This window comes from Muntiacus reevesi, chromosome 9 (assembly GCF_963930625.1).
Source record: "Muntiacus reevesi chromosome 9, mMunRee1.1, whole genome shotgun sequence".
Classification (NCBI taxonomy): Eukaryota; Metazoa; Chordata; class Mammalia; order Artiodactyla; family Cervidae; genus Muntiacus; species Muntiacus reevesi.
In genome coordinates this window covers 35,507,969-35,578,063 of record NC_089257.1, presented here as the reverse complement: position 1 = coordinate 35,578,063, position 70,095 = coordinate 35,507,969, and the positions used below count along the sequence as shown (strand labels likewise).

General features: G+C 53.9%; 1 protein-coding gene across 3 annotated transcripts; it reads right to left on the bottom strand.

Annotated features, from left to right (window-relative positions):
• Positions 1 to 28,842: 28,842 nt before the first annotated feature.
• On the bottom strand, positions 28,843 to 50,832 carry WNT11 (Wnt family member 11). Of its 3 annotated transcripts, none has more exons than XM_065945079.1 (6): positions 50,243 to 50,832; positions 46,316 to 46,498; positions 38,652 to 38,887; positions 36,800 to 37,077; positions 33,618 to 33,910; positions 28,843 to 29,658 (listed from the first exon to the last, which is right to left on the bottom strand). In XM_065945079.1, exons 2-6 carry the CDS (start codon positions 46,396 to 46,398, stop codon positions 29,484 to 29,486), a joined length of 1,065 nt encoding a protein of 354 aa, XP_065801151.1. In that variant the 5' UTR covers positions 46,399 to 46,498; positions 50,243 to 50,832; the 3' UTR covers positions 28,843 to 29,483. The 3 variants fall into 3 exon arrangements, with proteins under 3 accessions (XP_065801151.1, XP_065801153.1, XP_065801152.1); XM_065945081.1 differs by lacking the exon at positions 50,243 to 50,832 and adding an exon at positions 49,403 to 49,447; XM_065945080.1 differs by lacking the exon at positions 50,243 to 50,832 and adding an exon at positions 48,417 to 49,113.
• Positions 50,833 to 70,095: the final 19,263 nt, after the last annotated feature.

Genomic DNA, 70,095 nt, shown 5'->3' with positions numbered 1-70,095 from the left:
GGGGCACATTCCCTGCCCTGTTAGCAGCGTTGGGGCCCCCCGGAGCTCGGAGACAGAGGATGTGGCAACTGTGGGACAGACTGCCCGGTGCCGCCCCCAGCCGGGCCCTTCTTAGGGTCCTCACCTGCCTCAGGGGCAATCAGGCCTTCCCTGTCCTTTCTCCCAGCGTCAAGGGGATGAACGCCAAGGCTCTTTGCAAACACGAAGTGTGGGACTCATGAAGCATCCTTATTGAGCAGGGAAATAGAAGCACTTTTCTCCGACTTGGTCTCCAGTCATGTTCAGATTGTAAGATTTTTGGATCTTAGCTGTTTCTTATTCAGTCCCTCATCCATCCCTCTATCCATCCAACAGCCACCAACCTGCCCAGAAGCTGCAGCTAAAGCCTGGATGGCATGACCCTGCCAGCCCCGTGCCCTCCACCCAGTCCAGACTCCATAAGCAATTAGATATCCTTAGAGATGACCTGGGGCTCTCCCCTTCCACTTTCTCAACTTGGAAACTGAGGTCCAGAGAGAGGCAGGAGGGAACTGAGGCTGATCTGACCAGTTCCTGCCTGTAGCCTCAGCCTCTCCCAAGCCCCTCCCCACACTGGTCTCTGACCCTGGCCGGGCGGGCCTGGGATTTCTCAGGCTTGGAGTGAGTCCAGTGGGATAGGGGCCAGGCCACCTCCAAGGCTGGGAGCCGCACAGCCCCTACCCACCAGCTCAGGCCCAGGCAGGGGTGCAGCGTGTGGGGATGGAGTAAGGGAGGGGCCGGTGAGGCCCACACCCACCCCCCCCAAACACACCCCCCGGCTCTCCAACACATGATATTATCTCTGGCTCTGGCTCAGGGCTCCGAGCAGGATGCGGCTTTCAACACCTCTCTCCCCTAGGACGGGCTCGGGGCTTTTTGAATTTCTCACGGCTTGGACTGGAGGGGCTGGGCATGGGCAGTGGAGGCCCCCAGCCAAGGCCACCCACCCCCCGGAGGCGGCCGGTCCTCAGACCCTCACAGCCCCCAATGTGGGAAGGGGAAGGGCCACGGTGCCTGAGAAGAAGGGGGTCCCAGAATGGTTCCCCGTTCATCTCCCCCTTCCCCTCCCCCTTCTGTTGTCCATAATCCAGGGCGCCTGTTCAAGGAATTCTCCACCCGTGTGTTAGTGATTTATTTAGACTCGGCTCATCCCCCTTGCCCGGCATCCTGCCTGCAAGGCGGCGGGTGACAGACCCCTCCCCACCCGCCGCCCCCTCGCCCCATCCCTAGGGCCGTTTTCATCTCCAGCCCGGCAGGCTTGGCCCTGCTCCAGGCTGCTCCAGATGGCAGGGGCTTTGCTGGACACGGCAAGGCTTTCAGGGAACCCTGGAATCTCACTTCTGGGAGCCAGCCAACTCCCTAATATTCTGTGGGCCCTCCTTCTCAGTCCTGCTGACGGCCCTTCCTTCCTAACTGTGGAGGTGACAGGTGATCTTTAAGAGGAAGCCTTCTGTGTCCTTAATCCAATCTTCCCATTGAGTAGATGGACAATTAGAGGCCAAGAACTGGGAGGCAAAGACTGGGAGGCAGTGGGGAGGTCCCAGCTACCTGTTTCCAACAAAAAGACTTTTAAGAATATTGAAGACCCACCCCCGCCAACCCACATCTAAACTCTTCCACCAAGAAAGGGTTAATGTCCCCACTTTACACACGCAGAAGTGAGACTTGTCCTGGGAAAGTGACCCACAGATCATCAGGCTGGGCCAGAGCACAGCTTGAGCCTGTCTCTTTCCACCTCTCTCTCTCATTCAGCCTGGGCCTCCAGCTCCCAGGCCATTCACTGGCCTGTGAGACCAGGACTGTCCCAGCTGCAGGGATTTGGGGTCCAGTAGGAGCGGGGTGGGAGTCTGGGTGTCTGGAGCACAAACACAGCCCTTGGGTAGGGGGCTGGAGGCATGCATGTAGCACGGAACACCAGTGTACCATGCTCTTGGCCACAGTGGGGTGGTGACCAGCCCTCGTCCCTTGACCCCTCAGCACCTCCCTCAGTCCTGGTGAGGGTGAGGAGCGAGCCAGCCCCTTTTCCCAGACAGCCTGCAGCAAGAGAGCACTTGGAGTGGGGGCATTTTATGCTGCATCCTGAGATATTCACTTACCACCGGCTCTAGATCCTGAGCCTTGTGGTCCCAAAGGGGGAGTGGGAGAAGCTTCTGAGTTTCTGGCTCTTCTCAGCAAGTGCCTTTCCCTCTTCAAGGTAGGCAGAGGAGAGGAACCATTGTACAGATGAGAACCCTGAGGCCCAGGAGTTTGCAGAGACAGGCACTGGCTTGCTACATGACCCTGGGCAAGTCACTGACTCTCTGTGGGCTACTTTCTCCATCTCACCCTGAGGGGAGGGGAACAGTTAGATGAGAACCCTCTGGGGTCCTCTATTCCCAGACAGCCACACCTGACCTGGCCTCCTTCTTCCACTGCCAAAGCCTCTGCTCACTCAAGCCTCAAAGCCACTCGTAATGTCCATGAGATAGAAAGAGACTCAGGGAGGTTAAGTGACGTATCTCAGGGGCACAGGGTTCTGGGGACGCTAGTATCACCCTCCCTGCCTGCTCGCTGGACAGGCACCCCTGGCCAGGGTTGGGGGAGGTTCTGGACCAAGACAACAAGCAAGCTGCCTCTGATCTCCAGATACAGAAACTAGGCTAGTGGAGGGCCAGATGGCAGCACTACGTTGGGGGATTGGGGTTTGGATCTGTGGCTACCTAATAGTTTAGGGGGTTCTCTGACTGGGTCTATGAGCTCCTGCCTTCCTCCCACAGAAAATCCTTCCTGGTTCTGAATTAACAGAATCCCCTCCCTGAATGGCTGCCTTCATTTGCTCAAAGAAAACAAGACTGCCAGGCTCTGCCTCCCTGGGCATGAGGAGGGGCAGGTGGGCCAGGGAGAACCACTTGGCCATTGACCACCCTGTGCTCAGCCCTGGCCTCTGGGGAATTTGGGTGCAGCCCTAGGCCCCAGGCAGGCAGCACCCTCTCACATTAGTCACCACTGTCTACCAGGGAGCACTTGGTTGGGAGGAGTCCCAGTGTGTTAGTTGCTCAGTCGTGTCTGACTCTTTGAGACCCCATGAACTGTAGCCTGCCAGGCTGCTCTGTCCTTGGGATTCTCCAGGCAAGAATACTGGAGTGGATTGCCATTGGGACTGGTCCCTACTCTATTGCTACATTCTCTGAGCCTGGGAGTCTCCTCCCTGACGTGGTCCTATAGAGGCAGCTGGAGCAGGCATACCTGGAGAGCTCTGGGGTAGGTTTACCTGGGTTTGAGTCTTGCCAGCGATAGGTTAAAACAGATTAGGCTACAGGTGTCAAATTCTGACTCAAATCTCAGTATTACCGTTTACAAGCTATGTGGCTGTGGGCAAATCGCTTCACCCTTCTAAGCCTTGGTTTCCTCATCTGTGCTGCTACTGCTGCTGCTGCTAAGTTGCTTCAGTCGTGTCCGACTCTGTGAGACCCCATAGACGGCAGCCCACCAGACTCCCCCGTCCCTGGGATTCTCCAGGCAAGAACACTGGAGTGGGTTGCCATTTCCTTCTCCAATGCATGAAAGTGAAAAGTGAAAGTGAAGTTGCTCAGTCATGTCTGATTCTTAGCAGGCCCATGGACCCCAGCCTACCAGGCTCCTCTGTCCATGGGATTTTCCAGACAAGAGTACTGGAGTCGGGTGCCATTGCCTTCTCCACCTCATCTGTGCAAGAGGAGTAATAAAAGGGACAGACTCATTGGAGCGTTCTGAGTATTAAATGAGTTAACACAAAACACCTACCCAGACTAATGCACAAGGAAAGTAAACAATTCATGTTGATTATTGTCACTGCTATGACTAGTCATTGACCCGTTTGGGTCATGGACCGTCTTTATAGGATGGGATTCCTGATTTTGGTCTCATGGAGTTGCTGTGACCAGCTTCTGGATAAGGTACCTGCAAGGAACACAATTCATATGTGTCAGCTCTCCATTCCCTTCATTTCCTATCTGTGAGATGGCTAGAATAAGACCTGACTTACCCACTGTCTAAAGGGCCACAAGATGGGATATGAAAGTGATAGAAATAAAATAAAAAAAAAAAAAAAAAAAAGAAGTCATAAAAGGCCCAGAATCTGGGCATCACTTTTGAGTTAAAGTCCAGAAGGGACAGTGAACTGTCAAGGTCATTCAGCAGTTAGGGCTGGTTCAGAGTTGCAAATTCAGTTCTTCCGATTCCAGCTTTTCCTCTAATAGGTCTTCAAGGGCTCAGAAGAGAAATGTGCCTAGAAATATTTCTTGGATGAGAGCTGTATTAATAGCCTCAGGCGGGACCATAGAGGTCTTGAAACCTGCATATGATCCAGCAGGGTGGAGGGTGCCCTCGGGGATTTGAGCATTTTAAGGATGCCAACTATTGACCCTGTGAGCAGAGCTCAACGCTGGGAGATGGCGAAGGTGAGAGGGGCCCAAGGATCTGCCTGCTGAGGGAGTAGCTGTGCTGGCTGGAAGCTGTGGGGCAACCTGGGAACCATGATGTCTGGCCCCAGGCTTGCAGGGTCCTTCCTGCTGTGTCTATCAACAACCCTCTCTTGATCCCTCCCTAGGGAATGAAGGGCTGGGTGTGGCTGCTGTCAGGGTCAGGGGCCCCCCAGAGATCTGATAGCACAAAGGCAGGTCTAGGTCAGATCTTGTGGCAGCAGGGCTGGGCCTGTGGACAAAGTCAAGGAACACCCTTCACTGGTGACCCCAGGCTTATACCCAGCTCCCCTCCCCTTGGGTAGCCCAGAACTGCATACAACAGGTACTCAGGGGCCCATGACTTGCCCGATGTTGACTTCCTCTGACTGGGCTTAGGAAGGGCAGGAAGGTGGCGGAGACACCAGATGCCTGTCTGCCATCCATCTGCAGGTCTGAGATGGTGATGAGGCAGAACCAGGCTGCCGAGGCCCGTGGCCGAGGAGGGAGAGAGAGCCAGAGCAGTGCCTCTCCCTCCAACCATCCCTTGGGGCTTCTCTGAGTATTAATCTGTCAAACTAGGGAGATTACAAGGGAGTAAAAGTCACAGACTGGAAACACAGGCACGCGCCTGTTATTTCAGGTGTAGGAGGGGAGGGAGGCGGGAGGCGGGGAGGGCAGGGGCGGCTGGCCCCTTGGAAGCTAAGCTCTCCACCAGCAACCTTAGCCACCAGCCCTCTGTGGGATGTTTGTCTTCTCTCTCCTCCGGTGCAGCTTTTGAGGAGCCAGTCTGAGGCCTTGGGGCAGCCAGAGGTGCCAGCAGCCTGGGCAGGTCATGCAGACTTTCCGGAGGCGTGGAGGGCTCCCCCAGACAGGAGAGCACTCCAGGCAAAGTGTGCTTGAGGCCAGCGGGTCAGCCCTTGGGTGGCCCCAGCACCTACATATGCTGAGACTGTTCCCAACGCATCCTCAGCAGCCTGCCGCCCCCCTACAGCGGGGTGCTCCCAGGTCCTCACACCTCACACTCTCTTCACATGGGGATGGGATGTGAAAGTGATGGGAATGAAAACTGAAATCATAAGAGACGCAGAATCTGGACATCACTTTGTAGGGAGGCAGTGTTCTTGCTCATATGTTCCAGAACATTTTCAGGCCCTCCGTGCCTGGGCCAGGTGCTGAGATCCAGAGGAGGAGCTGACCTCGCCCTTGCCTAAGAGGTGCCTCCAAATCTGTGTTCAGACAGAGCCAGGGATGATCCCACGTGGGACCTGTACCTGGTGGGATTCCTCTCAGGTCCGCTGGAACAAAGGGCTTGTTAAGGAAACGAATGAACAACTGAGGCAGGGGCCACGGAACACCCTTCAATGGTGTTAAGGACCCTCCAACTGCAAACTGGTCTTTTGGAGTTTCAACCATCTGAGGTGGGAGGTAGAGACAGGAGTTCCCTCCTCCCACCTCCTCCTCCCCAGGTTTGCAGGGAACAGGGACAGGGATGAGTAGGGAAGGGCCAGAGTGCTGTTTTCCCAGGCCAGGCTAACTGCTCACTGGAGAAGGGCCTCTGGGGGAGGAGGGGGAGCCATAAGTGGTCCAAGTGGTGAGAGGATGCTCAAAAGACAGATTCACCCAGATCCCTTTCCCAGGGTATCAAAAGAATGAGTGGCCCTATCTCTGGGGATACCCACCCAAAACCTGGGTTCTTAGACCCAAAGAGAGTACAGATAACCGGGGCCCTGGGGAAATAGAGCCTCTAGGCAGAGCCAAAGCCCAGGAGAGTGATGTGGTCAGAGCATGCTCACCTTTCTTCCCTCCCCCATCTCCCCTCCACATCTTTCCCTCCCTCCTTCTTCATTCTTCTGCTCAGTTGGTTGGTGGATTTATTCATAAAAAGTTGTTAGGAGCCCAGAGGTTCATCTAGGATCTATCAGACATTGGTTTGAACCAATTAGAACTTAGGATCAAACTGATAATTCAGAATCTGAGCTCAAAATTCCAACATGGAGCCCAGATGGAAGACTTGGAGTTGTTTGACTGGCAGTTAGTCACTAACCTTCACAATGTTTCTGAAACTTCAAATTCATGCTTCCTTTTGGTAGAAATACAATCTCATGCTGTCTTTTAATATTATTTGAAATTAAAATTGAATTTAATCCTGTGACTAAATGTGAATGAGGGCAATGAGACTTAGCTGTGCCCTCATTTGACAGGGCCCTCCTGCCCTCCCCAGCTAATCACTGCTGCAGGGTCGGCAAGGAGGTGCAGACCTCTGACTTCCCTTGCACAAGGTTTCTGGTGGTCCTTCTCATGGGGGAGGGGATCTGCAGAAGACAGCCATCCAGGCCACACCGTCCTTGACCAGGTCAGCCCTTTGGACTCCATGGTCTGATCAATGCCTCTTCAAATGCAAACTCTCCTCTGTGGGGTAAAAGCCAGTCACATCATCAGCCACATTTTGATATTTTCTGTGAGTTTTTCATTTTTTCCTTTTTCAGAGCAAGAAGAGTGACGTGGAAGCTCAGAGAACTCCAAGTTTATAATCCCAAAGCTTCTCTCTAAGTGTAGCTACCTTCTCAAGGTCAGGTCTATAGTCTAAGTACCCAAACATGGTGGGGAGGGGGAATCACCTGAGACTTTTGTTGAAATGCAGATTTCCAGACCCCACCCGTCGAATCAGACAAGACCCCTGTATTTTAACCAGTTCTTGACACCAGTAGTGTGTGGGTGTGGGTGTGTATGTGTGTGTGCGCACGTGTGTGCTTACTCTGCAAAGGTCTTTTAGCTCAGGCATCGCCTCCCCTATGCACAGCCCCTTGGGCTTCTGTGGACACCTCACACAAGGCTGTCGTATCCGTAGTCACAGCAACAACAGGTAGAACCGGAAGAAGGAGATGCCCAGTGCACAACTTACATGACGTCACTATTTGAAACCCAGTCTTGATATTTCTTCTTCGAAGCAGGAGGAACAACAAAGGAATTGGTGTTACTTCTCAGGACTCCAGGGAGGCTGGGGGCAGTTCTGAGGTGGGACCTCCCATCAAGTTCTTGGGAGCTCTGGGAAGGTTTGTTGACTGTGTGAATGAACAGAAAAATGGGGCCACCTCCTCAACATGTGGCCCCGTGGGCTCCAACTGGCAGCTCTAACTACTCTGACTGCATGAGGGTTGGGGCCTCCCGAGCTAGCTCCCACCCACCTCGGGATGGTGTGGCAGCATGGCTGGAAACCTGGCTGGGGGTCTCCTTCCCACCCAACCTCCCCTGGTCAGGTTCACAGTGAAGAGAGGAGGTGAGACGTCCTGTCTGCCCTGGGAACCCCACGGGAGCCCAATTATTTACTGGAAACAGTGAGGGATGCATTCTTGGCGGCTTCAGTTCGTGCAAATCAGAGACACGGCTGAGCTCAAATCTGGTTTTGATCAGTTCCAACCAAACAGACGGCTTATTAAATCCGAGCCGAAGAGACCTCCTTTCTGGAACCCCCTTTCTAAGCCCTCCCTGTCCCACCTCAGGGCTGGAAGTCCTTTTGGAGAGCAGGGAGTCCAACATACCCATTTGACAGATGGGGAGATGGAGGCCTAGAGAAACTTCTCCAAGGCGCTTGCTGTGGATCTGGGACAGCCAAGCTGGGCCAAGGAGGGCTGTGGTCCTGGAACTCTCTGGGCTAAACAGATAAGCTCCAGAGCCATTACCCTGGGGTTCAAGGGCCCCCTTCCCTGCTCTTGGCTTTCCAATATCTCTATCTGGGTACTTCCACTAGGTTTCCCTGGATTCATCTCTCCTTGTGGTTGAAGACGGGGACAGAAGAGAACTCTGGGCTTCAGCATCCTCATCTGCTGACGTGGGGTCCCAGATCAGTGATGAGAGCAAAGTCCTGGTGCTCAGTGGGTCCTGTCGTCTGAACCACGATCTGCCTCCCCACGACTTCATCTCCAGACACCTCTCAGGGTGGGGCTGGTGAGGCCACCGGCCAGGGTCAGCGAGGTCAGCGGGCCTGGCGCAGCTGTCGGCCTCACCCGCAAGGCCCTTTGATCCACTGCCAGCTCCAGTGGCCAGGGCCTGGGCTGGCAGGCCCTGGGCAGTGAAGGATGTGCCTGCCTGGCATCATCCTGCTGGGAAATGTATGCCCAGTCACGCAGGTCCTGGGGCCTCGGCCCAACATGCAAAGCCCACCAGCCTCCACCCCCAATGTCTCCCTTGCTCAATCCCAGCCCTTTATCTCCCCGACCATCTCCAACCTTCACTCTCACTCTCTGCCCCTCCTGCAGAGCCAGCCAAGCCACAGTCAAGTTCACCACAGCCCCTGGTCAGGTTCACTGTGGCTTTCATGGGTGGTCCCTCACTATATTCCCAACACAACCAGGACGTGTGAGACAGCGCCTTTGCGATGGTCCCTATCTTACAGGTGGAGTCACTAAGGTTTGGCGAGGCAAAGTCATCAGCTGCCCTTGATAAGCAGTGATTAGAGTCCTGATCTGTCTGCTTATGCTGTGGGGCTTGACCGAGAAGATTCTAGAGGCTCAGAGAGTCCTGAAGTCAGGGGGCTGGAAGAAGCCTGGGGAGGGGTGTGCATTTAATCCAAACTTCAGAGGAATTCACAATTCAGGGGGTCGCTAGCCCTCAGAATCTTAGAACAGGGAAATGCCTTGCCTGGAAGGACTCTCTGTGGTCACTGAGCCCACCCCACAATCTCCTAGCAGCCTCTGACCCCTGCTTGAACACCCCCAGGGACGGAGAGCTTCCTCTCCAATTTGTGGCAGCCCCTGCCCTCGCGGGGCAGCTCTCACTGGAAGAATGTCTTCTCTCACAGAGTGGAGTAGCCCGCTCCTCCCTGCGGCCGCTTATAGTCTGGAGACAGCGGGCAGGCCCCCTGGGGCCTCTTCCTTCCAGGCCGGGAGCATGGGGCAGGGATGGGTGTGAGGCAGACATCTGGGGCTGGGTAGGGAGGGCAGAGGACCAGCTCAGGCCACGGGGCCTGGGCAGGAATTCCAACCCCACCTGCCCCTGAGATGCGGCCCCCACTAAATCCTGCTCCTCCCTGAGCCCCATTTCCTCATCTGGAAATGGAAGAGGGCAGCTGACGGGCTGACAGGCTCCTGACTCCTTCCATGCGGCCACCGTGAGGGGCTGTGGGAACCTGGGGTGACCTTTGGCTGCCCTCCTCTCCCTGGGGGTCGCTGCGCCAGCGGCTCCTTCCAAGCACTGATTAACAGCTGGGGTGCACCTGGCGGGCAGATGTCGGCTCCTCATCACCCCCACTGGATCCTGCATGTGTGTGCACACCAGTGTGCATCTGAGGCATGCGTGCAGACGCCTATGCATATGCAGGTGGGTCTCTGTGTGTAGACACATGCAAGGGTGCACTGGGAGTCGGGGAAGCACCAAATGGTGGGTAAGGGACGGGGCTGCACCCAGCCCATGGCCCTGATCAGTACACTTCAGAGCAGGACTTCACCAGGGGCTGTGGGCTCGGCCGGCAGAGAGCCGGTCCTCCAAAGAGAGGCTGACTCGGGAAGCGCAGGACTGTGTCGGGAGGATGCAGGAGCGAGGGCGCTTGCTGAGAGCAAATGAAGCCTGGTGCCAGGGTTGGGCATGGGGGCGTGGAGGGGTACAGCCCAAGACTGGCCCTCGGTCCACATTCTGCCTCCCAGAGTCTGGTTCGAGGACAAGAAGAGGGGACCCGACCTCCCCAGGAGTCAGCACAGACTGTCTCAAGGACCCTGGAGGCTGAGGTTGAAACTCACTCCATAGAGGAAGAAGCCAACAGCCAGAATACCCAGCCAAGGTCTCCCTAGTGGGGCTGACTCCTAAACCAACGCTTCCCCACCTGGGGCTGGGAGGCAGAGTCTGCCCGGGCCTGGGCGGCTAGGTGGGGGGTGGAGCCGGAGGGGCACAGGCAGGGTGCCGCTGCCCTATAAACCAGCACCCCACCTTGGGGCTGGCATTTCCTAATAGACCCGGGCTGGGGGGAGGTCAGACCACGGGAGGGGATCTGGGAACGATTTGATAATTAGGCAAGAGGCCTTGACAAGCAGCCTCTGTGGGGTCCATTAGGGGGCCCTGGGGAGCCTGCGGTGAGGCTGGCCACCTGCCAGCCCTCCAGTGGCCCCTCACTGCCCTCCTGCCCAGCCCCTGCCAGTCCCCCCCAAGGCCCCTGCTGGGCGCTCCCCCATTTCCTCCCCAGCACACTAACAGCTCTGACTGGAGAAGGGGGGCTTCAGCACTCTTCCACCTCAGTCGCCTTGGACTGACTGCACCATGGTTCTGTGAGGCTGGCCTTCCCACGACCAGAGAGGGCAGCACTTCGTCCAAGGCCACACAACTGAGGCTGTGAAGAGCCAAAGCTGGGCTCAGGCAGCTCCCTCCAAGGCACTGTGGTGGGAGGTCAGGGCCCCCCAAACTCTGAGCAAGCTATCTCTCCTAGAGATGGCAAGGCCCTGAGGAGATGAGAGAAGAGGCCCTGAGGAATAAGCCAGAGTTGGGGATCAGCTTCTCGTTTCCTTCGACTCTGGAAGGGAAGAGGAATCGGGTGGGGACAGATATCATTCCCATGTTCCAGGACCTCTAGAATCCTGGAAGGGCCCACACTGGGCCAGGGACCTACCTTGGTCTCATCGTCCTGAGGGTGGAAAAGAGAAGCGTGGGCTATGTGATCCCACCTCCCAGCCCCCAGAGAGGCCCCTGGCTCAAGGTGCCCCCAATGGTGACAACTGGCAGGAGCTTCAGCAGCAGGTGATCATCCGGGCTTACCATCTGAGCTAGAACTATTGAATTATTGGGCTTTCCAGGTGGAAAAGAATCCACCTGCCAATGCAGGAGATGTGGGAGATGCAGGTTTGATCTCTGGGTTGGGAAGATCCACTGGAGGAGGAAATGGCAACCCACCCCAGTAATTTTTGCTTGTAGCCTGGTGGGTTACAGTCCATGGGGTCACAAAGAGCCAGACATGACTAAGCATGCACACACGCACACATTGAATTGTTAACGATTGAAAAGGTAGGCCAAGTCCTTTGCTGAGACTTCAGTAGTGTATACACATATAAACCCTATATTCCAAACAAGATTCTGCAGGTCAGACTACTGGAGTGGGTAACCTTTCCAACCCAGGGATCGAACCCAGGTCTCCCACAGTGCAGGCAGATTCTTTACCAGCTGAGCCACTAGAGAAGCCCTACATTTACTTAACTTATGTCTTAACAAGATTAGTAACAAGGGTCCTATCTATCAGCTGAGGTTCAGACAGGTTTAGAGACTCACCCCGTTTAGTAGGTGGCAGAGCCAGAGTCAACAGGCCCTCTGACCCCTAGATCCCAGATTTCCCACCTTCTTGACCCATACTGCCTTCCTCATGTGGCCTGACCCATGCCCACAGACCACCACCCCCACTCCTATCTGGAAATGAGGTGTGAGGCAGGCAGGTGGCTTCTAAGTAGATAGGGTGACTTCCAAGTCCAAGGCACATGTGGAGAACAGGGGGTGGCACCTGGTCAGGGTGGGTGGTAGGGTGGTGGGTGAGGTCGGCCAGGCCCACTGCCTTGGCCTTGAATATAGGCTGACAAGTGAGTTTTACTTGGACAGCAGCTGCTCCTTGAGGGCCTGGTGCCTTGCAGCCAGAGCCCCACACAAGACAGGTGGTCCTGGAATCCTCAGGGTGTGTCAGACAGAGGCCACTTCTCCCGGGGGCCCTCTGGGAAGCCATGAAGCTTTCTCCAAAAAGTCCACCAGCCCACTTCTGAGCAAAACAGCTCTGGCTGTTTCTTGTGCTGGCGACTCACCAGTGGGGGCGAATGGGTTGAGGGGGGTCTTCTCTCTGTCTGCCTGCCTCTGCTCCCATGCCAGCTCCAAAAAAATTCCAAACGGGCACAACCCGGAGCTTTCAGCACGTTGGGCAGGGAGTGGGGCAGTGGGGTACAGGGAGAAGAGGGCCCCAGCTGTGAGGCCACCCCCTTCCCGCTCCCCCAGAGCTTCTGGCCCAACACGCCCTCCAAACCCTCTAGTGGACTGGCCCAGGTCTTTGGGCAGCAGGACTCGAGCGTTTCCAACCCTTCATCTGGTAGCCAGATCCTCTGGCCCTGTGGGGTCCTCCCCTTTCTCCTGAACCCCATTCCTGGCCCAGGGCAAACAGGACTCCCCTGGTGTTGTGTGCCCGACATTTGGAGCCCTGGGCTGGGCGGCCAGGGTCCAGAGCCAAGAACCACAAGAGCAGGGGCCTGGGAAGCGCTCACCCACGGCAGTGCTGTTGAATCTGTCCGTGCCCCCCTCGTCGGGTGTCAGAGTGATTTATGGGAGATGCCGGGAGGACAGGCTGGGGGAAAATAAGCAGTCTCAGGGCACGCCCCGCCCCTCTCCTCGGCAGCCGCCATCCCACCACAGATTCAGGAGAAAGGGAAAGGGCCTCACTGCTTTGTGACCTCGGCAGATCCCTTTTTTCCTCTGGGCCTCTGCTGCCTTTGAAATGGGACTGAAGACCTGCCTCAAATCACAGAATTGACAGGAGGATCCAGTGAGAAGTTGGATGTCAGGCTCCCAGCTCAGAGCCTGGACAGGGTAGGTCATAGTGAGTCCTTACTCCCAAGCCGGCCGTGGCTCCCAGGCTCCCTCAGCCTGACTTCCTCTCTGGCTGCCTCATCCTCTCTCCCTCCACTCTGGCCTCACTGGCCCCAAGGGGAAAACCTAAATAAAACAGAATCTTTCCTTGCCACCAGTATCAATTGCCCTCTCCTCTTCAGGCTGCTTTATTAACTGCCTCCTTAATATTTACCACCCCCTGAGGTATTTTATTTATTTATTCGTGGTTGCACTGGACCTTCATTGCTGCCAGTGGGCTTTCTCTAGTGGTACCAGTGGCTCATGGGCTCTAGAGTGGTTCCCTGGGTAGTTGTGGCACACGGGCTCAGCTGCCCCTCAGCATGTGGAATCTCCCAGGAGCAGGGATCCAAGCTGTGTCTCCCTGCACTGGAAGTCAGATTCTTAACCACTGGACCACCAGGGAAGTCCCCATCGTTTGATTTTTTTAAAAGAGTTAGTTCTTGATTGTCATTCTTCCCCAACTAGAATGTTAGCTCCACAAGGTCAGAGGTTTTGTCTCTTGCTAACTGAAGAATCCTTGGAACAGTGGCCGAATAAAGCAGATGCTCAGTAAACATGGATGGGTTGGGAGGAGGGGAGAAGGGTTATTGGGCTCTGGGAGAGGGAAGGTGCAGGTTGGCAGAGTCAGGGAATCACCCTAGGGGAGCTGGGCCTGGGATGAGGGCGTGGTATTTGTCAGATGGCATGGGAAGGCACTCTGGCCTGTCAGTCGCTCAGTCACGTCTGACCCTTTAGAACCCCAGGGACTGTAGCCTGCCACCACCATCTTGATGGCATTGGTGGTTGTCCATCAGCAACTCCCGGAGTTCACTCAAACTCATGTCCATTGAGTCGGTGATGCCATCCAACCGTTTCATCCTCTGTCATTCCCTTCTCCTCCTGCCTTCAATCTTTCCCAACATCAGGGTCTTTTCCAATGAGTCAGTTCTTCGAATCAGGTGGCCAAAGTATTGGAGTTTCAGCTTCAGCATCAGTCCTTCCAATGAATATTCAGGACTGATTTTCTTTAGGATGGACTGGCTTGATCTCTTTGCAGTCCAAGGGACTCTCAAGAGTCTTCTCCAACACCACAGTTCAAAAGCATCAATTCTTTGCACTCAGATTTCTTTATAGTCCAACGTTCATACCCATACATGACTACTGGAAAAACTATAACTTTGACTGGATGGACCTTTATTGGCAAAGCAATGTCTCTGCTTTTTAATATGCTGCCTAGGTTGGTCATAGTTTATCTTCCAAGGAGCAAGTGTCTTTTAGTTTCATGGCTGCAGTCACCATCTGCTGTGATTTTGGAGCCCCCAAAATAAAGTCTCTCACTGTTTTCATTGTTTCCCTATCTATTTGCCATGAAGTGATGGGACCGGATGCCATGATCTTAGTTTTCTGAATGTTGAGTTTTAAGCCAACTTTTTCACTCTCCTCTTTCACTTTCAACAAGAGGCTCTTTGGTTCTTCTCTTTATGCCATAAAGGTAGTGTCATCTGTGTATATGAGATTATTCGTATTTCTCCCAGCAATCTTGATTCCAGCTTGTGCTTCATCCAGCCTGGCATTTCATATGATGTACTCTGCATATAAGTTAAATAAGCAGGGTGACAATATACAGCCTTGACGTACTCCTTTCCTGATTTGGAACCAGCCTGTTGTTCCACGTCCAGTTCTAACTCTTGCTTCCTGACCTGCATACAGATTTCTCTGGAGGCAGGTCAGGTGGTCTGGTTTCTCATCTCTTGAATTTTCCACAGTTTGTTGTGATCCACACAGTCAAAGGCTTTGGCGTAGCCAACAAAGCAGAAATAGATGTTTTCCTGGAACTCTCTTGCTTTTTCTATCATCCAATGGATGTTCACAATTTGATCTCTGGTTCCTCTGCATTTTCTAAATTCACTTTGAACATCTGGAAGTTCATGGTTCACATACTGTTGAAGCTGGCTTGGAGAATTTTGAGCATTACCTTGCTAGCGTGTGAGGTGAGTGCAATTGTGCGGTGGTTTGAACATTCTTTGGCATTGGAATGAAAACTGACTTTTTCCAGTCCTGTGGCCACTGCTGAGTTTTCCAAATTTGCTGGCATATTGAGCACAGTACTTTCACAGCATCATTTTTTGGGATTTGAAATAACTCAACTGGAATTCCATCACCTCCACTAGCTTTGTTCATAGTGATACTTTCTAAGGCTCACTTGACTCTGGCCTGGGGCACAACCAACCTGTCTATGCCTGGGGGCAGGCATGAACATGGACACAGGAAAGCCAGGAGGCCAGACAGCTGGAGAGAAGATGAAAGCAGGCCGGGAGGAGGTACAGGGCATGTGGGGCCCAAAAATGGGGAGCTGTGTATGGCAGGATTGAAAAATAACAATGTATTCCCCACATAACTTTTTTAAAGAGAGAGTTTAAAAGAAAGGATGCAATAGAGGGCTTAGCTAAAACTCCTTAGACAGTAGGAAGTAAATTTATCAACCCCATAGTAACTTATATAATGATTATGATTAAGATGAGGTTTCACTCTGAACTTCCTGTTAACCACAGCAATCAAGGAAATAATGATTAGTTAAATACTTCACATCGCCTCAACATAAAAACACACCGGTTCAGGATTCACTCAGTTCTAGGAGTAATGTATCCTGTGGCTGAGCTGTCAGAGGAAAGAAGTGGAGGAGTTGAAGGAGCCCAAGAATGTCAGGTGTCCTCCCTGGTCCTGTGTTATCACATTTCAGCAATATTTGGGAAAACCAGGAGTCAGAGACAAGATGTCATTGGCCAAGGCCATCCAGCTAGTAAGAGGAGCTGCTATGATTCAAACAATGAACTATGGGACTTTGAAAGCTGAAGGAAGGGGAAACTAGGACTGAGGATGAGGGTAGGGAGTGGGGGTGATGGATTGTAGTCTGGAGGCAGGAGAAGGGCATCTATGCAGGAGGCTTCTAGGTGGAGCCTTTTTGTTCCAGGGCAGCAACAGCAGCTCCTAGGGGGCCTCTGGAGCCACAGTTCAGCTGGGGCTGGAGGACTCCCCGCTGCAGATACTCTGAGTCCCTAACTGGGGGAGGGGGCGGGGGGGCCAGGAGAGAAGGATGGAAAATGGGGAGCATGACAAACACTTTTCTGGAACCAAGACCTGGGGGAGCCTAGCTTCTTCCCTGGAGGAGCTGATGGTGGGTGCCCTGGAGGTGCCTGTTCTCCGCTGGCAAGGAGAGTGCCTGTAATAACTTCCTAAGATTTGGACAACTCCCCTCCTCTGCTCCAAAGCCCCCAGGCTTCCCCCACTGCCCTCAGGATCCACCTAGTGTTCAGACAGAACAGCACAGCAAGGCTTCCTCAGGCCTGAGTGCAAACCCTGGCTCTCCACCTCCCCTCTGTGTCACCCTGGGTAACTTACTATAGCTCCTTGGGATTCTTCAGCTCCTTTATCTGAAAATCAGGGATATCAATAGTAACTGCTGGGAAGTTTAAATAAAATGGTGTATGTAAAGGGTTTGACACATGCCTGGCAGAGGGCGAGTGCACCAAAAGTATTAACAACAGTTACTTTAACTACACTACCTTCCTCTTCAACCCACCATGCCCATGCCCAGCAGGAACGGTTTCATGATGGGACACTTCTAACCTCTCAGGGATTCCCTTCTTTCCCCTCTCCTGTCATCCTGGACCACTTCTGTGTTGGAAACTGACCCACTCATTGTCCAGGACTGCCCTGAGAACTTCTCTGGGCAAGTCCTGGGTTGAGTTTTGGGGACACAAATAACCCAGATCTCACCCAGCCTGTGCCCAACCCACTGAGACAGAAAAGCCCAGGGGATCAAGGAAGGCTTCCTGGAGGAGGTAAGACTTTGGATGACTCTTAAAGGACATCTAACTATCCATCTGTCCAACCATCCACCAACCATCCATCCATGGAAGCATTAATTTTTCCATGTATCAATTTGTTCAGCCACCCACCTCCTCATCCATTTGCTTATCCTCCCATGATCAATAGCTGATCTAATAGCTCAGTCACACACACCTTAAGTGATTTGGGAAAACTAAATACAAATTCTCCAGCCCAGCAGTTCATCTTTGAGACCAGAGAAGATGACAGAAGTCATGTTGTCCAGGTCTCTGCCTCAAGAAGTGACCATTCAGAAACCAGAGGAGATGAGCTCCTCCCCAAATCTACCCTCTCCCCCTAGCTTGGCCCCTCCCATCTGTAGGGTGTCTGGGTGATCATAGACCAGGGGAGAGATTGGAGGAGAGTCGGACCCCAGGAGGTGCAATCGGGGGGTCGGGAGAAGCTGTGTTCACCAGAGTAGGGTCAGCTGGAAAGAGGAGGAGGAACCTGGTTACAGGTAGAAAGGGTCTGAGGTGTAATTTGCCCTGGGGAGCTGTAATCCTCATGGGTTACAGCTTGAGTGCAGAGGGAAGCAACTGTGAGGACAGAACCCTAGGCTTGAGGCTTCCCTCCCATACCCCATGGGATCACTCCAGGGAGGCAGAACCTCTTTATAGAGGAGAAGGACCTGCTGTAACTCCAGGAATACTGAGTTGAAGAAAGGGGCCCCGTGCCAGGAGGACATCCTCCGCCCCCAGCACAGAGCAGACAGAGGAAACATGGGCTGGGGGAGAAGACTGGCATTTGCTGGGCACCCACCACGGGCGGGGCCGAGCCAGGTGTGCCGGGTCACAGTGGGGTGAAAGGAAAGGAAACAGAAAAGTGGGAAGGCTGTTTGATCGATGCCAAGGATTCCTGGTAGGTCTTCTTGGCCCCGGTGAGCCTGGAGAGGCTCCCAGTGAGCTTGCTCATCAGCTGGGGTGGGGTGGGGAGTGAAGCTCACCTCCTCCAACCAGCCCAGTACGGGGTCACCTGAACCCTCAGCAGTTTCAGCTGGCCGCCAGCACCTGTTTCCCCAGCCTCAACTTCCCATTCTGTAAAATCGGTGGTAGGGAGCTGGAAGGAGGGTGGGAGGGGTGGTTAGGAGGTACCCTGGCTGTTCAAGGACCAGGCTGTGGTCCTCGTTCTTGAGGCCAGGGGCAAGTGGTCAGTACTGGAGCTCTGGAGTGAGAGGCCCCGCCACCTTGACCCAGCAGTCACTGAACTGAGGGGCTGCCTCTGCCCCACTCCCCTACACATGGGGAAACTGAGGCCAAGGGGCAGGGGCTGTTCAGGGCCCACAGTGAGACAGGCGTGGTGGGGAAGCCTAGGGCCCGGTCCTCAGCGATGATCTAAGTCAGCTGGACTCAGTTTACAAGAGGCAGCTCTGGTCCCTGTGGCCAAACTCCTTGCTGTCTGTTCATCTCAGTGTTCACTGAGGCCTCCCCGAATATTGAAACAGACCAGTGTGGGGAGGCGGATGTTGACACCAGCAGGACCACACAGGGTGATTAATGCCATCCCAGGGGGAGCAGAAGGGCTATGGGTACAAAAGTGGGGCCCTCTCTGCCCGGAGAGGCCAAGGGGCCACTTTCCAGAGACAGAGGGCATGGCCAGATCAAAGGGTTTCCAGGCTGCCAAGGGACAGACAGGAAGGATGGCGTGGGCACAGGCCTGGAGATGTGAAAGGAGACGGCACGTGTGAGAAGCATGGAGCTCGGGAAGTGCTGGGGAAGGGGCAGACGGGGTGTGAGTGTCGAGAGGAGCAGGCTGGGAGAAGGGGCCCGAGAGGCGTGTCCGAGGCCACATCAGAGGGACCTGCACGTCAGGCTGAGGAGCTAGGACTTACCCTGAAGGCAGTGGGGAGCCATAGCGGGTGTTACACAGGAGAGTGAAGAGGTGAGCATGCGTCCTAGAGCAATCGTTTTTAGTCTCTAGCATTGGAACCACCTGGAGAATCTGCTAAAAACACGGATTGCTGACCCCTTCTCCCCAGAGTGCTGATTCTGTTGAGCTGGGGTGGGGCCTGACAATTTGCATTTCTAATGCATGGGGTGGGGAAAGATGGAATTTCATGTTTATGGAGATGGGAGGCCAGAGGGACTCAGGACTGGGGGATGATGGCGGGAGGATAAGACAGGCTTCCAGAGGACCCACGGGAACCCTGATCTGAGCTTCACACAACAGCCAGCCTGAGGCTAGGGGCAGGGGCAGGGGGCTGGAGGTCGAGAAGAAGGGGGGTAGCCTGGGGATGCAGTTGGTCTCTGCCCCAACCTGGAGGAGGCCTCCCTCACGGGCGAGGCTGTCTGCACCACTGTCTCCCCAAACATGGGACCAGGACTCTGCCATCAGACCCAAATCTGAGTCCAGCCACTCTCTGTGACCCTGGGTCACACCCCTTTGAGCCCAGTTTTCCCATTTAAAATGGTCATAATATTCCCCACCTTACAAAGCTGTTATGAGGTGCTGCAGGATATGAAACCCTGTGTGAACTGTACCTTGTAGATGTGTGAGTTGCTGTTATTATTATTGTTAGTATTATTACTAATCCTCCAAGCTAGGTTTCAACATTACATGAACCGAGAACTTCCAGATGTTCAAGCTGGGTTTAGTAAAGGCAGAGGAACCAGAGATTAAATTGCCAACATTCACTGGATCATAGAGAAAACAATGGAATTTCAGAAAAACATCTACCTCTGTTTCATTGACTATGCTAAAGCCTTTGACTATGTGGATCATAACAAACTGTGGAAAACTTAAAGAGATGAAAGTACTGGACCATCTTACCTGTCTCCTGAGAAACCTGTATGCAGGTCAGGAAGAAACAGTTAGAACAACTTATTACTGCTTCTATTTCAGGGAGCTTTGCAAGAGAACATGATGCCTTGACCCAGAGGAATAATGAATGGTGGCTTCATTCATTATTTATGAATGAATGATAAATATGAAGTCACATGAAAATGGTGACCTCATTCAATAACGTCAGGTAGTAACAGATCTGTAGGAAAAAAATTTGCTTGGGGCCTTAGGACATGGTCGGAAGCAGGGGCTGGTGTCCCTGTGTGACAAGGATCCTGGCCTGGGGCCTGAGGAAGGGCCTCTGGGCCAGGATTTGAGTTCTGCTCCCTTCCGCACAGACTAAATATTTGGGCTTGTCCTTTCCGGGCCTGGCGGGACCTAGAATCCCGTCTGGTATGGCCGCTCTGGCTTCTGGGGCAGTGTGGAGAGACTGCCTCAGGGGCAAGGCTGAGATTGATCACAGCAGGCTCTGCCTAGCTCAGGCACCTTCAAAGGCCAGAGAAGGCTGGAGAATCTGCCTCTGACACAATGGGACCTGCTGCAGCCTGGCCCTTCTGGGCCTCAGTCTTCTCATCTGTAGAATGGGGGTGGAGACAGGAGGTTGGACAGGTTGCCTTTCAAGGCCCCTCTGTCTCTCTAGTGACCAAAGCCTCCCTGAACACCTGCCCCCACCCCCACCCCACCCACCCACCCACCCACACACACACAAGGCACCTGCTGCTGAGCAGACCTCCGTGAGCAGCTGCAAAGGGAACCAAGGCCATCTCTCTGAGTAGACATGGGAAGACCCAGGGACAACACAGATGGAGTTCCTTTACCAAGAACGGACGGCCTCAGAGGGACTCTATTTACCAGGGTGACATTCTGGAGGGGCTAACAAGAAATCTCCAAATGCCACTTGTCCCCTCCCCTAAATCATAAAACCAGCCATTTATAAACACCTGCTCTGCCCAGAATTGTGGCCAGTGCTGAGCAGGAGGCCAGGTCTACTGTTCCCCAGGGACGGGTGGCCCATTATGGGACCAGCTTCCAGGGTCGAGTCAGATCTGAATAGCCAGGCCTCAAATCTCAGCACCATGATCTTCACAGCGCATGTTTACAAGGCCACAGGCTGCCTGAGCCCTTGATCTCACTGACTTCTCGCAGCTTCCCTGAGAGAGCGGAACTGTGGTTGTCCCCATTTTACTGATGAAGAAAGGGTAGCACAATGGTGATGCAGGAATGAAAGGTGGGGCTGAGCCTTGGCCTTACTCTGAAGTCATCTCCAAGGAAGTTGTTTCTGTGGCAGTGATGATATGATGATTCCCAGGGCTCTGAGCAAGGTGAGGCTGTCGGGACATATGGGTGATGCAGCGCCTGGGTTCAGGAGGCACTCGGTGGGCAGGGCTCAGTCTAACTTTCCATGTTCTAAGGCACGTGAGTCTGTGATGTTACCTGTAACGTGCTAAGTTGCTTGGGTCATGTCCGACTCTTTGTGACCCTATGGACTGTAGCCTGCCAGGCTGCTGTGTCCATGGGTATTCTCCAGTCAAGAATACTGGAGTGGGTTGCCATGCCCTCCTCCAGGGGATTTTCCCAATCCCAGGGATAAAACCCGCGTCTCTGACATCTCCTGCATTGGCAGGTGGGTTCTTTACCACTAGCGCCACCTGGGAAGCCCGTGAGTCTGTGGATCTGATTCTAAAACACCCTGCCTTCTGGTGGCACCCCCTCCAAGACCCCCAGAAGCCAGGTTCTAGAGCCCAGGGTTTGGGGCTGTGAGCCCCTTGACTTTCATCTCAAACTCTCCATGAGTCCGGTTTCTTGGGGCACTCAAGGGGATGACACCCCAGGCACACTCACACTGGGGCAGCCCCAGCACACAGTAGGTGCTCAGGAGACATGAGCGTGAGTGAGAGGAGGAGGGAAATACTTAGCGTGAGCTGGGAGAACCACTGGGAGCCAGAGCCCTTCAGGAACAGCCTCTTTGTCTATAGAGTAGGGTTAACCTGGAGGAGGATGGTCTGGCTGCCTCTCTGAGTGACCACCAGTCACCAGCTGGGCAGTGTCCTACCCCTCTGATGTGGGTCCCCCAACCCATCAAGTCATGTGCCCCTGCTCTGTCTCTGGGTCAGGCCTGGTTTAGGTTCTGGGGAGGCAGTGGGAATACGATGGCATCCCTAGGAACCCCAGGTCACCTTGGAGTTGGGGGTACCCTGTGCAGAGCTGGGTTGGGGGACTTGATGGTGGGGAAGGGCCCTCCCAGAGGCCCACAGCTTCCTGGGGGAAGACAGGGGGTGCCCAAGTACTCAGGGGGCTGCAGGGCTAAGGGTTTTATCAAGGAGCTGGGCAGACCCTCCCGGTCCTCAGATTGTCCCGGGGCCAAAGGAGTGCGTGAGGGTGGAGCAGGGATTCACTCCTGTGTGGCCCTCCCTGCAGCCTCCAGTAGGACCCCCTTCCCCCCAGAGCTGGGCTATTCTGTTAACCTCAAGCCCTCTGAGAGTTTGTCTCCTGAAGAAAGAGACCCTGTCCTCCCCATCTGTGTGGTGCTGTCCCCCTGCCTGGGTGTCCTCCAGTTCACATGACCACATGGCCCCTCATCCTTGTAAGATCCAACTGCAGGGCCAAGGGGCCTCCTTTGGGAGGGCTACCCTGCCTTCCTCCCCATCCCCTGGTCCCAGGTTCCTGGCCCACTTTGCCCCCTCTCCCAGCCCACTTGTCATGAGTGGGGACTCTTAGGGCTGGAGCCATGTTGACTTCAGCTCTGATTCCCCAGAGCCCAGCAGTGACTAGCTCTGTGCAGCTGCTCCCTGGACATTTGTTGACTTACTGAGTGACTGAAGTCTGATTTGATAACAATCTACCAATGAATGACTCTTGCTATCTACCAAGTACATGATGTCCATTATCTTGGAGCTTCAGGACAGTCCAGAGACGTGGGTGTTGTTATTTGTGCTGCCTTATAGATGAACAAACAGAGACTCAGAAAGGTTAAGTAGCTTATCCCAGGCCACACAGCCAGAGAGGGCAGAGCCAGGAGTCAGTCAGAGCCAGCCAAAAGCAAAGCGTGCTAACCACAGCCATGCTCCCAGCCCCTCCCATGGCAGAGTCTGCTCTCCGAGGGGCGCCCTCACCCCGGCAGGTGAGCTGGAACTGACTTTCCTGTGTCGCCAGCACTCAGCAGAGCACGGGGCATGGAGAACAAGCCCAGGGAAGCTCCGGGGAAGGAAAGGTGGAGAGCATCATAGGGACGACTGGCCAACCTCTGACCAGAGGGTCCAGCCTGGCGTGGTGCTCAATGCTTTACCCAGGTCAGGAAAGACCTGGGTTCACCTCCATTTTTTAGTGAGGAAATGGAGCGTTGCGGTCTGAAATTTGTCCAGGACCACTCAGCTTGTAAGGGGCAGTGGCAGGGAGAACACCCTGGCTGTGTGATTCTAATGGGCCGTGGCCCTACCTGCTACACAACGGGGCCTCTCTGCAGAGTTTGTGCACTTTATGTGTCCTCTGCAGAGGGTGGCGGGGTGTCCCTGGTGTGTCAGGGTGGATGTGTGTTGGGTGGGAGGTAAGCTGTGTGTGTGTGTGCGCAGGAGGTAGTGGGTGTCTGTTTTCTTTTGCTCCAGAAATGGATTTAGACCCAGCCTGGGCTTTGCTGGGACAGAGTGTGGCGGGCAGTCATCCATGCTCCAATTCTGAGGATCTAGGTCCCATCCCTGGGTAGTGACTATGGGTCTGTTTGTAGGGACAGGAGCCTTCGGGGACAGTAGGAGGGAAGATTAGCAACCCCCAGGAGGGCCACGGCCCCCAAATTTACACCCGAGGAGCAGTGGTCTGCTGGTGGGTGTCACCTGGAGCATGGAGAATAAGCCCATCACAGACGAGCAGGGAAACCACCCAGACAAGGAGTCTGTCCCCAGAGGTGGTCAGATGGTGCCCAGGTTGCCCACCCTTTCCCCCAGAAATGTCCATGGAGATGCTGAATAAAATCAGGGTCTGCTGCAAGGAGGATTCCTGCCCCTTACCACTTCCAGGGTCAGAAATGAGGACATCTCTTGGGGGAGGAGAAATGGGGTAAGAGGGAAAGGAGAAAAGATGTAAAACTAGAAAAACTTCAATGACGCTCCCATTTCAAGTGGAGGAAAGCAAAATCCCATCCAGTTTGGGATTCTTCAGATTCTAGACATGCTAGATGCTTAGTATCCTCCAGTCTTGGGTTCTAAACTCCCAGGACCATGGAATGTCCTGGATGGAAGTTCAGAATCTAAGAAAAGTGAAGCAGAATCTTGAGTCAGAAGGCACCTTCATGGGTAGCCTCACAGGCTGCTGTCCTAGCGTGTCTCAGCCAGTTTCCCACCCCCAAGGGACAGCTCGCTGACACAGTATGGATGCAAAAATGGTGGAGACATAAAATAAACACATGGGTTTAACTGCAGCCATGCCCCTGTCCGGGAGCACTGGGGGTGGGGCTCTCACAAGCTCCGTCCCCACTTCCAGCCTGGCTGGGGGTGTTTGGGTCAGTTGTGTGATCTGCCCTCTCTCCCCTGCTTCCAATGGGAACCAAGGGTCCCATAAGAAGAGTCTTCAGCAGTCACAGGTCTGGGAGCCAAGCGGATATTGATTTGGTCTACAAGAGCAAAGGGACCCATAAACGTACAGCTGTTAAAATGGCTCTGCCTGAAGCCAGCCATCTCTGAGGGTGGGCGGGGACCCAGCAGGCAGGTGGTGGACAGACCAGCTGGCAGCTAGAGCCCTGGTGGGGTGGTCTTAGACAGCTGATTCCGACGTTCTGACCTGGGGCCCGGGGTAGCCTAGCTCAGACCTGTGCTGCCCTGGTGCCCACGGGTCCCTGAGCTCCATCCACATCCCACTTTCTGGCCTCCTCCAAGTAAACACTGCAGACTCTCCCCTTCACTTCCTTCTCCATCTGCTAAAATTCTATGCACCTTCCAGACCTCGTGCAAATGGTACCTCCTCCAAGAAGTCTTCCAGACTTCCCACTCCTTACTCGGTCACCCTCATAGGAGCAGGCTTAAGTGCCCCAGCATAGCCATAGCCCTCAGGACTCTGCCGTCTTCTGACTTCAGCCATCTCTGCTACACTAACTGAGAGTTGGGAGCTGTCCCCCAGTAGAGGGATACATGCGCTTCACCACCCGCCCCCCTTGCCCCCACACACAGGTGGTTCCTGTGAGTCCAGGCTCCCAGGTGACGGTGAGCTCCACAGTCAGGGGAGGACATGGCAGGAAGTGTTGGCTGAGCTACGGCCTGATGGCCATGGAGAGGGGGCACCTGACTTCTGCACCTGACTACAGCCCCCAGTCCCTGCAACAGATGTCAAGAACTGCTTAGGCCTCCATCCTTGGGATGCCTTCACAGACTTGAAGCCACGTGGTCTAGGGCTTGAATCCCTGCTCTCCCACTTGTGCCTCTGTAACCTGGCCATAGCTTCTCTCTCTGCTCTTCAGTTTTTTCATCAATAATAAGAAAGAGATACTGGACATGACCCCTCAGAATGATCTGAGAATTAAACGAGATGATCACTGCAGAGAAGAGGGCCAAGTGGCAGCCTGGAGTCACACGGCAAGAGAGCAGAAAAGATGCTGGGCTTCCAGTTTCCCAGTCCCAACTCCCCCTGCCCCATCCAGTCCCTCACAGGCCTGGGGTCCCCGACTGGGGCCTGCATCTGGTCTGTGTAATCTGGCAGCTGGGCTCCATGACCTAAGGAAAAATAGACCGTCAGCCTGCTCAAACTGGGGCCAGTCCTCTCTTCGTTGTTCCGCTGGCCTGACCTGGCCTCCCCAGGGGACCTTATCTGCCCATTCTCTCCTTTCCCACCGAGCTAATCTCTCCCTCTTTTCAAGAGTTCCTGTTTCCTCTCTGCCGCCTTCTTGTCTCTTTCCCCCGGCTCTGTCTCTCCCGTGTCTCCGGCCGGCCTCCCACACTTGGCTCAGAAGCCTCCTCAAAGTGGCTTGGTCCTAGTATGCTTGGGGACTTGCCATCTCTAGGCCTTGCCCATTCTGGGACTGCTGCCCCCGGGGGAAGAAGGGAGATGGACTGTGGGCCGGGTCAGGAATCCTGCTGGTGACGAGCATTCTGACACCCACAGAGAGATCCATACCTGGGCCTTTTAAATTCTCTGAATTGGCTCCTGGCCCAAAGGGCCGCAAAAGGAATTCCAGTGCGGTGGTTTGAGGATATTTACTCCGAAAGTCCAGGGTACCAAGATCTTATGGTTCCAACTCTCAGAACACGGTGAGATTGGGAGACACCAGAGCTCTGAGCTTATGGCCTTCCCACAGGTGAAAGCCCCACTCCTACCTCCCCGGAATGGGGGCTCAGCTTAACTGCGTGCTTAGAACCCTGATCTGGTCAGGGAAGAGCGGTCCAGGGAGCAGCTCTCCACGGTCCCCACATTCCTCCCAGCCCCTGACCAGCAGGAAGGTGCAAGGCTTCACAGCAGGCCTGGCACTGGCCAGCAGCAGGCCCACTGAGTCAGGGGCACAGCTGAGTCGCCTGTCCTAAGCCAGAAGTAGCCTGTGTCTTCCACCCTGCTCTCCCCGTGCCAGGCGGGAATGAGGACGTGTGAGAAGGGGTTCGGTGTCAGACACACCTGGGCTCCCTGCACTGCTATGAATTTACTGTGTGGTCTGGGCCAAGTGGCCTCCTCTCTCAGATCCTCACTTTTCTCACCTGTCAGAGGGAGATAACAACACCCGCCGGGACCTGTTGTGAAGACGGCTCTGGACAACATGTGTGTAATAGGACAGATCAGGTGCACAATAACAGACAGCATTTGTATTCCTATGACTGCCCTTTCTGAGTCATTGTGGGTCCGTGGTCTGGTTTCTCCATCTGCTTGTCCTGGTTAAGGTCCAAAGGACATCCCCAAATCCAACATTTCCAGGTTATGTACTCAGCCTCTAGGGTGCCTCTGCCGAAGCCTGGGGCCCCCATGGGTGCACTGGGCTGGTCCCAGCCCATGTGGAGGCCCCAGACGGGAGGAGGAGGCAGGAGCAGACACAGCACAGACTCTACAACACCATGGCTCAGTGAAAAGTGGGAGGAGAACACAGAGGCTGTGGGAACCCAGAGGAGACCACTGACCCAGGCTGAGGGTGGTCAGGGCAGACTTCCTGGGGGAGAGTGCCATTTACACGGGCCTTGGAGGAAAAGTGGGCTGATCACTGTGAGCATGAGTGTGATGGCTGCTTTAAAGATCCAAAGGGTTGTCTAGGGGCTTCCCTGGTGACCCAGTGATTAAGACTTCTCCTTCCAATGCAGGCAGCGCGGGTTCGATCCCTTGTCATGTAAGATCCCACTTGTCTCATGGCCAAAATACCAAAACATTAAAAATAAAAACAGAAGCAATATTATAACAGATTCAATGAAGACTGGTCCATATAAAAAAATCTTAAAAAAAAAAAAGATTCAAAGCGTTGTATGGAGCTTGAGGGCATTAGGGAAGGCTTTATAGAGATGGCTCCAAAGTGGAGCCAATAGTGGAATTCCAACAGAGAAGTGACATTCCAGGCATTCTGTGAAAGAGCGGCAGATGCCCAGAGGGAGGCTGGACAGAGAGATGCCTGAGGAGTTGTAGGAAATGTGGCTGGAAGGGTCACCTGGGCCCTGGGGAGGGGGCCCTGTATGCCAGGCCAGGGAACTAGTTTTGTGGGCCATGGGAGCCAGTGTGGAGCAGGGGCAGCCCTGGGCCTGGGAAGCACACACTCCAGGCACTTGTTTTTCAGCAGAGGTTGAGTTTTCTGCACAGATGCTGGTGGGAGGCCCACGTAGGATGCCCCACCACCAGCCCCCGGCCCCGTATCAGCTCTGAGACCACAGGAAAGGCCCTTCCCATCTTGGAATTTCCTCATCTGCAAAACAGATTGAGAGCCCAGAAGACTAATCTCCAGGTTCCCTCCAGATTCTGACTCTAGGACTCTGGCCACACCGCCTGCCCCCTTCCCACCCTGTGTCTCTGCAGGGTCTGGGGAGTGGAGAGCTTTCCCCTCAGTGTTTGCATCTCTTCCATGTGCACCAAAATTCAGTTTATAATGTCCTTTTACATCCTTTGTCTGATGCAGTCACCCACAGCCACAAGCAGATACAGGTGACTAATAATGACTTCCCTCAAGGGGAACGGCTGTGGCCCCCAGATACTCCTTACTCACTCATCAGTGCTGCCCACGTCCCAGGAAGTAAGGCTGAAGCTCAGGGCACAACAGTGCTGAGGGCACGGAGACCCTCACCCCTCCAACCCCCCTCTGCACTTGACAGCAGCTAAGATCCCCAGGATTCTCCAGCTCCCTGGCTGTTACCTCTTGCTCTCTTTGCCTCTTTTCCTCTTCATCTCCCTGACCTCCAGAGCACAAGTGTCCCAGGCCCAAGCCTTGATTCCCTTTGCTTTTCTCTCCTGCCTTTTAGTGACAATGAACAATGGGCATCTCACCCCTGGGCTGTCCTTGGAACTCCAGGCTTGACTATCTGCCCATCTACTTGCTATTTCCACTTGAACGCAACTGACATCACAGTCCACCAAGTCTGAATCCTAGTCCTCTCTCCACCCCCATCCCAGCACGCTTCCAAGCACTCGGCCAAAACACTTGTAGTCCTTCTCTGTCCTCCTCACCCTCACACCCCACAACCATGAAAAGGACAAATCTTGATGGCTCCACCTTCAAACCAGAACAAGGCTCCAATCACGGCCACTGCAGCCATGCCCACTGGTCCAGGCATGAAGCTGGGGGCCTTTCCCAATCACCACCTTTACCACCAGCTTTACAGATGGGAAAACTGAGGCTAAGGAGAGAAAAGCCTTCCCCATGGTCACACAGAAACCCTCCCAGGGCTAGTTGGAGCCTGGGTCTGCCACCATCTCCCTGAGGTCTGTGTTCCCAGTGCCTGGATAGGGTTTCTCTTGAAGTCACTTAGCAGGTCTGAGCCCACTGCCAGGCTATGTGCACCCGCATGTGTGTCCCTGAGGAACAAAGAGTCCGCCAGCTGGGTTTGGGTTTCAAGACGTCTGTCGTCGCCCTTGACCTGGAGATCCTGCAAGGAGATTGGGGCCAGAAACGGATGGGGGGGCCATGGGCGGGAAACATCAATAAGACGCCACCTTGCCTAGAAACTGGAGAGATCACTCCACCAGCCCCGGGATCCTCTGAGTTCACTTGAGGAGGCCAGACTGCAGGGGAGGGCTGGGGTTCTCAGCATTTATTTCAAACAGCTGTTTAAAGAGCGTGTTTAAAATATAGATCATCATATATATATATTTATATATATAAAATATATAAAGAGCAATTGAAGCCAGCCACCCCGAAGAAAAAGCTATGTTTTATAAATATTTCTGTAGCTCCCACATCCCAGAGGAAGAAAAACAAAACAACAAGAAAACATTTACAACCCAAGCTAGTGGTTCCTTGTGGTGGGCCCAGTAGGCTCAAACCCTGGGGTGGGTCGGGGGTCTCGAGGGCTATGCCTACAGAACATTCTGGTGAGGACAGGCTCACCTCCCACTTCCCAGGAAGCTGGTGTCTCTGGCTACGAAAGATTGAGTCCATACCAGTCTTGCCAAACCCACACCCCTGGCTCCTTAGACTCGCCGGGAAGGCAGCAAGTGGGCACTCCGGAGCCTCGGGCTGCCAGGTTATTTTTAATCTTGTCGGTCTCCTTTGATGTCCTGGCTTTCCTTCCCTGATGGCCCAGCCTTCTGTTCCTGGCGGCTTCCAAGTGGAGGCAAAGCACGAGCCTCCTTCCACACTCGGCATCTGGAATTCAGAAGCCAAAGCCCACGGGGTGTCTCCGGCCCCCGGCTGGGCTCCGAGGGGCCCCGGGGAGCTGTGTGGCCTCACTTGCAGACGTAGCGCTCCACGGTGCGCTCACACCTGCGGCAGGTGACGTAGCAGCACCAATGGTATTTGCAGTGGCAGCGCTCGACCACGCGGTCTGTGTAGGGGTTGTAGCCGCGTCCGCAGCACATGAGGTCGCAGCTGTCGCTGCCGTGTGATGTCTTGTTGCACTGCCTGCAGGGGGGTGGGGAGGTCAGAGAGCACCCCCATCACTCACCAACCCCCCCCACTCCCAGCCAGGCAGCCCCCGTCTCCTCCCACCACGGCTGCTGCCTCAGTCCCCCTTGGATAGTGTCTCGGTCTTTGGAGAATTTAAAGTCTTTTTCCCAGGGGTCCTTCTCACTTTTCCCTATATTTCTAATAGATGTTTATTAAAATGAGGGGGTGTTCTGTTTCCTTTGTCTCTTTTCCTATACTTTCTACTTCTAAATACTTGAAAATGTCTCAAACCACTAGTTAATAATCCTATCTTCATATTTAATCCTTAATTATATTCTAACAAATACAAAAATCGTCTTCACTTTTAGAATCTCAGGATAAATTCAGAAACAAATGGCATCGGACGTGAGGCACAGGGAGCACCTGGCGCTCTCTTCTTGGAGACAAGAGGGTCCGTCAATCATTTGCCCCCTCTGAATCAGGTGCTTCCCTCCAGAATTTTATCTTATTGGAGGCAGGCAGGGTCTTTGGGCTAGTGAAATTGCTATGCTCACTTTACTTTACAGGTGGAAACAGGCTCAGCAAAGGGCAGAGGGCTGCTCAAAGTCTCACGAGGGTTTGCGGATAAGCAGGGCTCAAGCGTAGGGATCCTTTGAAACCAAGTCCAGTGCTTATTCATTCTCCCCACCCTAAGGGGCAGAGAATCCATGGGCTGGAAGTGATTCACGAAGAAACGAATCACTCATGTGGGCAAAGAAGACACTGAAGGTCCCTATAAACCCCAAATATCCTTGCCATCAGTTCTTCTGTCCTGCCATCGGTTCTTCTGTCTAGTGAGGAAACGTCTGCGCAGGTCTGCATTTTCATCTAGCTGGGCTTGCGCTTTGCTGGGGTGTTGTCATGGGAAGCAGCTGGGTGCCCACAGCCACGTGGATCAAGGAATCCCAGAGTCTCCCAGGTGAGTAAGCCCTAGGGATGACCAAATCCAACCCTCATCTCTCCTGATGGGGAAACTGAGACACAGAATGGACAGAGGACTTGCCCAGCATCACACAGGGTGAGCACCAGGTCTGTGAGAGTTCAGGAAGGCTTCCTGGAAGGAGAGGGGCCATCCAGGCCACTCCATGAAAGATGAGTAGGAGACAGAAGGGAGGGCATAGGGTGGTGAGGGTAAGGAGAACAAACACCCGACCTAATGTAAGGGGGGGTGGGTGACAGATGGATGAAGCAGCAAGGCTGGAGGCAGGAAGGCCAAGGAGGAGCCTGGACAGCGGCTAAGTAAAAGAAGCTGAGGCCTGAGCTGGAAAGGAGCCATGGAGAGGAAAGGAGAGATCGCCTGGAGGGGGAGTTAGGAACAGACTGCATGTGGGGCTGTATGCATTTCCAGGCAGGAGGGAGGAGACAGGAAGCAACAGCAGAACAACATATGCCCAGAGCCAGCAGACCTGGGTTCAAACCCAAGCTCTTCTGCTCACTGGCTATGTGACTTCAGGCAAGTCACTTAACCTTTCTGAGCTTTTTTTTAGTCATTCAACACCATTAGTCCCTCTCAGCCTTATTCTGAAGGTCTCTAGACCAAGAAAGGGTGCTGGAAAGGGTTTCATTTTATTTCTGGGTCCCTGACATGCAATTTTTGAAATCTGGCCTCCAGCTTCAGACCCAGACAAGAACTATAATGGTGCCCGTGAGGGGGATCTGGGGAGGCTGGGGCCTGGGGATACAGCAGGTTTCAGAGACTGGAATAGGGACTGCTAAGGGGCCCTCAGTTCACCAGGCTGGATTTGAGGAGGGCATCTTGCCCCGCTAGGGGACCCAGCTAACGTGTACCACCTATGCACCCACCTTTTACAGTTAACAAAGCTCATTTCCATCCAACGCCCTGTACCCCTAAATCCCCAACCTAGTAAAGTTCATGTTTCCCCTCCTCCAGGAAGCCTTCCTTGCTGTCCAGGCTGAGTCAGGGCCCCTCCGGGATCCCCGTTTTTTTCCCTCTGTCAGAGTCTGAGCACTTGATGTCCCTCCCCACTCCTGGTGCCAGCCAGAGCCTCATTTAATGGATGTAAAAAGTGTCTGTGGTTGTGCGCCACTGAGATGTTGGGGGCAGTTTGTTACTGCAGAAAAAGCTGGCCTATACAGCTGTCTAACAAGGCCCATCCTCGGAAGAATGGCTGAGGGCTGAGCGTGGCAGGAAACCAGGGGGTGGGGGGATGGCATTCTGAGAAAGCAAGGGTAGATGCTGGTGCTGTGGGAGGGGGCCTCCTCATCAACAGTTTGGGGGCAAGTCCTTGGGGCAGAGTCGCGACTGCTCGGAAGGAAGAGGCCCGGCAGCCTCAGGGACGGGGTGGGGGGAGCCGTCATTCACAAACCCTTCCCAGGGCACTGATCATGCCGAGCATGGAGGGGCTGTGTGATTCGAATCACACCAACCCTCCAGGTGTGTGGCACTGTCCCCAAGGCACAGAAGACGACCCTGAGCTTCAGGGAAGGGAAGGGATTTGTTCAAGGTCCCCTCCTCTAGAAAGCTGTGGCATCAGGGTGGGAACTGTCCTTCCTGAGACACACACAGGCACAGCCGCCCCAGGGCTCCAGGGAGAACCCCTCTTTGCTCTGGGGTCCTCACTGGGCTTCCCCAGGTCCTGTGAGTTCTAGAATCCTCCCCCCACCCCATCCTCATCACACCCACCCTGGGTCCTCAGCCTAGACTCTCGCTCCTTCCTGTCTCTCTGGCCTGACCTGGTTCCATCTTCACTCTGCCTGACCTCCTCAATCTGGCCTCCAGATGGGCGCCTGGGCCTCCTCTTACAGCCTGCTGCCCTGGCCCGTGAGGAGGGAGCCCCCCAAAGCAGCCCCCCTTTCCTAGAGACAGGAACGTGGGCTGAGGAGGAAGCAAAAGCTGGCCAGGCACCAACTATGTGCCAGACACGTTCTCAGACACCCTCACTCTGGTTCAATATTCTTTTAACCCCGAAGAACACTCGTCTTGTGGAATGCTATTAGGGGCTCCTTAATAAAAGAGTTCCACAGCCAAACACCTCTGGGAAACAGAGGCTTAGACAGATCCTTTACTGCAGGATTCCTCAGAGCCTTTAATATGTTCTCGTGCCTTGCAAAGAGAATTTCCCAGTGTATTTGATTGCACAACTATTTCTTTATAGCATTTCAGGAATGGATTCCTCCTGAGCCATCTCGGGAAAGAACTGCTCCCCTGAATCTTCATCAGCCCCTCCTGGCACCCAGGAGGTCTGTGGTCCCTACTGGCTCCCTCCCTTTCTCCCGTCCTGATCAGCTTTAGCCTCTAGGATAGGCCGTGCTATAGGGATCCCAGGCCTGGCTCTGAAACGGGAGGGTGGCGGGGAGGCAGGGGGCGGCTAGGAGACAGAGCTAGGGTCTGGGGGGGTGGATGTAGGTGGGGATGTGGGAGCACCCTTTCCGCAAAATGCAGGCTGGCCTCACTCTCCTGTTGCCCCTTTGGAGTGAGCCTGCCCTGGTCCTGCCTCCACGCTGTGCAGACTTTGGGTGTGGCCACGGGGGCTGCCTGCTGCCTCCCCCACCCCATGCTTCAGTTCATTTGTCCAACCAGCAGGTTGTGTGACATGATCCTTCCCGTATTCATTTGACAGACATCTACTGAGGACCTATTTTATGTCAGGCAACCTCTTTCCTAGCCCTTGTCTGCCGCAGTCATTGACTCTTCCCATCTGTCTCCCTCACTAGGGGGCAGGTCAGGTAAGGACCTCTCATGAGCCTCCGTTCCCAAGGAGCCCCTGCCTTGGTGAGGAGCACAACAGCCTCTCCCAGGAGCTCTGCCGAGAACCCTGGGATCCCACACCTCCACTCAGCATTCAACCAGACAGGGACTCCATTCCCCAAATGCCAGCTGAAGCCCAACTGACTGTGTGTGCCTGGGCCTGAGCTGGGAAGGGGCATGCCCCACATGGCTGGCCTTTCCTGCCACGGTGGCGACAGGCCCTTACCTGTCCTGTGTCCCGTGCGAGCCCACCTTCTCATTCTTCATGCAGAAGTCGGGGGAGCTCTGCAGATAGACGAGCTCCGAGTCCTTCACAGGCCGGATGTCCAGGTCCTTGGGCACCAAGTGCTTGCGGGTACCCATGGGTCGGTGCACCACCTTGGTGGCCGACAGGTAGCGGGTCTTGAGGTCAGCAGCCACATCCCGAAGCTCCTGCAGCCCCTTCCAGCAGGTGCGGATGGAGCAGGAGCCAGATACCCCATGGCACTTACACTTCATTTCCAGAGAGGCGCGCAGAGCCTGCGGACAGGGGGAGGGCGTTGGGCTGGGTGGTGGGGCTCCTTCCCTTGCCTGCCCTGGGCCCTGGCCCCACCCCTCCGCCTGCCAGTGTTCTCAGGGAGTCACTGCCTGCTCCAGGCCTCAAGGGACAAGGGACAGGGCGTTTTGCTCTCAAGCTGCAGGGTAGATCCTTAGCTTCTCCTCCAACCCTGGAGGGCAGCTGGGAGGGGCAGGAAGAGAGTGGCTTTCGCAGGGGTAACGATGCCATTCATACACCTACTGTACCTACTGCCCTCACACTTCAAATGGTTTCATCATCACAGAATTCGTTCATGGGTGATATCATTAATTTCCCCATTTAAAAAAGAGAAAATGAAGGCTCAGAGAGGCTGAGTCTCCTGCCCAAAGCTACACAGTTAGGAGATCTTGGGCTGGGATTTGAACCCAGTTCTGAAGGCAATTCCGAAAGCCATGGCTTTTCACATGCTCTGCTTTTTCTCTCTCACAAAATGCTTGCTGAAAAAAAGTGAGCAGGAGAAGAAAAGGAAGGGAGGGAGAGGAGGAGAAGAAGCAAGAGGTGGGTGCTAGGGGCTGGCCGTCCCCGAGACTGCCTGTTGCCGCATCATCACTCAGCACCTGTCTTCATGTGTGCTGAGCAGGTGTGTAATTGCTGCCTTATAGAGTCGTTGAAAGGATTCAACAAGATGACATATATGAAAGCGTTTTGTGAACTACTAAAGTTAAATCAATATTTGGTTTTGAAAAATCAGTCTAAGTAAGAATTATAGTGGGCAGGGTTGGACTCGGGGACTGGGGAGACTCTAGCCGGGGCTTTGGAGATGACTCTGTGCGACTGACTTCCGCAGGCCTCAGTTTCTCCCTGTGTACCTGAGGGGTGTGACCGAGACGCCTTCTGCAGGTCTTCCAGTTCTGCAGTCTAAGCCCCACCCCCTTGCACATAGGACTGGGACCCCTCTGCCCTCCCGCCTGCCCTGTGGGCGCCACTGCAAGGGTTAGGGGGTCTCCCAGGCCTGTCTGTGCATCAAAAATACAGGGAAACTGAGGCACACAGAGGGAGCCTTGCTCCAAATCCCATGGGGAGTTAGTGAGGAAGCTGGTCAAGGTCCCAGGGTTCCCTACCCCTCACAGTGCCGGAAAGTGGGGAGTGAGGGAGTCCACTTGGGTCTAGAGGCTGGAACTGTCTCAGCAAAGCCTGTGGAGAGCACACAATGAAATGAACCTGACTGCAGGGCACGCTCGGCTTCCCAAGGGCACGAGGCACTTTCGAGTCATCCAGGAAAGTAAACCACACTCAGCTCCTCAGCTCAGAGGGCAGGAAGGGCCCGGCTTCCCAAGGCCTCCGTGCTAGGGCGAGGCATGTTGTCATTGACCCTCCCGGGCCCCTGTGAATGGTCCCACGGAGGCCAGCTCCAGGGCATCAGGGCCCGGGACAGGCCTGAGGTGCCCGCAAAGCTGAGAACCCTGAGTGGACTGCACTGCGGGATGGGATGGCTGCCAGTGTTGTGTGAGCATGGAAGCATGAGGCTGGGGCCTGGCTGTGGGCAGGAGTGGGGCTGGGTTCTTGGGCGGGAGGATGGTGAAGGGCTCCCAGTGGGTTTCCAAGGGTTGTGGGGAGCAAGCCCGCAGGGTTCGGAGGCAGAAGTTCTTGGTCCCTAGCCAGACTCTGCTACAGACCACAGGGTGACTTGACCTGTTTCCCCAACTGTCCAAAGACCACCTGGACGTCCTAGAATCCTTACACAAGGGAGGTCAGAGAGACAGGAAGGTGAGGACGTGGAAACCTCTAGACTTGGAATCCCATAGACCTGGCCTCCATCGCACTGTGTGTCCTTGGCCAAGCCACCTAAGCTCCTTCTGCCTCACTTGGGGCCTCTGCACAATGGGCCTAAGGGGGCTGCAGGGAGGAGGTCATGAGATTCATCCACACCTGATACTCTGCCCCTCCGGGATCAGCGCCCCATCTGCAAGGAGGGATAACAGTACTTCTTCACAGTGTGGTTTCATGGACCATGGGAGAGAAAGCTAATCAAACACCCACCACAGTGTCTGGCACACAGATGAGTATAAAGTTTGTTTAAAAAGTCCGTTCATTCACTTATGCATTCACTCCAACCTTCTCTACAATGAGGTGAGGAATTAAAGCAACACTGATAATGAAATACATGGAGGGGAAATCATGTTCTGGAGGCTAGGGTGGGTTTTTGAGCTGGGAGAGAGATCCCATTAGATCCAAGGAGATGGCCCTTAGCTCTCTATGGCCCATGGCTCTCTCATGCTTCCTCTCACGCCCAGCCTTGGCCCCGAGCTCCGGAGGAGGAGTCTGAGGAAATGTGACAATGAGGACTAGAGAGCACCCAAGCACCCCATTTTTTTTTTTTTTTTTTTTTTTTAGTTCTACCACTTTATTGCTACCAACCCATCTCCCTCCACCTTCGTGCACACATGCTCAGTCATGTAATCCCATGGACTTCAGCCCGCCAGGCTCCTCTGTCCATGGACTTTTCCAGGCAAGAATACTGGAGTGGGTTGCCATTCCCTTCTCCACTGCCCACCCCATTTTATAGATGGGAACAACTGAGGGCAGAGAGGAGGTGACTCGCCCAGTGTCACACAGTGAGTTTAGAGCTCCTGACTCCCAGCTTAGCGCTCCTTCTGCTCCACCAACATTCTCCAACCCAAACCCCAGTGGACCCCCTGGAGGAGAAGAAGCCAGGCAAGCCCCAAGCCGCTAGAGAGGGACGAGTCAGGGGAGGCCAGGAGCACATCAGTGTGGGCGCATCAGGGCCCGTCCCCCCACCACCCCCTCCACTGGGGCCCACCGGGTGCCCCTTTCCGGGCCAACTGGCATAAGCACAACCATCTGGGGGGGGTGGGTGGGGGGGTGGTTACCTGTCTCCCCACTTCACTGTTGTGTAGACGCATCAGTTTATTGGCTTGGGATCCTGTTTTTTTCACCTTCATAGGAGCATCGGAAAACTTGGCCCCCATGAGGAGCCCGTAGCTGAGGTTGTCCGCACATCCTCCCCAGCGGTTCCCGGGCCCGGGTGGCTCACCTGGGACGGGGCCGCAGGAGCAGCCGGGCAGGTCGCCGGAGGTGCAGGCCCGGGCGATGGCGTGGCTGATGGCGGCCGCCGACAGCGCATACACGAAGGCTGACTCCCGGGTCCCTGTGGGGAGGAGCGGGGTCAACCCGGGCGAGCGACCCAAGCATAGGACCGTGCCCAGGGCTGAAGTCCCCACCTGCCTCTGGGGCCAGATGGAGACAGTGGTGGCGAGTGGACGCAGCAGATGGAGGGTGGCGCTAGGATCATTCATCTCTCACCCCCCCACTCTCCCCCAAATGGACTAGCTGACGGGCACACTCACTTGTGAAGCCCAAAAAGCCAGCAACCCCACAGGCACACCCTTACACGCTCAGCACACTGCACTTTCACACTGCACGCCCCACACCCAGCGTTAGGGACTGCTTTCAGGCACTGAGGGCCCTGTCTCTGAGCTCCTCAAAGACAGGTGAGCAAACAGCCTGCTGCAGCATGAAAGGTGTCCCCTAAAAAGATACGGTCAAGTCCTGACCCCTGGTACCTGTGAACGTGACCTTAGTTAGAAATGGGGTCTTTGCAGGTGTAACTGAGCTGAGGTCATTAGACGGATCAGAGTGGGCCCGGATACAACAACTGGGGTCCTTGGAGGAAGAGGGAATCTTGGACTCAGAGACATATAGGGCAGGGGCCATGTGACTGAAACAGAGACGGAAGAGATGCAGCTAGAAGCCAAGGAACACACAGACCGTGGCAGTCCCCAGAAGTGAAGACGAGGCAGGGATGAGTCTTCCCCCTTGTGCCTTCACAGGAAGCCCTGCGGACACCCCGACTCTGACTTCTGACTTCCAGCCTCCGGATGGAGATGATTCTCCCCTTGTGAGAAGCCCCGCAGAGCGTGGGGCTTTGTTACAGCAGCCTTAACAACTAAGATGGAGTCCAACGTGCCTTGGCTGTGGGGTCCCGGCCTCAGGTCCAAGCAAGTTACTGCCCTTCTCAAGCCTTGGTGTCCTTAACCGTAGAGTGGTAACGATATACCTACCTCACAGGCCTCTCTGGAGTTGAGATAATTCAGGAGGAAGGGAGGCTATGTTTGTAAAGTGCTGCACACACATGACCTGTCACTGTGCAGGGGATAGGACTGATCCCCTGCCTTTCAAAAGCCTCCTTACGATACACAGGAACCCCCACCCCAATCCACCCCAGAAGCCCCCTCCTCCAGCAAGACTTCTCCACAGATGCTCCTTAGTCCCTGTATCACTCTGGGCCTCTCACAGCACTTTGAGTCAGGTTGGTCTAGAATTACCATGTGGCACACCTGTCTGCCCTGAGGGTGGGCTCAGTCGCACTCTCGTTATAGACTCCCCACCCCGCCCACCGGCCTCCCTGCATCATTCATTCCTTTGTCCAGGTATGAGGGGTATGCATGTATTTGTACAGTCATCCAGGCTCCCCCGCACTCCCTGTATGTTCATCCATTCATCAATTCACGCCCAAACACCCATGGCCATGATTAATTCATCCACCCACCCATCCGTGGATCCATCCATCATCCAGTTATTCACTCATCCACCCATCACGCTTCCATCCATCCATCCATGAACACAGCCACCTATCTAAACACACATATATTTATGCCTGAATTCATCCACCTCTACCCGCACGCATTCCGCAGGCCCTAGCAGGCCCCGCCGGCCCCCTACCTCTCTCCAGGTCGAGCAGATAGTTGGGGGCGAGCTCGATGGAGGAGCAGTTCCAGCGCATGTCGGCGAAGGCCCGGCGGCAGGCCTTCATGACCTCGCGGGCAGCGTGCACGATGGTGTGCATGAGCTCCAGGTTGCTGCGGCACAGCTGTACCTGCGCCGACACCAGGCCCTCCAGCTGCTTGCAGTGCTGCGTCTGGTTCAGCGCCAGGGCCGCCGGGGTCTTGGACAGGGCCCTGCACACGGCCAGAAAGCAGCACCAGTGAAAAGGAAGTCAGGGCCGAGAGGGACCCTGCTGCCTCCACCCACCGTATGGCCCCAGCCTCTTCTCAGTGGGTCTGCGGCCTTTACTGGAAGGAGCTGGGAAAGCCGGAGGCCAAGCAGTGCCGTCCCCAGCAGGGTAATGGCTCTCCCTCCCGCCCCTGTGTGGCCTTGGGCACGTCCCTGTCCTTTTCTGGGCCTGAGGCGCTCATTCATAACATAGGATTATGACCCTCCCCCCACCCTACCTAGGCTTTATTATAATTAGAGTAATAGTTTTCTAGTTCACGACGCACTCACATCCATTGCCTTATTTAGTCCTCACATAGCTGTGGATTATTATTTTTTATGCAACATTCATTCACTCAATACTGAGCCAGACACTATGCTAGATGCTAGATTATAGTCATCAGCATAATATATATTATTAATTGAGCACTTACTAGATTTGGCTTCATTAATTATTAAATCCATATATTAGACTGTAAAAATCCCACATACATGCAAGGGATTTATGAAAAGATTAAAGCCACTCAATTTTGTGATAAATAGGATTTAGCCCTTAACTTGGACTTCCCTGGTGGCTCAGATAGTAAAGAATTCACCTGCAATGCAGGAGACCTGGGTTCAGTCCCTGGGTTGGGAAGATCCCCTGGAGAAGGGCATAGCAACCCACTCCAGTATTCTTGCGTGGAGAATCCCCATGGACAGAGGAGCCTGGCGGGCTACAGTCCATGGGGTCGCAAAGAGTTGGACACAACTGAGTGACTAAGCACACAGCCATTAACTTGTTGTGTGACTTTAGATAAATCACTGTCCTCTCTGGGTATTAGTGTCTGTACCTGTAAACTGTATTCCCCAGAGCAGGCTCCAGTGAGACACTCTGAAAAAGCGGATCCATGGTCAAGCACATTTTGGGGATGCGATATACTATATCCCCTCTTGAAGAATAATAATGCATATTTCCATTTTAAAGGCCCTAAGTTCCGCAGCAAAGCAACAGGCTTGGTTTGTAACTTTCAAGTCTGCTGAGCACAAAACCCTTTATTTGAAGAGTCTTAACCTCATCCATGCTTTGGGAATGCTGACCAAGAGGGTTCCCTATGAACCCTGATGATGCTATAGGACCTCTGAGCTTCCCAGATCCCAGCTCTGAGCACTGAAATTCTAAGACTTTAGGACCAGGGGACCATCCTGGATTCAACTTCTTCCCTGGCCTTCTCTCAGGAGCAGATTACATCAGGCTGCACCTCCTCTAAGTGGAGGCTAGAGGGACCCCACAGTCTTAAAGAGTTCCACACAGACCTGGTCCCTACCCTAGGGCCAGCTGGTCCTCAGAAATCCAGCAGAGACCCTGGAGGGACACGGGGAAAGCAGGGGCCAGCCTTCAGGCCTGCGTGCTGTGTGTCCCACTTGCTGGGACCACAGCAGACCTCATCCAGGGTCGGGGCTGAGACCTGGCAAGGCCTGGATTCCTGAGCCCCTGGGCTGAGATCCCAAGGGAGGCAGCCCAGTGCCAAAGAGCAGCACAGGCCTACCTAGGCAGACTCTTGGCCCTGTCACCCCCGCCTCCGTCACCCGCACTCCCCCATGACCTTGAGCAAGGCAAGTAACCTCTCCCCTCCCAGTACTGTCTGGGGGATTAACTCTGGCGTGTCACACGCTCTGTCCAGGGCTGACACACCATGGCCAGTGCCCTGTGATGAAATCTACGATTACTGCATTGGCGGCCTCTTCCCACCTTAGCCTCCTGCACCTACTTAGTCAAGGTCAAGGGCACCCTTCTGACTTCACGGCCACTCAGGTGGCAAGCCTGCCGCCACCCCAGTGCTCTCCAGCCTCTTGTCCTCTTTCCCCCACATATTGAAATATCCACCATACCAGACTCCTAGTTTCTCTGACACGGACTACCCTGACACCACGCCTGTGCCCAGACTTCTCCTGGGGCCAGGAATGCCCTTCCCCTGTTCCTGTGCCTAAATGAAAAAATGAACTTGATCTGCTTGTGGGAGAAATACTTACTAAGCACAACTCTTCCCAGATCCATTTGGTAGTGAAGGATATAGATCCTTTCCTCAAGGAGCCCCTCAACAGACAGCTGCACAGACCTGTCACCAGTTATAAGGCAACCTAGGTATTCCAGCTCATGGACTGGCCCAGGGGAGAGCTCAGGGTTTGGGCAACAGCTGCGTGACCTGGGTAGGTTACTCAACCTCTCTGGGCCTCATGGTCTTCATCTGTTACAAGGAAATGATAAATTCTACTTCTAAGGATTATGGTTAAGATTTAAATGTGATAATGGCTGGAAAGCATTTGGAGTATTCATAAATGGAATTCCTCACTTGTTGCCACCTGAATCTTGGACCAGAGGGAGTCAGAAGACCCGTGTTGGGACTCAAGCTCTGGCCTCTACGTCCTGAGCAATCTTGGGTAAGTTGCTGCCACTGTCTGAGCATCAACCACAAAATGGGGATTCCTGGAGGCCTTGCAGGGGCCAAGTGAAATGATATGTGCTTATAGGTACTAGTAGGTTAGTTGGCTTCCTCCTGCCTCTCTCTGCCATGCTCCTACAACTCCAAAATTCAGAAATCTTCCCAGAGGCCTGGGAAGCAGAGCCAGGGCAAGTGAGCACGGCCTGGGGGCCACACTGGGGTGGCACAACCCAGCCTGTCTGAGATTGACTGTGGGTGACTTGGGCTTCTCCCTCACTGCCATCCCTGGCCCATCCCTCCCCCTCCTTGCTAGGTATGAGCCGAGAAACCTGGTGTATCTGGGGCAGACCTCAGGCCTGATTGCTTGATCCTGCCAATGCCAGGATACCTGGGGAACCTGCTGCCTGAATTCCTGCAGCCCGTAATGGGTGAGGGGTGACCACACAGGGGCAGATATAACCCACCACCCCACCCTGTTTCTTGGTTGGTAAAACCTCTCTGTCTCCACCCAGCAAACACTGTCCATGCACATGGACCCACTGTCCCAGATGGACACAGCAGTTCCCAGTTTACAGAGCCTTTCATTTCATCCCATTCTCACAATGTCTGGAGGGGCCTGGGAGAATATTACCCACTTTAAACAGAGGAGGACACTGAGGCGGTCCAATGTCTGGGTGCTTGGCCTCCTCCAGATGCCACCTTTCTGGGTCCCCTCCCTACTGGGCTGGGGTCTGTCCACATTCAGCCTGCCCTGAGCCCACTCTGCCCATCACCCTTGCCCAGTTTCCATCCTTCCCCTCTGAGCCAGTTTTCTGTTTCACAACAGGAACGATTACAGGAGATACATGAGAAAACACCCAGCACGGTACTGGGCATACAGCAGGCACGCATGCAGGGTGGCTGTCTTCCAGGTCCTTTCCCTGGGCTCTTGCTCAGAAACTAGATAACATAAGCTCAGACTTTTCCTGGGGAGCTCAGTTCAGGTAACTCCTGAGTACCGGGCACTGCGGCTCCCAGGAGGGGGCTGGACCAGCCACTCTAGGTCAGTCTGTCCATCTCTGAAGTCATCAAGCATCCACCTCCCCAGCTGGTGGTGAGAGAGGTTCTATGAGGGGAATCTGTGGACAAATGGGAACCACCCTGGAGGTGCTGGGTGGGCACGGGGCTGCGGAGAACGCAGTCGGGACAGAGCGGCCAGCTGCAGCATGCTGGGAGAGGCCGGCTCACGGGAGCGTGCAGACCGGGAGATCAGGAGGCGGGAGGCAGCGGATTCCACTCCAGAGGAGGGCGATGCGGTCATCTGGTAATTAGTGGTAATGACCGTTTCTAACTAAGGCCCCCTTGGGGAGGTAATCAAGGATTAGGGTAGGAGGCGGGGGAGTTACCCGTCTGGACATCTTGTCCGGCTTGCCTCACTGCAGCAGACCCCTAATTGAAAACATTTTGGTTTATCTGGGGGCGGGTGCATGGGGGAGAAGGTGGAAGAGAGGACAGGAGGGAACAGAGAGTTCACAGGCGAGGCCTATGCCAAGGGGGCCGTGGGGATGGCTGAGGTCTCTCTCATCAGGAGTTGGGGCTCTCCTGGGAATGGTGGGGTGGTGGTGAGGGGCACAGAGACCTCGGTTTCAGCTCCAGCTCAGCTGCTCATCTAACATTCAACTTTGGACAAGTCACCGACCCTCTTCGAGGCTCAGTGTCCCCCCCTCCATTGTGCAAGTAGGGACACTGAGGCCCAGAGAAGGGTAGGGCTTGCCCAGACCTGTACACAAGCAGCCAATCAGAGAATGAGAAGCAGAACCAGGCTAGAACTCCTAGATCACAGGCTAGGGCTCTTTCACTCCATTGTACAGATGAGGAAACTGAGGCTCAGAAAGGCTCAAGTGACTGATTTGCCTGAGGTCCGGCTCACAGCTAGTGAACTGTCAGAGCTCAGGCTGGGACTCGGGTCTCCTGACTCAGGTCTGGTGCTTCTCCCAGCCTTTCTGCGGCAGCTGTGTCCCTCCGAGTCTCTTCGGACTCTTCCTCGAGAGGCCTGATCCAGAGTGAGCAGCAGGCTCACTGGGGCTACTCCACCCACCCTGGGGCTGCCTCCAGAGGCTCCGAGAAGGCTGGAACCATCCTCTCTGCCCCCGAGACAGCCAGAGAAGGTTCTCCCCACACTCTCTGGTCTGAATCTCCCACCATTTGGCTTGGGTGGGAGGTGAGGTAGGGGAGGGATTCCCCCAGGTGTTTCTACCCCCTCTTCCTTACCCCCACTCCGCAGGAAGTTCAGGCTGAGTCCCAGGTCCCCATAGGTGGGCAGTCTGGGTCATTCAGCCACGTCTACCTTCAGTTCCCATGTCAAACTCCCCTCTCCTCTTCAGCTTACTTTCCAAAGCCCAAGGCAGCAGGGTCCGCTGGCACAGCCTCAGGACCCCCAGCTTTTCATTCCCACTGTACACTTCTCTATTCCTAACTTTCCTGTGGCTCCCGAAGACCAAGAGGAAACAGAGCCAGGCAGCTTAAGTCCAAATTCTGCCTCTGCGGCCTACTAGCTGTGACACCCTGTTCATTAAAGACCCACTGAGCCTCTACTTCCTCTTCTGTTTAATGAGGGAGATGGTGGAACCCACTTCACATGGTGGTTGGGAGACAGATGAAACAACATACACCAAGAATTTAGAATAGTGCATGGCATATTCCAAGGCCATATATATATATATATATATGACCTTGCTATATGGTCTGCAAGGCCATACACACACACACACACACACACACACACAACAGAGTTATTCTTAAACTCCACTCTTTCTCCTGCTTCCTCCTGTATCTTCAGCTCCAGCAATTTAACCACTATCAAAGAGGTTTGGCTTCATGGAGCCTGTCTGCCTGGCTTCTGATCCCACATCCACCATTAATTAACTAGCTGTGTGACCTTAGACCAGTTACTTAACCTCTCTGTACCTTAGTTTCCTCATTTGTAAAATGGTAGCGATAAGAATGTCACCTACTTCACAAGAGTATTATCAAAGTTAAATGTCTAAAGCTCTGGGGATTTACTAGTAAGCTCCTGTAATTCCTGGTTTCTCTGTTTCCCCCCCACACACAGTCCTGTCCCTGCAATTCCTTCTGCCTAGGATGCCTGCTTTGCATTCCATCCATGGCCATTGAAATCCTATCTATCCTTTGAAGCCTGGCTCAAAGTCACCTCCCTTACGTGGGACTAACCACTCCTCCTCTGGGCTCCCATGCCCCCTCTCCTAGGACACAGCCCAAAGTCCACTTTGTATCATTATATGTCTATTTCCCTCAAGAGACTGGAAGTGCTTTTAAGGCAGACACTGAGGTATACTCATTTTTTTTTGTGGCAGCCTAGGCTATGCAGTGGCAATAGCATGGATGTTGGGCTTAACTAGCCATCTACTGCAGACCCTACCAAGCCACATGCCAGCTTGGGGGCCCGAGCAAGTCACACATTTCTTGGAGGGAATGACAGCAATGTCCCCCACAACATGCTAGTGGTAAGCCCAGTTCTTGGCCTCTGATGCTCCTTGTGCTCTTTAACAATGCCTTTCCTTCTCTGGACCTCAGTTTCCTTATCTATACAATGTTAGTGGTAGGCAAGAAGGGCTTGGGCTCCCTGATCAGAGGTTCTCACCAACTGGGGCGGTGCCAGGTACCAGCAGGAGGAGGAAAGTGGCTGATTTCTACAAAACTAATCAGGAACAGCTGAGAAAAACCGATGTTTCCCACCTCCCCCCCGCCACAAACACACACACCCCACCCTAGGCTGGGAAGCCGCTGAGCCCAGGCTTCTCCTTGCAAACAAGAAATGCAAAAAGATGGGGTTCCCCTCTCCAGAGGAAAATTAATCAATAACTCAGCCCCAGACGAGGCAGGGCCGGTGACCTCAAGACTGTTTGCTGGTGGCCCAGCCGCTATCGCCCTGTCTTCCAGCTAATCCACGAACCTTCCTCACAGTCCCTCCCCAACCTCCATAACCTGTCCCCTGTCTGTCTTATCTGCATGGCTCCCCGCCCCCGACCTGGAACTCAACCACGCAGGGAGTTCCTCCACCCAAAGGGCCCTTCTCTCACTGCCCCGACCCGCCAAACTTCGAGAGATTCCTCAGGTCCCTCCTAGGAGCACCACCCTGGAAAAATCTACCTAGGGTCCCAATACGTGCCCCGCACCGGCTGCTCTCCTCTCGTCTGAGTCCCAACAACACTGCACTGGTCTCTCCTGGAGCACTTGCGAGTTATTTACAGCCTGGGCTTATCTCTTCCAGACCAGAGGGCAGCTTCTCCAGGAAGCCGCTGGGTTTTACTCCTCTCTGCCTGCCCTCACTGCTCACAGTCCTGCCCAGAGTAGGCACTCCCTGCGGCTGGATGGAAGGGAGTCTCTCTCCCACCTACCCTTCCATTAATAATTTCTATCTAAAGGACTGTCTTCTCACATGTGCAGAGCATCTGACAGTTAAGGAGGTTCTTTCATGAGCCCCTTCTCATCTGACCTGAGTGAGGCAGAGGCTCTTCCCCTCCTTTGACAGAGGACACCGAGGCTCCCAGAAGCTGAGAGAGACTTCCCCAAGGTCCAGGCAGGTGGGGCAGTCTGGACTGTTTGAGGACCTCCAGCTAGGGTCAGGAGACTGACAAGGAACGTAATACCCAGCAAGGCCTGTGTGCAAAGCACAGACCCTTAAGACTGAGCCCCTCGACCACGCTCTTTCCATCTGTCCTGGTGGAGGTCTTGCGTAACTCTCAGCGCCACAGGACAGAGCAATTCCGTCGCCTTCCACGCCCTGTCTCGCTCCTCCCGCAGGTAAGGACAATATTTTACAGAGGAGGAAAAGGAGGCTTAAGAAGGGTGACTCGCCCACAGCCCCCAGGCTACTTCTGCTCCCCGGTCTTGAGTAAGCTGGCCCGATCCAAGGGACCCCTTAACCCGCCCTCGGGGGCCCATCTGCGTAGACGCGGATCCCTCACTTACAGCCACTTGATGCCATAGCACACGCCAGTCTGGAGCGCCAGGGCGAAGAGCAGCGCCTGGCAGACCTGCGGCCGCGCCTTCATCCTCGCGCGGCGGGCGCGCAGGGGGGTCTCACCCTGGGGAAGCCGCGCCGAAGTCCAGCCGCGCTCCCGGCCGCCGTCGCTCGTCCTGCGCGCAGGCCGCCTGCAGTCGGGGAGAGCGGAGGCTGCGGGTTAAGGCGGCGCGTGGGGCGGGGGCCACGGGCGTGGGGGGTGGGGGCGTCTTATTCAAATTACAAAGGAGGGGTTGGGGCCCGGGGAGGCCGGGCGCGCGGCGGGCGTCGCCTCCAGCCCAACACAGCCCCGGACGCTGCCGGCGTCTGGCTCAAATTAGGTGCCGCGGGAGCGCGGCCGAGGGCGTGTCCACCTAGAGCCGCCCGCGGCGAGAACAGAAAGGGGCCACAGGATCAAAGACTCAGGAGAGACCAGGCGGAGAGACAGCGAGAGGGAGAGAGAACCTCAGAGAGCGAGGCTGAGAGAAATTGAGCAGAAGGACAGGCACACAGCCCTAGAGAGCGACGGAAGGTGTCGAGGGCAGAGGCTGCAGGCGGGCAATGGGAAGAGCAGATACCGCGCCCAGGATCTGGGTTCTCATCGCCGCAGTATTAAGTTATTGCCGGTTTGGGCATTCTCCTTCCCCGCCCGGGCTCGGTTTACCCCCTCTGTAACCTGGGACCACAGTTGAGTGGTCACGGTGTTCAAACTGTGATTATGACACAATTCACCTTTTAAAAAGAACATCAACCTAACGCGATCGATTTTTGTTTCCTCCCAGCAACCCTGGGAGATGGTACTATCACTGCCCCCATCTCACAGATGAGAAAACTGAGGCCTGGAGATGTGAAATGGGATTGTTCAGCCAACGAGCGGCAGTCTACTCTCACGTCTACCCAGTGTCGGGTGAGATCATGGACCGTGAGAACACAAGGAAATGGGGGCTTGCTCTGGGGCATCAGTTTCTCAGGCTGTGACGGGGAGGATGAGGAAGGGGATGGCAAATGTCTTTGTGCAGTGAGGGCTACTCAGAGTCCTGAGTTTCCTAGTTCCTCTAGCGGTGACCTCTTGGAGGATCGGATGGTGCCCAGGCCGGATCCGTGGCGGGCGGCCTGGCCTTGCCTAAGTCGGGAAGCTCACGGGGCCGGCGGGATGCCGCCTCTGGCCGCCAGGCGGCGTCCTGGGGCCGCGGAGTACCCGTACCCCTCCCGCAGGCCGCCGAGTCGCTTTCTCCGCGTTTTCTGTATTTCTTCTTCCCCCCTCCTTCTTCATTCTCACCTCATTAACTCCCTTCCCAGCTTCTCCCAAATTTACCAACACCTGGCGTTAGTCCGGAGACAAACACAGTCCCAGCCCCTCCTCCCTGGGGAGGAGCAGACAAAGGGATTTCTTCCTAAAGCGTTTGGGGAGTTGGAAAGAGAAGGCGCCTTAGTGGGGGGCGCTTGACCCAAAAGGAGGTGTTCTCATCTGACTGTCTGACCTTGGACCTTCCACCAGCCCAGCCTCAGCTTCCCAGTCTATAAAAACAAGGGCCTGGACTTCACGCGTCTCCTGAGGTCTTTCCAGTCTCCGGTAATCTGCAGGTATTTCGAGCCACCTCTCCCTAAGTTCCCAGTGTTACATCTACCTGTGTAGTGTGTGCATGCACGTGTGCGCCTTAAGAGCACACGCACACATTTTAAATCCCACTGTTTTCTGGGACGTTGCGGCATGACCCAGGGCAAGGCAGGGAGAAACTTCTCAATTACATTTTTTTTTTCTCCTCCAAAGAGCTCTCCCAAGCCAGTGGTGCTCGCTCTAAGGCACTGGGGGCGGGGAAGCAGGAGTGGTGCTTCAGCTGGGGTCTTCAGTCTAACTGAGCCCCCTCTTCCCACACGCTCCTGAGAACGAGAAAAATATCGGCTGGATATGCCGGGAGGGGGCGGGGTGGGGGGAAGAGAGATAAAAAACTCTGCTCACTGTTCCTCCTCGCCCCCCCGCCCAAAGTGTGGGCTGCCCCCTAAGGCGCCCAGCATTCCAGGGTAGGGAAAAGAAGGGCCGCACGCGGAGAGAGGAGAGCGCGGACTCACCGCAAGGGATCCGTGTCCAGCCCAACGCGCGCAGAGAGAGAAGGGGGCCGCGCGGGTGCGCACCGGGATCCAGGCCTCCAAGCTATCCCTGGCTGTTTCGGAGCGGCCCCGGTGGTCCCGGGCTTCTCCCTTCGCTGCCCTGGCACGTCGCTGGGGAAGGCGGCTCCCGGTCTGGGCCTCTGGGTCCTGGCAGATTATTCCTGTCCACTGTCAGAGTGTCTAGGACAGCCGCGAGGGCCGCTGGGTCACCCTCAGCCTGCGCCTGGAGGGTCAGGGAGCACGCTCCTCCCGGAGCCCCCGGCCCGCCAGGGGGCGCTAAACCGGGGTTCGAGGTGGGCTAGGCAGCAGCCTCCCGTGCCCTGGGACCTTGGGCAAGTCCCCTTCTCTTCCTGGGCCCCTGTCTCCCGCTCCGGGGATGGGGTGAAGAGTAAGCTAAGTGCCCTCTCAGATCTGGTCGTTCTATAAGACCCTCCACTTGCCGCGGTCCGCCCCGGACTGCCCGACCTCTTGCTTTAGGCCGGGCTCGGAACCTCCCTTGGGGTCAGGCGTGTAGTGGACCCGCATCAAAGCACAGTGTCCCTGGAGAGATAAGCGGTCCCTTCCTCCTCCCGCTGGGGAGAAGGCTCAAGCTTCCCGGCTTGCAGCGGGCGACAGCTGAAACCTCCCGGGCTGTGCACACCGTGGACACCGCAAGCGCAGTAGCCGCAGGCCCGCTCCAACAGGTGGTTATAAGGCTTGTGCTCTGGAAGGCCCTGAAAACCCCGCTGCCTGCGAGGCTGCCCCTCTGAGGCAGAGTCGACGGGCGCACACCAAACACCCCCTTCCCGCGTGAGCCCGCGCCGGGCGGGGAACCCGCACCCGGCGTTCGCGCTGAGTGTCCACTCCGCGCGGACGGTTGCCTCGGGCCCGGCCCGAAGCCCGGGGGTGCGCTGCTCACTGAGCCGACCCAGAGAACCGGTGACGCCGAGCGACTGCTTCAAGGTTACCTGCGAGGCCCTCAACACGGCTTTGACTCTGGCCGCGAGTCTTCCTAGATGTGGCTGCTGGGCTGCAGTCGATGCGCCGGGTGGCCCGCGAAACGGGTTAGTTTGGAATTGGGAAGGGTGGGCTGGGGGAACTCGGGGTTCCTCCCACTACCCCCCTTTAAGCCAGACCTCGAGCGCCTAAGAACCGTGAGGGTCTTGGAGGTACCTAAGCTCGGGGAGGTGGGAGGTGTGGGGCCCGTGCGAGCTCAGCCAGATGTTCGCGGCTGCTCCAGAGGTGCCTCGGGGCCGGGACTGGACTTTCTTCCTCCCTACCTCCCCCAGCCTGGAGCTCAGGTCTGTAAACAAACTCTCGATTCTCCCCCTTCCCCCCACCCCCAGCCTGCCGCTTCTGGAAGCAGGTCTCAAAGCAAGGCGTCCGCCCCCGCCCCCCAATTTAGCAGGAGCTGCAGTCGTTCGCTGCCTTTTGCCACCTTCTCCCGCCCCACCACACACACCCTCTGCTGCTGGATCCAAGTCCCCCACCCCCGGGATGGCTCGGGCATGACCTCATCCGTGGGCTGACTCGGAGGGAGGGGGTCGAATGGGGGGGAACCGGGACTGGAAGGCTCGAGGCGGGCCGCGGGGTCTGTACAGCCTGCCTCTACCTCTCATCCGCGCCCCCAGGCCTCAGCGGTTGCTCTCAGCGAAGGGACTGCCTGGGAGAGCCGCGGAACAGAGTTAACGGAGGAGGACTGGTTTTGCTTGCCCGGCAGCGGGTGCCCAACGGGGTCCCCCACCTCCGCCCCCCACTCTGGCAGGTCCGGGCTGAGAGCCCGCCCTCTGCCCGCGGCCACGGCTCACCTCCTGGGGCGCTCGCCTGGCCGGGCGGGCCGGGGAGCTGCGAGCGCGGCCCCTGGAGGACCCAAGAGCTCTCCGGGCTGGGCAGGCGGCGAGGGCGTCCTCTTCGCGAGCTGCCTGGAAAGGACACCCGTGATCCTGGCGAGCCGCGGCCGGCCGGGGTCCCGCGGGGACTGGAGGGCGCTCGGCTCCCGGGGCCTGCGGTCGCTGACTCGCCCGAGCTCCGCTCCTCACCCGGCACGGTCTCCCCGCGCTGGCAGCCCGAACTGCTTTATAAGGAGCCGGCAGCTGCTTTGATCCGCCCACGTCAGCGCGCAGAAACCCCACCGGGTGGCTCGGGCCGCGCGCGCGGGGGGCGGGGGCGGGGTCCCCGCGGATGCCACGGACCCGCGGCGCCAGCGGCACGAGAGGACGTCGCACCCTGTTGAGCTACAAAGAAGAGACTTGCTAATTATAACTCTAGCTGGTACTGAGCGTGCTGGTACTGTACTGAGCGTGCGGGCTGTGAGCCTACTGCGTGCCCGGGGCGCTTGGGGCCCAGGTAGGGCTGATTTCTAAACCTGACGGCAAGCCCCGTTTGGATCCTCCACCCTGTCTGGCTGGGCAGAAGAGGAAGCCACGGCTCAGAGGGAAGTCAGACTTAGGTCTGAGTGCCGAGCCCGGGCGTCACTAGGAGTTGGTGTTGAAGCTCCATTACTATAAGCGTCGTGGGTCAGGAGAGCTGCCGTGGCATCCCAGGACCACCTTCTCCAGCTCACCTCTCCAGACCTCCTCTGTTCCAATTTTGGGAATTCTCAGGAAAGAAAAGAGGTGCGAGGGCTGTGTGCTGCATGCGAGGCGGCTGTAAACCTTAGGCAACAGGAAGGCAGATGTCCCATCTTTGGAATGAGTGTTGGGGAGTCTGCCTGGTCCTGGAGAGACCACCAGCCAAGGACTGGGTTTCAGAAGCTAAAGCAGACCATGGTGCTTCTTGTGCACTGTAGACCTAACCTGGGGCTGGAACTGGGGCTATGTTTCTGGGGCGACTTCCCTGGGACTGGTTGAGTACCCATGCCTTCCACCCCTACCTTGGCCCTTCCTACTCCACTCCCACTTCCAACTGCTGGGTCAGGTGCTTTGGATTTCTTGACGTCTGTCTCCCCCCCGCACCCCATCCATTTCACCCCAGGAGCCTCAATTCCAAGAATAATCTGGTTCATTAGCAGAAGGAGAAACAGATTTAGTGAAAAAAGAGTTCTTTCGGGTCCCCAAAACACCTGGTACTCTTTCCCCTGTTCTTTGCAGCCACCTGTGAAGTGGCTCCCGTAGGCTGTCCTAACCAGGCTACAGGTCCCTGCATATACAACACGTTCATCTGAGCCCACAGAGTCCGCCACAGGTTCTCAGCCGCGCAAGTATCTCTGCATGTAAGCAGGCAGTCTCCCTTGCACACAGGGTTAGACTTAATCTCCAAATGGTCACAAACACACTCAGGAGATAGTTGGATAAACCACATGCCCCCACACACTCAGAAGCACATACAAGTTAAATGGCCATACACATCTTCAAGATGAGGCTGAACATGCATCTGTCTGCATCCAGTTTATGCATAAGCACACATGTTTCCATGCACACAGTGAGGTCACACACAACTGCCCAGCGGACAACAGCAGTGTGCATACACTCCTGCTTACAGTCACAGGAATGTCCTTGGGAACACGTGCTGGGACACCCCATCTCTCCTTCCAGAGCATTGGGGTCAGTCCCGTTACAAATACCATGGGAAGGTGGTGGGGTTTTAGTGGGGTGTGTAGGAAGGGGGTGTGGGAGACACTACTGCTCCACCTCAGAGGCTTCTAACAGGGGGTCAAAAGTGTGTCCTGAGCTCTCCCATTCCAAGGCACTCTGGCCACCACAGTCAGAGCCATTCCAGATTTCCAGGTGACTTCCATTCAATTGGGATGCACTGTCCTCTGGGTCTAGCCCTTTGCTCATTTCAGCTGCCTCTAATATTTGCACAAGCAGTCTTTCAGCAAGAAATCTTCTGGCTCCCAGTTAGAGTAGATACAGAAAGCAATTTGAAGTCACATAGACTTGGGTTCCAGTGTTGAGTGTGCCCAATTTTATTTTTAGCTGTATAATCTTGAGCGAGTTGCTTAAACTCCCTGAACCTTAGTTTCCTCATCTATAAAATGGAAAGAATGCAGTCCCATCAGATCCTCTGTATTCTCCGAGGTGAGGATTAGTACCCCTCTCATGGATGCAGAAGCTGAGGCTCAATACGGAGGTTCTGGCAAGTGTTGGAGCTAATATTTGAACCCAGATCTCTAGGGCTCAGAGTGCACCATAGCTAGTGACCCCCACTGAAACCGATGGGAGGAGGATAGTGACTTTGTGTTCTCTGGAGAGGAGTTGAGGGAGGCCAGGAGAAGGTCCCAGGGCTCCTGAAGCCCAGCCTTGAGCCCTGTAGGACCCTCCAGCTACTCAGCCCTGTCTTGTGACTTACAATCCAGACATCAGCTAGGACTGGGACCTCTGCCCTGGACAGGGCGGGAAGAGGGGTGTAGGGGGAAGCCTGAGGAAGGGGTGACAAAACCTTGGATTGAGGGTCAGGGAGACTTGAACAAAAGGCTGCTCCTTCCTGTACCCCACTCTCCCCATTTGCACAAAGTGGGTGCAACTTTACCACCTCAAACGTTCTGGGGTTCTCTGAGATACTTGGGAGAATAATTTTTTTCATCTTCAAAATCAACTGAACTTCCCCCCTCCTTTTTCCTCCTGCCTCCTTCTGTCAGGAGCCTCCTCAAGGATCAATGTGGGTCAGGCCTCTGCTGGTGGCTTGGGCTGCTAGCTCCCTTCAGAGGGGAGGAGGCGCTGAGCTGGGCAGGTAGACATGCTCTTGGCTACTGCTGCTGTGGATGTTAATATAGCTCCCTTCTCCTCAGTTACCCTTGGTGATTCTGGGTATCTGATCACCCAGATGTGCAGGGGGCTTCCTGTCAGTAGGTGTCTCAGCCCTTGCCTGCCACTGTTCTGGGGTACACACCTTTCCACCTCCCACCCCTGCATACCCAGGGGGGCACCCAGGAAGGGACACAGTTCCATTTCCCATGCTGACCTCTACTGACCCCTCCACCCACCTCACCTTCCCTCCCGTGGGGCCAAGGCCTTGGTGGAGATGGGTGGGGGCAAGTTGGCTACTTCCAGGAGCCCTGGATATGGGCACGGGTGACCTGGTTATAGTCCTTAGCCCCGTCAGTGCTTGGCTCTGTGACAGTAGATGATTATTTTGCCCTCTCTGAGCCCATCACCTCATCTACAAGTGAAGGGGTTGAACTAGATAGACTCCAAGGGTTTTTTCAACTCTAAAACTCACGTCTTGGTTCTCCTTACATAATTGTTTTAGGATGAATTGTGAACATGGTAGAAACCATGATACCAGAGGGTGCTGTTTTCAGCGACAGGGTGTTTTTCAGAATGGTCTACCTGGGAAGGCAGGTGAACAATGGGGCTGAGCAGAGTAGCCTAGCCCAGAGGTCCCCTGCTCCAGGGGTCAGCAAGCCCTGTGAGGCCAGATCCTCCAGGCAAGGGGGAGGGGGATCAACTAGCAGCAGACATATCATCAGACACCTGGCCTGATTCTGCTCCTGCGCTCACCCAAGGTGTGACCCTAGATAAGTCACTCAACCTCTGTGATCCTTGGTTTCATCATCTAAAAAATGGGAAACCATTAAACCACTCCTTCCCGAGGTTCCTGGGAGATAACATGACGCACCTACTGTGTGCCGGGTAGTTCTGTGCCTGTGGGTGAGGCAGGCATCGCTCTGTGGCTGAGCAGGCTGAGCCCCAGGCCCATCCGATCATTTATATCATTTATGCCAGGTCTGCAGTCCCAGGCCTATGCCCCACTGAGCCTCTGCCCAGTGTCGGGAAGGGGGATATCCTCCTCCTTCTCAGTCACCTAGGTTTTTTTATAAGGCTCAGGGAGCAGCCTTGGGGCTGGTTGGGGTGAGGCTGCTACTGCTGCTGCTACCAAGTCGCTTCAGTCGTGTCCGACTCTGTGAGACCCCATAGACGGCAGCCCACCAGGCTCCCCCGTCCCTGGGATTCTCCAGGCAAGAACACTGGAGTGGGTTGCCATTTCCTTCTCCAATGCATGAAAGTGAAAAGTGAAAGTGAAGTCGCTCAGTCGTGTCCGACTCTTCGAAACCCCATGAACTGCAGCCCACCAGGCTCCTTCATCCATGGGATTTTCCAGGCAAGAATACTGGAGTGGGGTGCTATTGCCTTCTCCATGGGGTGAGGCAGGAGGTTTCTATCCTGGGTGCAGGTAACACCACTCTACTGGTCCCGTCTACTGAGGGCGTTACTTCTGAAAAGTCACTTTCAACTCTCCATTGTTTAATTGGGGTGGTGGCTGCTCAGGAGACAATGTTTGGGTTTCTCAGGCCTCTTTCAACTCCTCCTTTTCAACTCCAGCCAAGCCACAGTGCTGCCACCAGAATGAGAGGAATGGGAAGCAGCAGGCACCAGGGTTGGCAGTGCCTTCTCCAGTTGGGTTTCCCCGTCTCTGGCATGAATACCAGTCAGTGTTTCTGCCACGTGGGTCTCACCCTGCACACCCACAGGGCCAGAGATCCACCACACTCAGTGTCCCCAATGCACTCAGGGAGAAACCGAGGCTGAGGGATGTGATGTCTCACACCACTAGGTCACTGGTGCAGGAGACAAGAGGAATCGGGTCTCCCGACACCCAGCCCGTAAGCCATGCACTGTCACTGGTCTGAACTCCTCTTGGACGTGCCAGCCAGGGAGGTTTTGAATGGCACCAATTCCTCTCATCCCAGGACACAGCACCCCTTTGAAATATGACTCCATGTAGAGGTAAAGGCTGTGTCCCCACCCTGATCTGGGCTGGCCTCGTGACTTGCTGATCTCCTCGAGTCAGTGTAGCATGTGACACAAGTGATGCCACGCCTGCTCTGGAGCCCAGGCTTCAGGGTCCCTGCAGCCTCTGCTCTCAGCCCCGTGGAGAAGGCCAGGCTGGGCTCTCAGTACAGAGCGAGGCCCTGACACCACATGGAGACGGCCCGGCCAGCCCAGCAGAACCCAGGCTTGGCTGCCCCACCCACCAAGGGTAGCCTCACCAAGGAGCCCACAGTGAGCTGGGCAGATCTGCCCTGTCAGCCCGCAGAATCAGGAGAATCAATCAATCAATCAATTATTTTGGCTACTGAATTTTGACATAGTTTGTTATGTAGCAAGAGATACCTGAAGCAGCCAGGCTTATATAGTGAAAAGATGGAAATTATGCATTTGTCTCAGGTAATATCAGAATCTCAGAGTTGGGTCCCTCACCCTCTTAGACCTCTTAGACCAGAAGTTCTGACTACCAGAGCCCCTGTAAATGTCTCCACTGCTCTGGGAGCAGCATCAGTCAGCCACCGGCTCCACCTTGGCCATGCTGCATCCCAGGTGCTCCATCAGGGTCAATGAACAGTGGTTCTTCCAAAATTGCTGCAGGAATGGGTGAATTCCTCACCCAGCCTCTGCTGGCATAACCCCGGGGTAGAGAGCTCACTCCCTCCAGGGCAGCCTCTTCTGTGATGACATGATTCTGCCTGGAAGAAGGTCCTCCTTCATCTAGGGCAGAGATCCATGACTCCTCCTGTGGCCCTGGCTCTCTTCATGGGTCCCCTCTTCTATGTGACAGCCTTGGGTACTTCACAGTGGTCCCTGGAATTTGCAGAGCAGCACTATCTCCCTTAATAGCAAGTATTTTCGTGTACATATTACCCTGTAATCTTGAGGGAAGTGTTTCCACCAAGGCCTAAAACAAGCGTGGGTTTTAGGGGTTTCGATACCAATCAACCTCTGGCCTTGGAAAAGATAACTTCCTGTCTCTAAGCCTCAGTTTTCTCATCCGGAAAATTGGAATAGTGAAATTTACCACCTAGGGTTGCTGTGGGGCTTAAAGAGATGATATATGTAAAATGTTCTGTACGTAATCGGTCCTTGATAAAGTTTAGTTCCTTTTCTGCCAGGTACATAAACAGTTCCAGATGGAGAGCTCATTTGTACTTAGCATTCATGTCTATATAAATAATGTGCAGGTGGGGGAGGAATTGTCAGGTGGCCAGGGGGTGAGGGAGTCCCTTCCCAGCAGCAGGAACAGCTTAAGCAGAGAGCAAGAGGGAGAAGTCTGGTTTCAGGGAAGGGTAAGCAGAGTCTCCTTGCTGCTGGCATCAAGGAGGGCAGGAGGGAGAATGACTGGGGAGGAGACAGGAGCATGCCAGGGAGGGCCCCAAGCATTAAATTAAAGAGGCTGGGCTTTGCCAAGGTGGGGCCTGGAGGAGGTGTGGAGCTGATCTGGGGGTGGATCTGGAAGAGAGGGGAGAGGAAAGAGAGTTCCTGGGAGCTGAGAGGGGAAAGTTGGGATGAGAAGTGACTTAGGCCCATCATCGGGAGGGGAAGCCTGGCTACTTAGTACGGGCACACCCGTCATGAGACGCAGGGCTCTTGACCCTCCAGCCCAGCACCTCTACTCCTGCATCTTCCAGGCCACCAGGCTTTGTTGGAAAGAGCACCCTTTCTGCCTTTTCGGTCTAGGAACTGACTGATGAAGATCAGAGGAGGAGATCTGAGCCAGATCTGCAGCCAGAGGGATGCAGGGCAGACCAGAGCAGAGGTTGACCTTGCCTATTTATCTAGCGGGGACTCAGAAAAGTCCCTTTGAAGAGCTGGGCTTTACAGTTTTCTAAGCTCTGTCACAGTTATGGGTCCTGCGAGACTTGTAACTGCCTTGGGGTGGGAGGAAAGAAGGCTAGGCAGAGATGATTAAACCTATTTTTAAGGTGGGGAAACCTAGAACCAGAGAGGGGAAATGACTTGCCCAAGATCACACAGAAAATGCCTGGTAGAGCTGGACTGGAACACAGACCTCCTGCCTCTAGCATCCTAGCCCCTTTCCACAGCGCAGAGGGACCATCTGGGCAAGGTGCTCTCACTTACCTGTTCTGGGTGAAGAGAGGGGAGCCAGGGAGAGGTTGACAGCCATCAGCAGACAACACTTAACCCAAACTGACAACTTAATTGTGAAAATGTGGACGAGGTACAGTTATGTGTAAGGAAATCCAGACGGTCTGGGCCCCTGGGGAGCCTCGGCCAGCACCCCAGTTGCCTGGGAAACGGAGAAGGTTGGGGATGATGTCACAAGATTTGAAGCTGAGGCATGGGGGATGGGCTACCCAGCCACCTCTTTGGGACCAGATGGGACTGTGGGCCTGACCACAGGCTGCCGTCCTCACAGTTAGCTCCTTCCCTTACAGATGGGGCAGAAGGGAGCTCTGGAGCGGGGTGGTGACTTGCCCGAGGTGACAGGGAGTCAGTGACCATGTCCATTCATCCAGCAGGCTGCAGGCGTCTTGAGCACAGGGGGTCAGAGTCAACTGTGAGTCCCTGTGGCCTGCGCTGGGCCTTGCACAGAGCAGACCCCAACTTTGCAGCAAAGGCCGCTTGATCCCTTTATAAAAAGGGGATATAGACCACTCCAGGAGGTGACACTCATAGAAGTTCATAGAAGTTCATAGAAGTTCATAGAAGTTCATAGAAGCCTTAGGTGAGGAAGAACCCTGAGCAGTCACCCAGGGCTGTGCTATCTGAGCCAGGGGACACTGAGCTGAGAAAGGGTAGGTCAACAGGCCAAGGTCACCAGCAGGTTGGGGCAGCCCTAGGCTGACCCTAAGTCATGCCCCACTCTGGCAGTCCTTACTCAAGGAGGAGTCGTCTCTCTCACACCACCCCCTCAGCTCTGAGCCAGGGGTCTGGACCTTGGGAAGCCCCCATTATCTGAAGCATTTTCTCAGAATCCCCAGCGTCTGACCAGAGGCTAAAGATCAAGCCACCCAAAGCATCAATAACCATGTAATAACTGGCCTTAGCCCGCACTGTGTGCCAGGCTCTGGGCAATCACTCTATGATTCTTATCTTAAATATTTATGATTCTCTGGCCTGGGGATTACTGTTCTCCCTTTGTAGTTCAGAAAACAGAGGCTGGGGGCGGGGGGTGGGAGGAGTGTCACTTGCCTACCTGGATGCAGCCAGAAAGTGACAAGCTGAGACTACACCCCACAACACTCTGCATCTAAAATCCATGACTGCCTTTTACCTCAGTTCTTAGATTATCCTACAGTGGCCCCTGGGGGAGAGGGAGGCTGTTTTTGCCTGCCCAGTCTCTCTCCCACTTCTGATGATAAAAGCACCCCTCCCCATCCATCCCCAAATATCTGGGGTTCTGGGACTGCTGGTCACAGACCTCAGTACTCTACTAGATGGCCTGACCTTTTGAAGGTTTCCATTTTCCGATCCACCTAATATGACCTGACTGGACCACATAGAACTGTTAACCCCAGCTAGCATGGATTGGTTCTGGGAGAACACAGTTTGCTCCCCTCTGGAATGCAAGTTCTAAAGGTATGATCCTCAGAGTTTCCAGAAGCCAGCAGCCCTATTCCCTGCCACGTGAGCAAGATAAGGAGAAGGAGGGAGGCAGAGAAGAGACAGGCAGCGGGTGGGGAGGTCATCCGAGTCCCCAGCACACCCTTGTCCCTCCCAGTTATGTGGGCCAGTGAATCCATGTGCCTTAGGCTCACTGGATTTAGTTCTTTATCTAGTCTTGCATCTGAAGCCATCCTGACTGTTACCTCTGCACTGTGCTCCAGAGTCATGTGCTGCTGTTAGAGGAGGTACAGGATGAATAAAGTTTCTTTTCCTCCAGGAACTAACAATCTGGGTAGGGGAATGTGGGATGGATACAGTTCTGGGTTCTATCTCTGTTCTGTCTCAGAATTGCAGTGTGATCCTTTCCCTCTCTGGGCTGTAAGTTTCCCATCTTTAACACGGGAACAAGGAGTGGATACTGGGTTCGATGTTCTGCAAGATCCCTTCCAGATCTACACAACTACTTTTTTTTTTTTAAGAAAAAAATTGACGTATAATTCACATAACATATAATCACTCTTTTAAAGTGTACATTGCTGTTCAGTCACCAAGTCGTGTCTGACTCTGTGACCGCATAATCTGCAGCATGTCAGGCTTTCCTGAGCTTCACCATCTCCCAGAGTTTGCTCAGACTCATGTCCACTGAGTTGATGATGCCATCCAGTTCAGTGGTTTTTAGTATATTCACAAATTTGTGCAACCATTGCCACTTTCTAATTTCAGAGCATTTCCATCACCCCCAAAAGCAATCCCATACCAGTTAACCCTCACTTTACCTACCACCTCAGCCCCTAGCAGCTGCTAATTTCCTATGGATTTTTGGACATTTCAAGATCATTTTCAAGTTCATCCATGTTGTAGCATGTATCAGTATTTCATTTTTTCTTTTAATGGGATAGTATTCCACTGTATGCATATACTCCATTCTGCTTATCCATTCATCAGTTAATGGGTTGTTTCCACTTTTTGACTATTATAAATAATGCTGCTTGCATATTAATGTACAAGATTTTTATGAAATATATGCTCAATTTGTGCATGTGTGTGTGTCTGTGTGTAGGAGAAGGGTTGCTGGATCATCTAAAGTATGGTAACTTTAGATGACTTTTGTGGAACTGCCAAACTGTTTTCCACAGTGGCTGCACCATTTTACATTTCTACCAGCAGAAATGTGTGAAGGTTCCAACTTCTCCACATCCTTGCCAGCACTCATTTTCTATCGCTTTTGCTTTTGGCTATCCTAGTGGGTGTGAAGTAGTATCTCATTGTGATTTGACTTGCCCCAATGACTAATGATATTGAGCATTTAAAAAAAGTTTTTTTAAATTTCTTATTGGGGCAACGCTGATTAACAGTGTTGTGATGATTTCAGGTGAACAGCGAAGGGACTCAACCATACATGTACATGTATCTGTGATATTGAGCATCTCTTAATGTGCTTACTGGCCATATTGGCCATTTGTGTATCTGCTTTAGAGAAATGTTTATTCAAATCTTTTGCCCCTTTAAAGAGTTGGGTTATCTGTTTTTTTTTTTTTTTTTTTATTGTTGAGTTGTAGGAGTTTTTAATATATACTGGATTCTACATCCTTAACAAATACAGTATTTGTAAATATTTGCTCTTGTTATGTGGGTTGCCGTTTCATCTTCTTGATAGTGTCATTTAAAGTACAAGGTTTGTCATTTTTATGAAATACAGTTTCTCTATTTTTTTTTTTCCCTTGGTTGCTGGTGCTTTTACATAGCTAAGAAATCACTGTCTTGTCCAAGGTCAAAGAGATTTACATTTGTGTGTTCTTCTAAGAGTTTTCTGGTTTTAACTCTCACATTTAGATCCTTGATCCATTTTGAGTTAATCTTTAAATACTATCAGGTGAAGGTGCAACTTCATGCTTTTGTGTGTGGATATCCAGTTGTACCAGCATTACTTATTAAAAAGACTATTCTTTCTCCATTGAATTGTCTTGGCTCACTTGTCAAAAATTCAAATAACCATAAATGTATGGGTTTATTTACACAGTTACCTTTAAAGTGACATCTAAGAATTAGGTTACAATAGCCTCCACGTAGTCACAAGTATGTGACAGGTAGTGTGGCTGAGGGAGAAGAACAAGTGGGAAATGTGGACTCCTGCAGACCTGGGTTACTTCCAGATCCACTGGAACCCCAGGCAAGCTATTTTGTCTTTAAATAAATAGTACAATGTGCTATGGGCTTCCTAGGGGTGTGTGTGTGTGTGTGTGTGTGTGTCTGTGTGTCTGTGTGTGTGTGTGTCTGTGTGTGTGTGTGTGTGTCTGTGTGTGTCTGTGTGTGTGTGTGTGTGTGTGTGAAGTCGCTTCAGTCATGTCCAGCTCTTTGCGACCCTATGGACTGTAGCCCACCCACCAGGCTCCTCTGTCCTTGGGGATTCTCTAGGTAAGAGTACTGGAGTGGGTTGCCAGGCCCTCCTCCAGGGGATCTTCCTGACCCAGAGATTGAATCTATGTCTCTTAAGTCTCCTGCATTGGCAAGTGGGTTCTTTACCACTAGGGCCACCTGGAGGCAGCACCAGTGGTAAAGAACCTGCCTGCCAATGCAGGAGAGATGTAAGAGACTCAGGTTCCATCCCTGGGTCAGGAACATACCCTGGAGGAGGGCATGGCAACCCACTCCAGTATCCTTGCCTGGAGAAGCCCATGGTCAGAGGAGCCTGGCGTGCTACTGTCCACTGGGTTGCAAAGAGTCAGACACAACTGAAGCAACTTGGCATGCACACACAATGTATTACACTGTACTATTCTTGTAAAAAATACCAACATCTGGATGCTCCTGAGTCTTGGTTTCCTTCTCTGTCATATTTCAGCCCCAAAACTGGTGTAAGTTCCTACGTAAGAGGCAGGGAGTGGAAGGGTTTTGCAGGTGGGGTTAGGGGCATAAGCAATGGTGTGGAAGCTGAAAAGTGCAGGGTATGATGTGGGGAATGGTGAGAAGTCTGTAGGTCTTGGTGGGGGCAGGGGTAGCACATTGAAAGATGGCCTCTCTCTCTCTCTTTTTTTATGCTTTATTTATTTTAGGTTGTTCTGGGTCTTCATTGCTACACGTGGGCTTTGCTTTCTCTAGTTGCGGTGAGCAGGGTCTTCTCTTGTTGCAGAGTCCAGGCTCTAGGCAGACAGGCTTCAGTAAGTTGCAACTACTGGCTCTAGAGTGTGGGTTCAGTACACACAGGCACACAGTCGCAGCACACACTCGCAGCATGTGAGATCTTTCCCTGCCAGCAATCAAATCGGTGTCCTTTGCAAGGCAGATTCTTAACCACTGGGCTACCAGGGCAGTCCCTGCCTCTCTTTCAGCTGGTGAAAACCCAAAGTCTGGTGCCTGCATTACAGCATAGCTCAGAAGACCCCTCCCACATCCCCCAAGGGAGCCCCATGGCGAGAGGCCCAGCCTTGACACCCAGCCATGCCTCCCAGCCACAGGGGTAGCGGTGAGCAGGCTGCCTGGCTCTTGAGGCTCTCGGCTCCATTCCAGTCTGGGTTTGGTGGGGCTGTACTGGGAGTGCAAGGTGACTGGGGTCCAGTGGATGCGCTTTGGCTCCCTAGATTTGTGGTTAGGTGAACAAAATATGCAGAAAGTCAGGAAGGAGAACTTGCAAAAGGAAAGTAAGAGGCAACTACCATTTGCTGAGCATTGACTACTTCCGGGACAGACTGTGGACTTCATCTTGGCTCACAGCCATGCAGAGAAGCAGGGATCAGGAGGAGCGTGTCCACTTCATGGAACCTGAAACTGGCTCAGAAAATGATGCCTTTTCCCAAAATCACACAGCCGGCGGGTGACAGAACTAGACCTCATGTCCTATTCTGTTTGTTCTGAAGCATAGGCTTTTCTTGAAATGCCAAGCTACCCTGGAGAAGAGAGAGGAAAAGAGAAGGAAGGCAAAATAGAGAGAGGCCCAACAGAAGAGCGAGTCACACTGAGAGGAAAATAAAGAGAGGCAAAAAATAAAAACCAAGAGTGGAAAGAGCGTGAGGCCACAACTGAGCCTGGAGTGGGTCCTCGGGGAGCCGCCGAGGGCGGGAATGGGCGGAAACCGGCTCATGGAACCTGGATCCAAGAACCCTGCTTGGCCTGAGACCTGGTGGCAAAGCTCTCACCTCAAGATCCTGAAGAGGGGGAGGCTGGCATGGGGGCAGCAGGGTCTGTCTGGGAGGAGGGCAGCAGGGCTGGATGGCCAGGGGCTGCCAAGCAGGGCCCTTCACACATCGTCCAGCTCAAATAACCACCGTGGCCACGGGGGCTGGCAGGCCCTTGCTCCCGACGTGCAGAGCAGCAGGCCCGGGAGGCCGGGAGGTAGGAGCAATGACCAGGCCTTCCTGGAACACTGGTTGTTTCTTAGGACAAACTCCTTAATGTGACCTGTTAATAGGGTGCTTCACAGTTTATTGTTCAAACTGGGACCTTCTGAAGTGAGCACAGACAGATAAATGTGGCCTCTGACCTCTAAGGCCCCACATGGTCAGGCCTGGCTCTTTCCGGCTGCAGCTGCCCCTCTCTGTTCTGGTCTTCCTCTGCAGACACTCTGGAGCGGGCCTCACCTTGTCTGGAGCACCTTGTCCCATGCCCTCCCGGTCTCCACACCCCTTCTTGTTCCTGCTCGCCCCCAGAACCCAGCTCAAGCCACGCCAGTACCCTTGGTGAGCCATCCAGTACCTTCTGTGCTTTTCCTTCATGGCTCCAACCACAATCACAATAATCAAAGAAATTCATAATTAACATGTTTGATTGTTTTAAAGTCTGTTTCCCTTCCTAAGGGCGGGGCTGAGTCTGACTTGCCCACGGTTGTATCCTGAACACCCAGCCAAAAGTATAAATGAAGCCGGTGTATAAAAGAAATCAACTCCCAGGGCCCCTGCATGGCCAGAGTTGTGTGTGTCTCTTGTATTTTGGGGTTATTCCCTCTACTAGGAAAGGAAGGAGCTAATCCTCCTTGGGTGCCGTGTGCACTTCTGACTTCTTCCCCAGGCTCTGAGCTCCCATGGGGAGAAATTTGCCCCCTTCTTATCTAGTCCATCCAGTCACAAAGAGGTGGACATGACTGAGAGACCTTCACTTATCTCTTCCCCAGTCTCTATCCTAGTTTAGGGCCTGAACAAGGGACTCAAGTTGGACTTTCTGATGAGTCATGACAACATAAATATCACTAGAGTGGATCACAGAAAATCATGAGATAATATGCACATGCTGAGTTCAGGCCTGTGGGTACCACAGGCACAAAAAAATGCTAGTGTCTCTTCTTTAAGAGGTCATCTTGTCCAACCAACCATGTTTTTTTTTTTAAGTTTTTTTTGTTGTTGGATTTTTTTTTAAGTGTACCATTCAGATTTTAGTATATTCACAAAGTTGCACAACCATCACTACTATCTAATTCCACAATATTTTCATTACTCTAAAAAGAAACTCCATACCCAATAGCATTCATGCCTCCCTTTCCCTTCTCCTCAGCCCCTGGCAACCACCAGTCATCTGATTTTAAAGACAGGGAAACAGGCCCAGAGAGGGCAGTGCCTTATCTAATGTCACACTGCCAGCCAGCAGCAGAGCCAGGACCAGGGGCCAGGCCTCCTGACACCCTGTCTGCTCCGTGTCTGAGCTCTCTCTGGAGGCTTCCAGTGTTCTCTGATGACTGGCATGAAAGGGCTGTTTAGCAAAGGCCCATTAAGTTGAGGCTAACAGGTAAGATGAGACTAGACCATCTGTTCAGTTCAGTTCAGTCGCTCAGGCATGTCCAACTCTTTGAGACCCCATGAATTGCAGCACGCCAGGCCTCCCTGTCCATCACCAAATCCCAGAGTTTACTCAAACTCATGTCCATCAAGTCAGTGATGCCATCCAGCCATCTCATCCTCTGTCATCCCCTTCTCTTCCTGCCCCCAATTCCTCCCAGCATCAGGGTCTTTTCCAATGAGTCAACTCTTCGCATTAGGTGGCCAAAGTATTGGAGTTTCAGCTTCAACATCAGTCCTTCCAATGAACATCCAGGACTGATCTCCTTTAGAATGGACTGGTTGGATCTCCTTGCAGTCCAAGGGACTCTCAAGAGTCTTCTTCAACACCACAGTTCAAAAGCATCAGTTCTTCGGCACTCAGCTTTCTTCACAGTCCAACTCTCACATCCATACATGACCACTGGAAAAACCATAGCCTTGACTAGATGGACCTTTGTTGGCAAAGTAATGTCTCTGCTTTTTAATATGCTATCTAGGTTGGTCATCACTTACCTTCCAAGGAGTAAGCGCCTTTTAATTTCATGGCTGCAATCACCATCTGCAGTGATTTTGGAGCCCCAAAAAATAAAGTCTGACACTGTTTCTACTGTTTCCCTATCTATTTGCCATGAAGTGATGGGACCAGATGCCATGATCTTAGTTTTCTGAATGTTGAGCTTTAAGCCAACTTTTTCACTCTCCTCTTTCACTTTCATCAAGAGGCTTTTTAGTTCCTCTTCACTTTCTGCCATAAGGGTGGTGTCATCTGCATATCTGAGGACCATCTGTACTTATGCCCCAAAACTGCCTGTGCCTGGAATAGATCTGAGGGCTTTTGAGGGGCAGAAGACACACCTAGAAATCATTTCCAACTGGTACCCTGCTTCTTACAACAGTCAGTGTCCTTTCATAGCTGGGGGTGTCTTCTCCCAATCAACCACATGGCCTTCTCTGTGGTCAGAGTAGGCTCAGAGTGGGCATGAGGAAGCAGGGGCCAGACTTCCCAGGTTTCCCATTGTTTTTAGGACCCCAGAAAGCTGAGTCAGCCTATGAACCCCGTGTGTACATCTTCCTACAGTAATTTAGCAGTTTTCACATTCCATGCCTTAGCCAAAATGGAAAATGAAAGAAAGAAAAAAAGGGGCAGTGCTATGTTTTAAAATGGCCTTAGCTCTGTGAGTTCCAACATGGGAAACTGCTGTCTGTGATATCATGGGCCCCAGGCCCTCTGGGCATTGTTATTGACACTTCATGTGGTAGCCTGGGCCCTGGATCCACACATTCCTCTCACCAGAGCTGTGTGAGCCTGTGGGCAGGCGGTGGCTCCATCTGCAAGCCTGGGCCGGACCCCCTGAGCCAGGATGGAGCCAGGCACTGGGCAGACAGGGGGCACCCTCCAGTAAGAGCCCAGTTCAGCTCCTTGCTCTGTCATCCAGAGGTCTCTGAGGTCCTCCCCTCATGGGATCTGCGGCCACCCTGAGACACAGAGGGTCAGCACCCTGCTCTGTCTGTCCATGGGGCAGCAGAGTGGTGTGGCCCTGCTCCAGTCATGTAGTTGGGGAGTGCTGACCTTGCGCATCACTAGGGGAGCCCTGCCCTCTGACTCTGAATGCTATGAGGAGAGGGCCTGGTCCTTGCCCACGAGCAGCTAACAGACTGAGTCAGGCTGTGGGGAAAGCACTTGGTCAAGTCCAAGTCTTCATTTTACGGTGTGGAAGAAACCAACAGGGCAGGGACTGGCCCAAGGCCACAGAGACCATCCACAGGCCAGGCAGGGCTGGATGCAGGCTTTGGACTCCTGGCAAGGAGCATTTCTGACTCTATCTGCACTTAAGCAGTTCCGTTCGAGCGGAAGCTCTGCTGTTCCAGAAGAGACGCCAGGCCTTTCCAGAATCCGGTCTGAATAAGGATCTGCTGTCAAGGTTTGGTCCTCAGGGAACCACTGCTGGCAAAGGAAGGTGAGGTATTGATTATGGCTGGGGCTGGTGGAGTGTGGCTGAGGCCCAGAGGTGGGGAGAGAAGGGATGGGAAAGGGTGGTGGAAGTTTCTCCAAGAGGCAAACTGAATGCACATTTACTTTTGCTTTTGCTTATCTGTATTTTCTAATTTCTCTGCAGGTCTAAAGCTCATTTTTCCTATTTAAAAGTAATAAACTATTATTTGGGCATGGTCTGGAAATCCAGGGTTGTCTCAGTCCTGACTGGCTGTGTGAACTTGGGCAGGCCCTCACCTCTCTCTGGGCCTGTCTTGGAAATGCCAGTAAATAAGGTTTGCCCCATGAGAAGTAAATGAATCCAAAGGCTCCCTGGCTCAGGACACAGCTCTTTGGCCGGGACATCAGAGTTGTTCATCTGTCCAAAGGAAGAACACAGCAACCCAGAAGTGAGGTATCTAGAGAAAATCCAAGGTTCAGAGACAGCCACTTGCGCTGTGCACCCATTCAGCACAGTCCAGAAGGTAGGCATTGTCTGAGGGCCATGCCCATTCCAGTCTCTGCAGACGGCCTCTCTGCTTGCAGTGGAGATAATTTGCCAGGCCTCATCAAGGTCTGAATAATCTGCCCTCTGCCCCAGCCCTCCTCGCCCAGGCTCCACGCCCACCAGGCAACGGCTCTCAGACACCCGGCTCCCTCCCAGGAGGGAAGGAAACTCGGGAGGGGACAAGAGCACTCCTGTCAGTAGAAACAGAGATGGCCTGATGTCAGTCATAATAGTGTTGGGAGGCGGCAGTGATCTTGAGGGACATGTTTAGAGCCAGCTGTCCAACCTCCCCGGGTGTCTTGAGAAAAGTCAATGTCAGGACAACCAGATGAAGGCCAGACTCCAAGCTGGCCAAGAGTCCAGGTCAATCACCTGGGACCTGTCACCCAGTAAAAGGGTTATCTCATTTTAATATGTGTATATTGTATAGGACATTGCCTGGTATAAAATAAGAAGTTAATAAAAACTGCTAAGTGAAAGTTAGCGGTGGCCAGTCTGGACAGATGGGTGGAGTCGTGGATCCACAGAGGGAAGGGTGCCTTGGTCCTGCCGCCTGTCCAGCAGGAGCCCTCGTCTCTTTGAGACTCAGCTGACACAGCCTCTGCCTCCCAAGAGCACCTGGCTGATGGTTCTGAAAATGCTCTCTGGTCTTCCCATCTCACCGCCCCTCTGGTGTCTGGGCTGGGGAAGCATCATGGCTCTCCATCTCTGAATTACATCCCTATCCACCACCTATCAGTGCTTCCTTGGTGGCTCAGTGATAAAGAATCTGCCTGCAATGCAGGAGATCCAGGTTCAATCCCTGGGTCAGGAAGGTCCCCTGGATGAAGGAAATGACAACCCACTCCAGCATCTTGCCTGGGAAAACCCATTGATAAAGGAACTTGGCAGGCTATAGCCCATGGGGTCACAAGAGTCAGACACAACTTAGCGACTAAACCACCAACTATCACTCACCACCCACCAGCTCTGAGTTCTAAACCCTGGAGGCCTGGAATTCTAGGTCAGTCTGGGACCCCATAATGTCAGAGCTGGAAGGACTTCAGTATGCACCTTGCTGACCCCTCCTCCAGTATACGCATGTGGAAAATGAGGCCCAAAAGGAACAAGAGATCCCCTCCCACCCTGCATCTCCTATCTGCATAGCCAGGGAGCCCAAGGCTGGGCTGGAGCTGGGGGCAAGCCTCGTGCTTTTTCCCAGCCTCCTCTGGTCTCCACAGGTCCCCAGAGGCCACTCCAGAGATTGTGTGTCCTCGTCTCCCATGGCCACATCTCACCTGGTCTTTGTTTGCTCCGTCCTCTGTGGCTCTGTCTGGGATAATTCTCTCTGAGTGGGGTCAGCCCTCTGGGAGTAGGCAGCTAATGAGCTTCAGATGTCCAGGACAAACTGCCTCACGGAAGGCGGATGCTGAGATGCTCGCGCTGATTGTGGACACCGGCCACTGGTGCTGGCTCAGAGAGGTCCCCGCCTCTTCCCTTCACAGAGTGCTTAACTCCCCACTTGGAAGCAGCAGGTGCTTCCTGGGAACCCTGGCTGGGGTGTCTATTTCAAGAAACTCTAGAAAAGGGCAGGGAGGCTGGAGGACAAAAGCATTTTGATCATTTGGGAATTTATTTCTTTTTCTTGCAAAGTTTTTCTGGTCTTTACCCTGAGGTAGCAGCATGGATGGGAAGGGAGGCGGGTGAGTTGCTTATCGATGGCCAGCTGTGTGCATGCTCCGGGCTGGGCACAGATGTCATCTTTTCCAACCCTCACAGGCTCCCCGCAATATTAGGACTGTCACCATCCACTTTACCATGAGGAAAGCTGATCTAAAGATCAGAGAGAAGTGAGGCAGTGTGTCCAGGGTCACACAGTCTCTGAATGGCCAAACTAGAGTTTCAACTCACTTCTGTTAGAGTCCAGATTCTTCCCTACAACAAGCTGAGATGTTTCCAGAAGACCAGGATGGTGTATTATGGTCTCAAAGCTACATGGATGGTGAGGGCCTGTGGGCTGCCCTGGGGTTCCAGGCACCAAGGCTGCCTTTGCAGCTGACTCACTCTTCCATCTTCACAGGGCAACAGATTTCATATTCACAGAATGCGGGGGTCATCATCGAAAACTCAGGTGAGGTAATCCTAATTGCTATAATTACATCCTCAGACATGCCCAGAACACATTCTGGGCACCAGACCCTCTGCCAGGGGGTGTTCCATTGGTTAACTGGTAAGAGCTTGGATTCTAGCTGTGTGATCCTAGGCAAGTTACTCTGCTTTTTGGTGCCTTCATTTCCTCATCTGTGAAATGAGGATAGTACTAGTTCCTATCTCATGGAGTTGTGAAATGAAATTAGTTAATATCTGTAGAGGGCTTAGAAGAATGCCTGGCACAGAACACATACCCAAGCACAAGTGTTAACTGATACTGAGCTCAATCTTGGGAGATGGGTGTTGAGATTTTCCTTGAAGCACAGGGATGGAGATTGAGGTGATGCACTGCAGTGATTCTCAAATTCACTCTGCTCCAGAATCACCTGGAGAGTTCATTAAAGTGTGGAAGGCTGGGTCCCGCCCCCGGAGTCTCTGGTTCAGTAAGTCTGGATTGGGGCCTGAAAATGTGTGTTTCTAGCATGTTCTCAGGTGAAGCTGATGCTGCTGGTCTGGTGACCCTACACTGAGAACCAGCACTCTAGCAGACCTGAGTTGTCCCAGGCCAGCTAGGACTCTCAATAGCAGAGGCTCAGTAAGTAATTGTCACCCTGTTTATTTAACTTCAATGCAGAGTAGCATGTGAAATGCCAGACTGGATGAGTTACAAGCTGGAATCAACATTGCTGGGAGAAATATCAACAACCTCAGATATGCAGATGATACCACTCTAATGGCAGAAAGTGAAGAGGAACTAAACAGTCTCTTGATGAAGGTGAAACAGGAGAGTGAAAAAGATGGCTTAGAACTCAATATTAAAAAAATAACTAAGATCATGGCATCCAGTTGCATCATTTCATGGCAAATAGATGGGGAAAAGTGGAAGCAGTAACAGATTTTCTCTTCTTGGGCTCCGAAATCACTGCTGGTGGTGACTGCAGTCGTGAAATTAGAAGACGCTTGCTTCTTGGAAGGAAAGCTATGACAAATCTAGATAGCATATTAAAAAGCAGAGACATCACTT

Excerpts from the sequence above, each read along its gene's own strand:
- WNT11 (XM_065945079.1), bottom strand. The coding sequence starts at position 46,398 with ATGAAGGCGCGGCCGCAGGTCTGCCAGGCGCTGCTCTTCGCCCTGGCG. Across the intron at positions 33,911-36,799 it reads ACAGTGAAGTGGGGAGACAG|GCTCTGCGCGCCTCTCTGGA; the intron begins GTAACCACCCCC and ends CCCTGTCCGCAG. Across the intron at positions 29,659-33,617 it reads TCGCACGGGACACAGGACAG|GCAGTGCAACAAGACATCAC; the intron begins GTAAGGGCCTGT and ends ACCCCCCTGCAG.